At 33.7% G+C, this 60,803-nt stretch overlaps 4 protein-coding genes across 5 annotated transcripts; 2 read left to right on the top strand and 2 right to left on the bottom strand.

Annotated features, from left to right (window-relative positions):
• Positions 1-12,596: 12,596 nt before the first annotated feature.
• Positions 12,597-13,917, top strand: LOC145626768 (F-box protein At5g07610-like). The gene has a single exon (XM_081679246.1). The coding sequence runs from the start codon at positions 12,649-12,651 to the stop codon at positions 13,837-13,839; it is 1,191 nt and encodes a 396-aa protein (XP_081535372.1). The 5' UTR covers positions 12,597-12,648; the 3' UTR covers positions 13,840-13,917.
• Positions 13,918-17,349: 3,432 nt separating this feature from the next.
• On the top strand, positions 17,350-19,537 carry LOC145627727 (putative clathrin assembly protein At1g03050). The gene is made up of 3 exons (XM_081680080.1): positions 17,350-17,592; positions 17,886-18,318; positions 18,429-19,537. Exons 1-3 carry the CDS (start codon positions 17,350-17,352, stop codon positions 19,535-19,537), a joined length of 1,785 nt encoding a protein of 594 aa, XP_081536206.1.
• A 605-nt stretch (positions 19,538-20,142) lies between these two features.
• LOC145628977 (phosphatidylserine decarboxylase proenzyme 2-like) lies at positions 20,143-45,773 on the bottom strand. 2 transcript variants are annotated; one of them, XR_014111526.1, is made up of 22 exons: positions 45,341-45,773; positions 41,425-41,504; positions 40,281-40,305; positions 35,056-35,115; positions 34,807-34,875; positions 32,685-32,774; positions 32,557-32,607; positions 31,350-31,433; positions 31,152-31,243; positions 29,436-29,591; positions 28,236-28,320; positions 27,410-27,521; positions 26,431-26,531; positions 25,047-25,094; positions 23,713-23,859; positions 22,905-23,000; positions 22,734-22,808; positions 22,521-22,610; positions 21,855-21,941; positions 21,705-21,755; positions 20,418-20,606; positions 20,143-20,283 (listed from the first exon to the last, which is right to left on the bottom strand). XR_014111526.1 is itself a non-coding variant. In XM_081681432.1 (21 exons), the coding sequence occupies exons 1-21, from the start codon at positions 45,518-45,520 to the stop codon at positions 20,496-20,498; spliced, it is 1,890 nt and encodes a 629-aa protein (XP_081537558.1). In that variant the 5' UTR covers positions 45,521-45,772; the 3' UTR covers positions 20,143-20,495. The 2 variants fall into 2 exon arrangements, 1 of the variants encoding a protein (XP_081537558.1); XM_081681432.1 differs by having other exon boundaries at positions 20,143-20,606; positions 45,341-45,772.
• A 503-nt stretch (positions 45,774-46,276) lies between these two features.
• On the bottom strand, positions 46,277-54,114 carry LOC145626767 (putative magnesium transporter NIPA6). The gene is made up of 9 exons (XM_081679245.1): positions 53,565-54,114; positions 53,394-53,450; positions 52,686-52,776; positions 52,425-52,585; positions 52,217-52,344; positions 51,977-52,114; positions 50,749-50,841; positions 50,290-50,407; positions 46,277-46,872 (listed from the first exon to the last, which is right to left on the bottom strand). Exons 1-9 carry the CDS (start codon positions 53,683-53,685, stop codon positions 46,742-46,744), a joined length of 1,038 nt encoding a protein of 345 aa, XP_081535371.1. The 5' UTR covers positions 53,686-54,114; the 3' UTR covers positions 46,277-46,741.
• Positions 54,115-60,803: the final 6,689 nt, after the last annotated feature.

The following is a 60,803-nucleotide window of genomic DNA, read 5'->3' as shown; positions in this document are numbered from 1 at the left end:
TTTCATTCCTAATTCAATTAGCATTGATAAATTGACTTTTGTTGACTTTTCAGAGTTTTAATTAAAATCAAAGAACTTTTTTTGAGGAAAGATACGATTTTATCCTCCTGTACGGCAATTTCTATCTGATTTTAAGAAAACGCGTGAATTTCTGAATCAGCGCCAAACGCCAGCTGTAGCACCTGGCGCTACGCTTGGCGCCTGGCGCTAGCATTGGCGCCTGGCGCTAATGTTGGCGTCTGGCGCCAATAGCCAGCGTTGGCGCTAATTAATTTTCATCTGCGCCAGAACTCTGTTTTGATATTTTATCTTTTGGCTGATTTTCTCTATAAATAACGTCGTAAAAACTCCGTTTTCATTCACCAATTCTCATCAACATTCATCCACCATCACCTACAATCATCGATTCTCTCTATTTTCACCAACTCTCATTAAGATTCACTTGATTACTCTTTCTCTCTATCTTTTCTAAACTAGTTTCTCTCAAATACAAAATTCCGCATTCATTAGATCTAGATACACCTAGCCATATTTGAAGTTGCCTTCGCCCTAGACGTGAAAGGTTTAATTTCTGAGGGTTTGGTCCCAAATCTCTCTTTCAATTATTTAATTTAATTGTTTTTTTATTATTTTCCTTGAAGTTACTAATGCGTGTATTTTGTTATTAGAAAGAGGTACGAGGCATCAAAGTAAGTGCTTTAATGGTTTTTATTGATATTGTGATGCTATTATGATGTTCCTAGTATCATGTCTAGGGTAACTTTAATACTAAATATGATTGTTATGATGTCTTCTATGTTCTTCCTAATATTTATGATTGTTAGTATCATGTTAGGGTTAAAGCTTTGATTTTTATTGTTTAGTGACATGTTAGGGTTTTGTTATTAATCTTGTTAGTATCATGCCTAGGATCTTGCTATTATTATTTTTATTATGCTTTAACATGATTATTATTATGATGATGATTTTATTATTGTTATAATTATTGTTATGATTATTATTATGTTGCTTGATATTTATTTTTATTGCTTGATCACACCTTTTATGCATGTTTAAAGGGAATTTGTACTTGTAATCACGCTTAATAAGATAATTAATAATCTTGTTAGGGTTAATTTGATTATAATTTAAGTGATCGCCAATAATAGATTTATTTGTGCATTAATATTCAACCAACATAGATTAAACAGGTTTAGGGTTAATCCTATTGATTGTATGTTAGTCAGAAAGCGCACATGAATACGATTAGAATAAAGTAGAGGCCTATTATTAGGGCAGGTTCGATCTCTTTTAGGTTGGATTTGTACCTTCATCCCCGAACCCTATTTGGTTCAAAACCTTATGGATTTGACGATCTCTTGGATCGTGAAGGGGTGTAACATTCACCCTGTGAACGGTTTACAAGTTCCTAAAAAACTTATTGGCGACTCTTTTTCTCTATCTTCTTTCCCTTTGGACGCCACCGTACTTTAGTGTATGATCACAGTGGGGTTCAAGCTAGGGGATTAACGCTTAAAATATTCCTACAATAGGAAGCGAAATTCAACAACAAAATTGCAAATGCGGCATCGTAAAATTGTAAATTCCCTAATATAACAACTGGAATCACAAATACTCAAACAAATGATTCGAAAAACCCTAATTTCGCAATCAAAATCGCAAAAATTGGATTCAAAAATCGAAATAAAATATAAAACACAAGAAATTTACCTCAATGAATAACAAAATCAAAGAATATGTAGTACTAGAAGATCAAAATCGAAGAGTTTGAAAAATAAATGAGCGCAAGCAAAGAATCAAAATTGCGAAATATCACCTTTGAGAGAATTCGAAGGTAGAGAGAGAAAATGTGGAAGAAGAGAGAGAAAGTAAATGAAGGGCGCATGAATTAGAAGGGGGGTCATTCAACTTCTGAAATTACAAAAATACCCTTAATGAGGCGGGTTAAACATGAGCTGTCTGATTTAAAGCGATTAACGGTCACGATTAGTTCCTATTGTACACCTTGGTTCTCACATGATCCTATATATATATATATATATATATATATATATATATATATATATATATATATATATATATATATATATATATATATATATATATATATATATATATATATATATATATATATATATAATATGAATTTGTTTGTACGATTTTTCAATCATTATAATAGTTTATATAAATGTTTTCATTAATAATTTAGGATAATAAATACATTTACTTGTGGTTAAAAATTAGTTAAATTTTAGGAAATTTTGCGAATAACTACCATTTAAATGACCACTTTTGATAACAACTACCATTTAAAATTTTCTTTTGAAAAAACTACCACAAAAACACAAAAAGTTTGAGTAGCACTACCACATTTATTGTTTCCGCCAAGAATCTCCGTTTTTGGGGCATATTTTATAAAATTTCCCTCAAAAAACCCAAATTAAATGATAATATTGCACTACATTAACCCTTAATTGGATTATACACTTCAATTGCCCCAAATCCCCTAATTTCATAAAGCCCTTAATTCAATTTTTTGACCATAAACCCTAAATTTAAGATTTAGTTGAGAAATTAAATAAATTATAATGCAAAATTAAAGATAATTGACCTATAATTGTGTTTTTACTATCGAAATCTCTTGTTTTCTATACCACAATTGATTGAAATCTTATAAACTAGGCTTTCTAAACTGGAAATTCTTCCCGGAAAATAAAAGTCGTAGTGCTACTCAAAGTTTTTGTGACTTTGTGGTAGTTTTTTAAAAGAAAATTTTAAATGCTAGTTGTTCTCAAAAGTGGTCATTTAAAAGGTAGTTGTTGACAAAATTTCCTAAATTTTATTTGAAGCTAGTGAACTTATTTTATTAGTTAAATTTTATTTGAACCTAGTGGACTTAGTTAAACCTAGTGGAATTATTACAACAATAAGTGTCGGATTCAGCTTTTTCTATGCAGTTATTCGTTGCCCATCCAAGATTGGATATTATTTCAGCTCACCATTACTTATAATGCAACCATTTTGTCCGGTAAGATTTTAGGTCAAAAATAATTTTTTCTTTTTGTTCAATATTTGAACATGTGATGGGGAACAAAATACGAATCCTTCTTGTATCTGTATTTACCCCAATCAGTCTGGCTGATGTGGATGTCGTTACTTTCTTCATTCGCTCGAATTAACAGTCTTTACTTGGGATGAAGGTATATAAATGTCAATGGCGAATTTAGCATTTTTTTATAAATAATATTCATAAATTAACAAATTACGTGAAACTATATATATATATACAGGGACAAACACTTTTTCGAAAACCCTAATCCATTCAATATGGATGAATTCCGACAATCTAAAACCCTTTTTTGTGAATGACGAAGGCCATGTAATCGAATTACTCGGGAGTGTGTTTACTAAAAATTTCGGCGAATTCAAGTTGTTATTCTCATATGGAATTCCATCAGAGGAGAAAACTCAGCTACTTGAAGTAGCCCGGGGTTGTATTCATTGGGGGAGTGTGGAGGACTTGAACAACTCTGCAAAGTTCGGCATCGTTCGCATTTTTATTTGGTTCGTCAGATGTTCCACCTTCACTTCCGGTTGTTCCTCCTCTTTCGGTTGTTCCTCCTTTTCCTGCCCTTCCTCCTCTTCCAGCCATCTCATCCCCTTCTCATTCTCCGTTACAACTAGGTAAGCTAATCTAAATTGAAGTGTTTTTTGCCGCAGGATATTTCCTCGGATCTGCCAACAAAGTTCAATTTCGACCTCAGTTTCAACCTCACCTTAAATTTGTGGTTGTTGAGGTATTCAAACAGACAGGGGAGAGCAAGATAGTAGTAGCAGTGGTTGTTGAGATATTTAAACAGAAACTAATAATTAAATTACAAAAAATCTTTATACCCTATATCAATAAATGAAAAAATATTAAAATTAAAAAAGTGCATGACAAGGGCACAGAAACATGAACAAAGTCATTCTTATAAGCTATTAACCAATTAAAAAAAAATTCACATTTTATTTTGGAATTAAAAAATCAATTGCCACATAACAAAAATTAACAAATAAGATTTGAGATGATTTTATTTTAGTTATATGTGCTACATAAGTTAACAAGTAATTCATGAATAGTAAAAAAACCCATGATTAGCAATTTAGGATTTAGATTATTTTTAAAAAATAACCTTAAAAAAATATCCAAATATCTGACGAATGCAATAATATACATAATGAAAAAAAATTTATATTTTATTTTAGAATAAAAAAGTATATATGATTTAGCATTTAATTTTTTTTTTAAATAAAAAATTATCTTTTCATATGAAAAATTTTATCTATCACAGTTGGCGAACAATAATAAATTGTGACATTTTTATAAAAACTAAAAATTATCACATTTGGAATTACATAAAAAAATATCACATTTGGAATTACATATAAATTATCAAATTTTAAATTACATAAAAATAATAATTATTCTTTTCTAAACTGTAATAGCAAGTTAATCAAATATTATAAGATATAATTAAGAAAAAAATTCTTTTAAACTGTAAGAAAAAAATTTAAGATAAAAAAAAAGGGATTTTTTTTTAACAAACAAAAATAGTGATTTAGGAATAATATTATTTACTTATTAATTATAAATTATCATTTTATGAAATTTATTCAAGAAAAAATCGTGCATCGCACGGGCTTTTATCTAGTATATACAAATAAAATAAATATTTTATGGGAGCATTCGACGCGCCAAATAAGAAAAGGTATTATTTTGACAAATGAAATATTAATTTAATAATTTATTTTAGAATTTAAAAATCCACTTGCCACCTAAACAAAAGTAACGAATAAGATTTAAGAATTTTTCCACTAAGGTAAAAATAATGAATAGTGAACAATTAAAATTTAAATTATTTAAAAAACTAATAATTATTTTTTTTACATTATGGATGCAAATCTTTGATCGCAAATATATTTAATCTTTCCCAAGCAAATATTATAAAAATAAGATATTAATAATGCACTCATCGAAACGAATAAAACTAAATCTCTTATGACTATGTTTTTCCTTATATATAAAGAGAAATTTAGAAGAATCCCCCTAATTTTTTTAATAATAAAAAATTAAATTGTCACCTAAGCAAAATTAATGAATAAGGTTTGAGATTTTAAATTCAAGTGCCACATAAAAAAAATAAACCTACAAAGATAACTTTAATGTTAAAATTAAAAAAAAAAGTTATCTTATAATATAAATTTATTTTATCAAAATATCTAATTAATGATCTTCATATACTAAATCTTAAATTATTAAAAAGATTTATCAAAACCGTGCATCGCACGGGCTTATATCTAGTTATTATATAGTAAAAGCGAATGAAAAAATAACACGTGTCATTTTTTAGTTATAAAATTTCCTCCTAAAATTTTCATTTTGATTTTGCCAAACTAACTTTGGAATTATTTAGTTTACTATACTATTTTCATTCGTACTTTATCATTATATTCAATTTATATATTATATTAAATCTTCTATATCTTTTAGCGATTGTTATATTCTACCGGGTGTAGCGTACACTCATCTAACTCAATGTTAGTTTTTACTCTTTTTTTTATGATCAAATGAATAATAATTATCAAAATGAGAACAAAATACTTATGGGTGTTCCACAAACAATCGCAGCAATGACAATCTATAAGTATTGAAGATGTTCATCCCGTGATAATGACATTATCACAGTCTCAATTGCACCAAATCCCGTATGAATCAAAATAATTTCATATTTAAATAAGACAACAATTTTCAAACAAAAAAAAATCAATTGTACTACATACTACAACCTCAAACACCCACCAATCATTTCCTTTACCTAATGGTTCGTCTAAGTTTACCCACCAATCATTTCCTTTACCTAATGATTCGTCTAAGTTTGAAATTGTTGGAAGAAAAGTAGTTATCATGGTAGAAAATGTAGAATACCTGATAATGGTTTTGATTTAACCCATTTGAAATGTCGAACAAAATGTGCAAATACTAACACAATAACATAACTATAGTTGTAAGTATTGAAATTGAAAAACAAAAGTAAATTTCTCCAAAATTTATGACTAAAAAGGAAAAGATATTAAATGTAAAGAATAAAAAGGAACACTTTAAATGAAAACGTAAAAAATATATGGAAATGGAGGGAGTAATAAATTTTTGGAAATCTCAAGATTTCTATATTTTTCAAATTAGACAAACATATCAATTATCTTTCAACGTCAAAACTAAGTTTAAAGTAACAGATTAAATTAACCCCACTTGTTATTTTTTTTTTTTAAAAAAAAATGTATATAATAAGATAATATATACATATACATTCATGTAATTTGTTAATTTATAAATAATTTTAATGGAATTTGTTTTTTCAAAGAATATTAATATAATTTGTTAATTTGTAAGTAATTTGTAAAATATAATAACTTTTACAGTGAGCTTGTAAATCCTTATTTGATGTAAATATACTATACATACAAATCTAACATGTTAATTTCTTTGAGATTTTCAAATTCTTTCTTAGTGAGTTTGTGAATATTTATTTGTTCGATATTAGAATCAAATCTCAATTATCAAGTATTTCTAAGATGTGGGACACTATAGCATTATTTTAGGCATTTTAATAATGATTTTGTTGAAATTTGCCTTTAGATGTGGGACACTGTAGGTATTTGGAGTTGTAGTGGGTAGTATTTAAGATTTTTTATTTTATTTTTTATTTTTATTTAGAATTGATAGCTTTGTTTAAATATGAAGTTATCTTAGTACATACCGGTTTTGGAGCAATTGGAACTGTGATAATGATTTTATCACGGGATAATCAACTACAATATTTATGGATTGCTATTACTGCTCTTATTTGTGGAGTTTTCTTAGTTTTTTTTTTATTAGTGGATAACTGATAGGAAGATTGATAATGAAGATGATAATGAAGAAATTGGTGATGGATGGTTCAAAAAATTACTACAAAATAAGGCTGTTGGAGGATTTTTATATATCATTTTATTAGTAGTTATAGTTCAAATTATTAGATTTACTTATAAAAATTAATTGTAGTTGAATTATTATCATTTAAAAATGTGGTTAGTAGGATTTTATTAGTTGTTGTAAAACCACATTTATATGATGTAATTTTTAATTATTAAGTATTAATGAAGATTTTTTCTTTGAATTATCCGTATTTTCTATTATGTTTTTTCTTTTAATTTATTATTATTAATGAAGATCTACGACCTTCTTATGTAATTCAAACTTCTTATAAATTGTAGTTTCCTCAATGTCAACAAAAAAACCCAAAAATAAAATTAAAGCAATTTTGTGGGAATTTGATAAGAATCATAAATTATAAGTTACCATGAGAACTTAAATCCCATTACAACCAAACAAGGCCAAACCGCCTTAATATACAAGAACTTAGAATAAGACCCTATTCTCTTCACCTTGATTTTGCTGAACTGAAATTATTTTTACTGAACTGAAATTATTTTTGCTGAACTAAAATTATTTTTACAGAACTTAAATTAATTTTACTGAATTAAAATTAATTTTGCTGTACTGAAATTATTTTTACTGATTTTCTATTACTGAACTTAAATTAATTTTACTGAATTGAATTTAATTTTTTTGAACTGAAATTATTGTGCTGAATTGAAATTAATTTTGCTGAACTTAGAATAAGGCCCTGTTCTCTTTACCTTATTTTTATTGAACTGAACTTATTTTTACTGAAATGAAATTATTTTTATTGAACTGAAATTAATTTTACTGAACTAAACTTATTTTTACGGAACTGAAATTATTTTAACTTAATATTATTTTTTTAATGTGAAGAGAATAGGGCTTAATAGATGATGATATCATTGTGAGTTAAGTGTCAAATATATAAAGACGGATAATGTATATTAATTGTCCAAAATCCTTAGTCACTCAAAAATCATTGTAATTAGAGTGTACCCGTGCAAAATGCACGGGATATATAAGAAAAAATAAATTTAAAATGTGGAAAGTTGATTTTGATGTTGTAATTTAGACTTGAGCTGTAATGGTCGGTGTTGGACTGGTCGGTTCTGTTGAACCCTAATTAGCTTTGTTGTGCTGAGTATTAATAATAATCGTATTAATAATGTGTTGATACCTGTTGTGCTATGCTTAATATGTTATTCTATGCTTTGCTTAGAAGCTCAAAAAACAGGGTCTTACTCTTTTATGTCGGTGGCCACACAATGCTATTATGAGGTTTACTTTTTCAAATTCCTTAATTGTCCAAAATCCTTAGTCACTCAAAAATCATTGTAACTAGAGTGTACCCGTGCAAAATGCACGGGATATATAAGAAAAAATAAATTTAAAATGGGGAAAGTTGATTTTGATGTTGTATTTAGACTTGAGCTGTAATGGTCGGTTTTGGACTGGTCGGTTCTGTAGAACCCTAATTAGCTCTGTTGTGCTGAGTATTAATAATAATCGTATTAATAATGTGCTGACACCTGTTGTGCTATGCTAAAATAATATGTTATTCTATGCTTTGCTTAGAAGCTCCAAAAATAGGGTCTTACTCATTTATGTCGGTGGCCACGCAATGCTATTATGGGGTTTACTTTTTCAAAGTTATAGAGGTTACCTGTTCAGTGTTATAGGTGTTACTCGTGTTACTCAGTTAGTGTCATATGGGTTAGTGTCTTGCTCTAGGAGTTACATACTTTGTTCTGTTGCAAGTAGTTATTCGGTGAGGCCAGTTGCACAAAAACGTGTTGTACGTTTTTTTTTTTTGTTTTTGATGATTAAAGAAGTGGAAAATGTTTGGAGGGTAGTCCCTAAAAAATTACATATAATTGAAGGGTTGGGGATTTAGAGTACTATAGTGAAATGTTGAATAAAGGAACTGTATACTTGTGCTAATGCATGACATATATTATACTATATACCAAAAAAGTACTCGTAAAACAAAGTGCAATATTAGTATGTAGCGTTAAAAAAAAGTGAAATGTTGTTGGGGTTTTGAGTGATATAGTGAATTGTTGATAAAGGAACCGTATACTCGTGCTAATGCATGTCACATGTTATACTATGTACCAAAAAAAAAAAAAAACACACACAAACACACATAAATAAAGTGAAATGTTAGTAGTAACATAGTTCCATAAAAAAAAAAAAAAAAAAAAAAAAAAAAAAAAAAAAAAAAGAAATAGTCGTGAATGGGTAGTTATTATTTATTTTTTTTAAAAAAAAAAGAAAAAAAAAAACAACTTAAATGCATGAAAGTAGAGCATTGGGGTTTTGGAGGGCTCTCGTTAAAACGATTCTACAATTATATTATAGACTAGTTTTGTGCCCGTGCGATGCCCGGGTTGTTTATTTATTAAAGATAAAAAATTTTAATCTATATGTCAAATTTTAAAATATACCATTGGATAAAAAATTAGTTTATTGATGTGCTTTTGTGACGATTTGCTATTTAGTAGGCACCTGTAATGATTAATACTAATATTGGTGGAAATGTTCGATTTAATACATTAAAAAAATAAACAATAAATAAATTAAATAAGATAAATGTTCAAAACCCGTTGGGTTGACCCGAACCCTAAACTTTGGGCAAGGTTGAACATTTCTTGACTCGTAACATAAAGTGACTCAATCCGAGATGATTCATGACTCAACCTTAATTGACATGTCTATGTAGTAATATAATTCTATTAGTTGTGAAGTATATTATTTTAACCGATTAGTATATATTATAAATAGATGTTTAACACTTTAAACTAATTCCTTCGCTCTAAAAAAAAATTATGACATAAAAAATTAAATTTATATGATAATTTTTAAGAATTATAATCTAATAATTTTTTTTGAATAAAATTATAATTCAATTAAATATTGGTCTTTTATCGAAAATAAAATTATAAACTTAGGGCTTGTTTGGCATTGTTTTTTGTTTTCAGTTTTCAGTTTTTTTGAAAACAAAAAACCAAAAACAGTAAACAAGAAAAAGGTGTTTTCACTTTTCTGTTGTCAGTTTTCAAAATTAGCATGATTTTAATAAATTTGACTAATTTTGGATTCATTATATTACATATATTATACACTTTTAAAATACAAAAAACCAAAAAACTGAAAACCACAACAATGCCAAACGAACCCTTAAATTTTATCCTAATTTTTTTTTTATCTTATGAAGTCTATTTGAATCGCTCCAAAGTGGCGTGACACTTGGCGAAAAGTTAGAACGCCAAGTGTCGCAACGTCGTGACCTGTCTAAAAGTTTAGCTTTATATATTAGTTATATGATTTACAAAGCAAAAATCCCCAAAAATGATATTTTGGTACAAAATTTAAGCACCATTTGAAGAAGCAAGAACAATAGTTGTTATAATACATGTTGTGAAGTGACATGTCATGTTTATAGTGACATGTGACATATATTGCTGACATGTCGAACTTAAAAAAAGTGACACGTGGAACATATTCTGTTTTAGAAACGCTTTTTAATATATAAGCATAGATATAGATTACGGAGTATAAAAGTAGACATTGAATTAATCCGTAGATATTCACAATTTTTCATATGTGACTAGCCATACCGTATAACCGGAGTTACTTATTCTGAAGGAGCGTTGCCCAGTTAATATGCGATATTAATAATGAGCGTTAATATAGTGGCAAAAACGCAATAAAAGAGCTTCGCTGTATTATTTTAATATTTTATTGAATTGGTGGTGTGTTAGCACTTAACTCTGACGTTAGTCAATGGTTAACTTTATTTTTGGACCCCGTTTTGATTTTCATTTTGCCATCTTCATCATTTGCCAAAAACCGTTATTTCTCTTCAGTTGTAGTTCTTCAATCTCTAGCAAAGTCGAGGGAGTGGGTGAGACGAAATTCAAATATTGATGTTGATTTTACGCTTCCTGCTACTGCTTCCCATTGATTACAATTACTAGCAACAAAAATTAGTTGATACAAGCAACAAAACTTAGCTGAATCCAATCACTACCAGCTCCTTATTTCTGTATTCTAATCCACTTGCACAAACATCATAGACTAACTGGTATATATACAACTTCAATGTATTACTACTTCACTGTATGACTAGTGTAAATCTAGGGTTTCCGCAATTTAAACTCATATATCCCGTTCAAAAAAAAAAAAATAAAAAAAAAATTAAACTCATATATCATAATAAACCAATTCCCCCAAACAAAGCACAAATATTGTTGAAAATTAGCATTTATAACACATAATTTGATGATTCTAACCTCATAATCCGATGATTCTAATCTCATAACAGTAGTGCTGGGAGCTTGACTTCAACCCGTAACCTTCAATTGAACCAATCTTCACCCCGTGAAAGAACTTCAATTCACCACCGCAATCGAACACCGCACATGAAATCGACAGGACCCAATTTTGAATTCGAATTCAAACTCCAGAAGGAACAAATTTGGGAAGGAACTAATTTGGGAAATCGCAAACAATTTCGGAGATTTTGCCAAAACAGGAATTCGCAGACATAACGGACACGTCATATTCAAGAGAAGACAGACGTTATGTCTGGAATTAACGTGTATATTTTACATGCCAACTGTACCCTTACTATTGTTCTTAGGCCCAACATTATTGATAACAATTGTGTCCTGAAGGAAACTTCAGAAACAAAAAACTCAAATCTGACAGGGTCAAGTTTTCGGTTCTCAAGCCGAAAGCGATATGATTCCTATTTGCATCTCACTCCAACAATGTATGGAGTATTTCCAAAGGGAGAACAGTACAATACTATTGTTCTTTCCAAAAGAATTTCATTACCATCCGAGTAGCCAATCCTTCGAGAAAGATGGATAGTGGTGAAACTCAAGAAGGTTCTACACCAATGGAGCTTAGTCACCCCCCTGTGGAAGGGCATGATAGGTGTGAAATGACTCCAATTCTGATACAAGTAGATCCAGCCATAGGTATGGCAAGTCAAGATTCATCATGTGAGGCTACGTCGACACTCCTACCACTTCTGTCAGTTTCTCCCCCTTTGCAAGCTTCCGTTCACCCAACAACGTCCTCCTCTGAAAATTTGTTGGGTTTTGTCTTGTCTCCCCGTCCCAGGTTTAGAAGGAAATACGCCACTCTGCAAAGTAGGTCTCTCGTGCTTTTTACTAACTCTTTGTTTTGCAGGTTAAGCGGCTCTAAGAGAATAGCTTCTGGTCCCATCGGGTATACTTGGTTTCCCAATCATAAGAAGTTGTATGGTCCGACCCCCAATGTTTTATCCTGTAATCTTGCTTTCTGTACTTAGTTTAGGTTGTAATCTTGCTTTTCATTTATAGTACTCTTTGTCAAAAAAAAAAAAAAAAAAAAAAAAAAAAAAAAAAAAAAAAAACCCTTACTGAAACACTGGAAATGACCCTTGTAATCCCATATTAACGCAGCTCGTTAATATCACATATTAACAAGTATTTTCTCATTCTGAAGTTACTCAAAAAAACGCGCTAATCGACTAAGTAACCCGGCGCAAAAAAAGAACCGAATATGATTTGCTTTCATTTTGTCTAAAAGCGACCATATCTTTCCTAGTTTCATTTCTTCAACATTCAATCCATCAAGTAATAAACCCACAAAACTCACCCGTCACCACCATGTCAACATCTCAAACACCGTCACCGTCGCCGGAGATAGTCGCCGGAAACGACGACCTTCTCACCGAAATCCTCTCACACGTCCCCGTTAAACCCCTTCTCCGATTCAAATCCGTCAACAAACAATGGAACTCCGTCATTTCCCACCACCGTTTCTCTCTCCTCCATTGTTACCGCCATCTTTACCCACCTTCTTCCGCCCTCTTCGTCCTCCACCATTCCCAAATCCTCTCTCCTTCTTACGACTTCATCTCCTTCACTTCTCAACAACAATGTCGTCCACCCTTTTTCTCTCTCCTTAACTCTCCCCCTTTTCATATTCTTCAGTCTTGTAATGGTCTCTTCCTTTGTTCTTCTGGGGTTCTCATTTCTGTTTGTAATCCGACTTCGAATCAGAAAGTTTGCATTGATTTGCCTGTTGCTGGAATTGATGAGGGTGATTGTGATTCTTCGTTTTTGGGGTTTAATTTAGGGTTTGATCCTGCTAGGTCTCCGCATTATCAAGTTGTTAGTGTTTCGGGGTCGAAAATTGAGGAGAATTCGTATTCAATTGATGTTTATTCTTCTGGAAATCGAAAATGGAGGAGGGGTGTTGTTGATCCCTTTAAGGGTCCATTTGATGTTGAGTTTGATCATGGGGTTTATTGGGAAGGTAGGGTTTACTGGCTTAGTCATACTGAAACTACGATATGTTTCGATTTCGATACCGAATGTGTGGAGTCATTGGCATTGCCAAAGGCTATTGAAGGTGCTTACATTGAGAGGTTTAGGTACTTTGGTGAATCTTGTGGGCATCTACATTTGATTGAGATTCGAACGAATTGCGTGAGTGAATTCAATGTCTTGGAGTTGGATAGGAAGAGTAAGGCTGAATGGTTTGTCAAGTACAGGGTTAATCTTGATGTTTTAGGACGTGGGTTTGAGGCCGAGCTGTTTCAGGATCATAGTGATAGGTTTGGGCGTGGATTGCGGTTTTATGCATTCTCAATTCTTGCTGTTGTTCGTGATAATGTCGGAGATGGTGATGATGATTCGGCATTGGTGATATCTATCCCTGGTAAAGTTATTACTTACAATTTTAGAACTAAGGTTTCGAAATTGTTGTGCAATGTAGTAGATGAAAGTGATAAATTGTTCCCTTTTAGAGGGTATAATGCTTTTCAATTCATTGAAAGTATTATCTGTGTTTGAGAATATGCATACAATGAACAATGTTGTTGTTTTTCGAGATGATAATGTAATTTTAGTGTATACAAACTCAGTTTACAATCTTAGACATTGATAGGTAGCTGTTGTATGTAAATTGGATCTTCAAATTTCTTACTTATGAATTATTGGAGCAATTTGATGATATTTTGTTGGATACATGTATTTGTCATGTGTTGGTCAGATATTCGGAGTAAATGCCTTACGCAAATCGGATTGGTGTTTAAGTTGAAGATTAGGGAGTATGCACTCGGTTAGAGCGAATTAACATTGTCCCGGCTCAATTTTGGCTCAATTTGAATAGATGTTTCTCATGAACTCAGAATTGGCAAAAAATAATCTAATAACAGTGTATAAAATTCATTTTACAATTTTTGACTAGATGGATAACTATTATACTTGTATAGTTGTATGTGTATTGGATCTTTGAAGTTTTTTTTTTTTTTTTTTTTTTGACATTGATCTTTGAAGTTCTTAGGCATGAATTATTGGAGCAGTTGAAGTTTATTTTCTTGGATACATGGATTTTTCATGTCATGGCCAGATAAGAAGCAGAGTATAAGCCTTTGGCAACTTGGATGGGTGTTTAAGTGGAAGAATAGGAAGTATATGCTAGAGATGAACAACAGTGTCTCAGCCCAATTTTGGCTAAGTTTGGATAGATGTTTTCTGACCCAAAGTGTCATCCTGTCCATGATTAGCTATAAATTAAGCTTTTTTGAAGGAAAATTATGTCTTTTCTATTATGTCTTTCTTCTGGGTAATTAGCAACAGCAAGATGCTGGTGGTGTCGATAGAATTCATGATAATCGGAAGAAATCATATTTGATGGCACTATTAATTCTTAGCTGGATTTACTAGCTGGCTTTTGATAGTACCTAAGCACATTAATCTGCTTAAAGATTCCCATCGAAGAAAGTAGGTGATACTTTTACAATAAGGATAGGAGATGTATATTTAGAATGATTTCTATTTCTACCCTTAAGAAATCCCTACTTTCACAGAAAGTTTGGTGTTTTATGCTAATACCCCGTTCTTGCTCTTTATGTCACGAGCGATACATTCCAGAGGGATAAGCTTATCAATTAGGAAGCATATTGGTTCACTGTGGTTGTCCAAAGGTATTTGTATTACTGAACACCTACTGCTCTAAGCCACTAGCAATGTTGTTGGAGTTGTGAAATGATTCTAGCTTCAGGAGAATCTGGGAAAAATGTACTCGTATACCATTTTTCAGAGCTGTGTTGCCACTTGCCCACGTGTATGTTGCTCTGCTACTCCTTCAATTTAACAGATTTACTCAACCAGGACCCAGCAAGATGGAACACTAGGCTTAACATATCTCAGTATGCTGATCTTATTTTTGAAAGCAAGATGGAATCCGGGTGCACAATGATGCTCCTGATAGACTACACTACTAATTGCGAAAATTAATCCCACAGTCTAGAGGATTTTTTGTATAGGAATTTCGATGAACTAGAAAGCAAACGGTTGAGTGAATGCATGACTGCTTCTAGCCTTCTAGGCCTGATTCTGAGCGCTTTAGGGGTCTGAACACCATGCCGAAATCAAAAGTTTTGTGTTTTGTATGGAGAATCTGGAAGCATGGTTGGTAAACTGTTCTGTAACAGAGTTGTCATTTGAACTTGCAATGTCATTGTTATAGGACGTTAATTTTTCTTTTGAGCCATTGTATTTCTTTGTATAATTCATTAGGAAAAATTGATTCTAATATTCCCAACTTTAGTCGATTCGCTGTTAATAATTCCACTGTTAGATTATTATCTAATAATCCCATTTTTATAGGGCATTCTCTACTATTGGTCCCTAATCTATTGGCAACTGGTTTTAATATGTGTGCTACGTGCCACTTTGTGGTTGGTTGAAAAAAAAATCCGAGAATGAGGGGTTTAAAGAGAGGACAGACGTAGAAGAGTTTATATGAGTGAACACCAAATGGGTTTACTTTCGAGAACGAGGGGTTACCAGTCTTACCACTAGTGTTGTTCATCAGTCCAAGACTGGAATGGACCAAAGACTAGAATAACAATAATAAAATTCAAAAACTGAAGACTAGACTGGTTTGCCCAGATCGGACCAGACCAAAGATCGAAATTTTAAATTTAAGAACCTAGATCGGACCTGTTTGGACTAATTTTCGGTTATTTTTTGAATTATGACAAATAAGAAAAAATAAATATACGGAAAATGATTATTACTCTCTCCGTTTTTAAATAATTGCTCCATTTTTTTCTGCCTGTTTTTAAATACTTGTTCCATTTATTTCTCACACTTGGTGGACTCAACATAATACTCTCTCTTCTCTTATTCTTCCACTACTTTTGCTTTTTACAATTTTTTATTTTCTCAACTACCCCATTACCTCCATATTTTATTACTTTCTCCAATTACTCCTAAAACTCAACGCATAGAGAAATAGAGCAAGTAATTAAAAATGGAGGTAAGAGAGTATTATGTTGGGTCCACCAAGTATGAGAAATAAATTAAATATTATAAAAGCTTTCTAAAAAAGGAAATGAAACAAGTATTTGAAAACAACCGGAAAAGGAAAGTGGAGCAAGTATTTTGAAAACAACCGGAAAAGGAAAGTGAAGCAAATATTTAAAAACGGAGGGAGTATTAGGCTTAGTTGGTTAGTTACTTGTTCTGTATATTTGGAAGGTCAACGGTTTTTTTTTTTTTTTTTTATTTTTTTTTTTTTAAGTGTGGGCTTCTTAAATTCATATTCCATTATGGCTTATTATTTGAAATGCTTTATAACTTCGGCCCGGGCTATAACAAATTTCTGGATCCGCCCTTGCTTATACATCTGTTTTAAATAACTACGAAATATAATGTAAGATGTTAATTCCAAAAAAAAAAAAAAAAAAAAAAAAAAAAAAAAAAAAAAAAAAAAAAAAAAGAGGTAGATTACACATTCATAATAGAATCTTATACATTTGTTTTAAAGAGAACAATTACGCATTTGAATTAAGGATGCTCATAAATGTAACTATTACAAAATTTGTGAGATTGTTTATTCTGGTTTCATAAAAGAGTTATTACATTCACAGTATATAGAATAATCACAGTAATGCATGTGAGGTTTGTGAATTATAAATTCCTGGGGTACTTATTTCACCATAATATCAATCTCCTTATTTTACTTAATAATTATTACTTTAATATGTCTAATTTTGTTTTTCCTTTCATAATTTTCGGCATGATCGAGATAAGTACTTGGCAAAAACTTGTATACAAGTAGGTGTATTGTATACATTGTTCTAGTCATCTCAATTCACGTAAAAGTGAACAATGTGGTAACATTTTATACTATACACCCGTTGCATATAAGAATATGGTCTGCTATACATTGCATGCATGCGTTAAATTGCGTTTTGATATGGATTCTTTGGTAGTGCAGAGACAACACCAAAGAAAGAAATAAGGAAAAGTTGAATAGCCACAAAAAGCCTCAGAAACTGAATAGAATTGATGGCATTTAGAAGAGCCATAGGGGCAGTGAAGGATCAAACTACCATTGGGCTAGCAAAGGTAGGAAGCAGCGCCTCGTTATCGGACTTAGATATAGCCATTGTTAAGGCAACCAGCCATGACGAGTATCCAGCTGAAGAGAAATACTATGATGAGATCTATAGCTTGACTTGCTACTCTCGAGCCTTCATTGGATCTTGTGTTAGTACGATTTCTAGGCGCCTTAGCAAGACCAAAAATTGGGTAATCTGACTTTATATACTTATGATTTACTACAATGCTCAATCTTTTGTTTGATTTGTTATTCACCAAGTTAGTAGGCAGTGACTAATATGCAGACATTAGCTTCCTTCGCCTTTTATAATCATATATAGCGAGGTGCATCATATAACCAATTGACATATATAGGTGTAGTTCACTTGGGTTTAAATACGAAGATACTCATAACATATTCACACTTGTACCTAATGTAACCAAATAAAAATAATGCTCGATCACATATATATGGCATTTGTTTCTTACTCTTAAACATACAGGTAGTAGCCTTGAAGACACTGATGCTAATCCAAAAGCTGTTATCAGAAGGAGACCCTGCCTTTGAACAAGAGATATTCTACTCGACAAGGTGTGGGACTCGCATGCTCAACATGTCAGATTTCCGAGACTCACGGTCTAATTGTTGGGACTACTCCGCATTTGTAAGGATGTTCGCCTTGTACTTGGACGAAAGACTTGAATTCAAGGTACAGGGGAAGAGGAAAAATCATCACCATAGAACACGCTCCTATTCATCATCCTACGAAATGCAGCAGCCGGAAGAGCAATACCGTGACTCAAGTAATAATGTTTCGGTTTCAGGTTCTTCTCCATGGACAGTAGCAACTACTGACCTTTCCACTGAACAAGTATTGTCAAAGATTCATCATTTGCAACAACTTCTTGAAAGATTTCTATCAACCAAGCCATCAGGTTCTTCACCTCCCTGCCCTTCTTACTATTTCAAGTATATACAAAACATTGGTACCCTTAGCTATTTTCATGCTGGTTAATGAATCATCTTTTCTTGGTTGAAATTATAGGTTCTGCAAAGCACAATCGTATCGTAATAGTAGCTCTGTATTCGATTGTGAGAGACAGCTTCCAAATATATTATGACATTACAGACATACTAGCTATTCTGATCGATCAGTTTATGGAGTTGGATATCCCTGAATGTATCAAAGTACATGAAATTCTTTGTCGTATTTCAAATCAATTCGACGAGCTCGATTCATACTATGCCTGGTGTAAAGACATAGGAGTGGTACGGTCCTCCGAATACCCTGAAGTTGAGAAAATCACCCCAAAGAAGCTTGATCTTATGGACGAATTCATAAGAGAAAAAGCAGCTAGTATCGTAAACAAATTGGCTAACATGGACAGAAACAAAGAGGAGAAAGAATCTGCCTCACTAGAGGAGAAAGAAGATGAAATCGTCGAGGATATGAATACAATAAAGGCACTTCCTCCAGTAGAAGGTTTCCCAAAAGAGGAAGAGAAGGAACATGAGCCAAAGAAGAAAGATGAACCTGAATCCAAAGAGGCTGATCTAATAAACTTAGGAGATGATACTCCTACAAATGAAGAGCACGAGGATAACGTTGCCTTAGCATTATTTGATGGAGCAACAGGCAACAGCCTAACCCGACCTCCATTGTGGGAAGCCTTCAATGACACATCAAATTGGGAGACGACATTAGTCCAATCAGCTAGCCATTTGCCCCATCAAAAGGCTTCCCTTGGGGGTGGCTTTGACACAATGCTATTAAATGGCATGTATACACAAGGGGCAAATAATGCAGCTTTAGCTGCTAATCGCATGGGAGGAACAGGGAGTGCTAGCAGTGTGGCTCCAGGATCCCTTGGAAACCCCCAGATGCTAGCATTACCGGCTCCATCATCATCTTCAGGCTTCTATTCCCCTGTCGTAGACCCATTTGCAGCATCATTGGCAGTCGCCCCACCACCTTATGTGCAAATCTCAGAGTTAGAGAAGAAACAAAGACGGTTGATTGAGGAACAACTGATGTGGCAACAATATCACAGGGATGGTATGCAAGGCCATGCTGCACTGTCAAACATACAACAAATGCCAACCAACATGGGAGGTTTTGGCCATGGATATAATGCCTATCACTACCGATATTGATGCTGAACTGTATACTAATACAATAGAACATTCACAGTAGGATTTGGTATTTGTTGTAAGAATGTAAACCTCTGTAATTTAAAATTTGTAGTGAAGTTTAATATAAATACCAAGGTTTGTGAGTAGTCAATCTCAAACATTAATGGTAAGCAGTCTAATGATAATAAGCAGTACCTGACAACATATTTAGACTATTGACATACTAACCAATTTGAGGCCAGAAAAAGTGCCACTTTCAGTACTCTACTGGGGATCAAAGAGAGACTAGGTAACTGAGAATTACTTGAACTCCTTTCTATACACTTACAGAGAGATCACGTTGTAATTGCGAACGATGTGATGAAAAGCTGGTGATGAAGGGCAATATCAAAGAGGGAAAATCTTACATTTCAGAACACTCAACAGTCAGCATGGACAAAAATAATAATCTACTGAGTTATTCTATATTTCAGACACGAAGAAAAGGCCAAACCTAATTTGCAGTCTAGTTCATATCAAGATCTTCAATTAAACCATTTAACATGAAAGATTCTTCCATAGACCATTCTTCTATTACTGGTACACTACAACTACAAAGACTAAATGTCTCTATAATATCTAGAAACTGATCAATAGAAACATCAGACTTTGATCACACTTCATCATGCACTAAACTAAGTGGCATCATTGTTATCTATACAATAAGACAAGTTATGCATCTACCAAAGAAGTTTGTTCATCACTGTCTCGTCATTTTCATCAACTACCTGGATGTTGGCAAGCATTACAAAACTCAAATCCCTATTTTACGCAGACAAAAAAAGTTGAAACTTATGTTGACAAAAGTAGGAAACTGAAAAAGGAAAAAGAAAAGAAAAATGGCAAGAGAGAGATGCAACACACGGGCTCATCATTCGGTGTGCAATGAACTATTGCGCTGCACCAAATTGTAGCAGGAAATGACTTGGTAGCCATAGCATTATCGCATATTTGTTTTGGTAGATACACCCAGTTGCATTCCTACACGAACCAAAGTCTCAAGTGATCGGGCACTATTATCTAGGAGGTCCTCGTCCAGTTTTATTGCGCCCTGCAAAGAAAATAAAATCAATAGAGAGCATGTCATCTATCTCCAAGAATCAATTTGTTCTAGTAAAATTTAGATTGGCACTGATAGAATGCAAATTACGGAGCTGTTTAATGTTTAAGGCCTTCTAGTCCTCCTAATTAATTGGCATGCATTTCTAACAATCTATCTTTGACAAAAGTAGTAGCATGAATAACAGCATTACGCCAGGAAAATTTACAGAATTTATTGTTAGACACGAGGTCACACGACTGGTATCAAAGAGAGTGATCTGATAATAGAGATTGCAAAGAAAGCAGAATCGGGGAACAGTTATGTGCGGAGAACAAGTAAAAAGCAGAGAGAAAATGATAAAGACTTTCTGCAGATAATAGTTTTAAAACAATTGTTACTAAAGACTTGTTAACAATTTCAGCTTGAACCTTAATGTTGTGGACCATCATATTGCTAACTAGAAATATGCATTTAATCTAAGAGTTGGAAAAGAAAATTCTAGAATAAAACTTAGATTGCTGTTAAGTACTTCCTCCATTTTTTATTAGTTGACACCTTTCTATTATTACGCTTACCAACACATGTTTTTAACAATAAATATCTCTAATTATAACCATTGTAAAATTGTAAAAAGTGGATATTAATAAAATATATATCGAGACAATTTAAAAAAGATCCCACATGACTATATTTTTTATCGTATCTATAAATCATAAAAGCAAGTCTAAGTGTAATATGTGAATAGTGTAAAAATCAAACGGTTTCAATTAATAAAAAAACGGAGGAAGTATAATGGTTGGTTATGAAAGGAATTTACGGAATTTGAGAGTATAAATTCTCTTTATCAAGATAAAAGTTCTATTACATAAAGCTTTTGTATCTAGAGTTAAAGATAAAGTTCTGAATGATACTTGGCGTTTTTAGTTATGTAAATAAAATGCATCATGAGAGCTCAAGAGCATGAGTATTTTTGTCCCTTTTTTAAAGGGTCAAATATCCTAGGTGCTTTCTTATACATCAATTTATTTTTTGCTACGTATATTCAGAATAATATATATATAATTATAATAAAATATAAATTTGAACGTAATTTTACAAGTGAAATACCTTCTCAAACACACAAATTACAGTGCTTCCACCAAATGAGAAGTACCCAAACTGCAACATCAGTAAACAACAATTGTCATGGAGATTGTAAAAGGAGAAAATAGGCACAAGTGCACAGCATTCAGTAAGTAAAATTCAGGAAGTCCCAACCTCCTCGCCCTTCTGAACATAGTCACCTTTTTCCCTAGTAAATGTAATGCTGCCAACCATTGTTGCACCAATCGCAACAAAAGCTACCTGCAACCAGATTGATGATAGCTTAATGAAAAAAGAACAGCTTCTCTTCCTTGGGAAGTGGGAACACTAAGATGACTGGTCTAAGCAATACAGCAGCAGTCATTCAGAAGCAATTGTGGCAATACTTAATTATGACTCTCAGCAGTTTGTTTAGTTTAAGGTTTCCAAGGAATGAGATGCAGGAGCATCAAGGTGGAATTGAAGAGTTCTATTACCTATATTACCTTACCCTTTCAATCCATTCTGTTTCTTACGGAGTTAACTAACACTTACTTAACAATTGATAAATCTGAATGGTTTTATACTTAAATTGCAGTTTGTTTATAAATATTCACAAACAAGTAATATAAGAATTTTTAATTTTTACATCACACAAAGGGAAAAATGAAGTAAAATCAATCCCATTGATAAATTTAAATGAAACGGAATATACTGTGAACACAAAAGACAAGTTAAGGTGTGACAAAAGAAGCTACTCATTAACAACAAAGTCCAGCATCAACTTTGATACTAGTTGTGAAATAAAGAGCTCAGAAACTTTATTCTCAAAATATGGAAGAAGCTAATAACAACACTAACCTTTCCAAAACATGAAGTTGATATTATAGACACAGCTCTCTTATTCTCTGTGAAGACATCACAAAGGCTGTTTACAGCAATAGGATTAACCTGCCTCAACCGGAAAAAGGGAAATTGAAAATGAGAAACAAAAAATATATGGGTCAAAAAAGAGAAATAATATCTGATTCTATAATCACTTAAAAAAAAAAAACAATTTTCGATAATTCATACAGTGTATAAGCACCCAGGTATATGAACAAATCTCTCAATGGTCCCCGAAACTGGTAAGTGAAAACGATGATAATCCTGCAATAATAGTTTGATTATAATTATGTCCAAATGGTGGAAAAGGATGCTGGCTAGTTCAAAAAATCTTCTTCAGAAGTTAACTTTACTAATTACCTGAGGAGCTAACCGAAATATCACCAATGCTCCACCAATGAAATGACTGGCAGAAACATCATTTCCCAATAGGCCTTGAATAGAGAATTTCCGACCCTACATAATCATATTATATCAGCTAGGAGGCAAAACTCTAGATTTAATCAAACAACTAGCATACCACTGACCATTGTTCTTTTATATTTTATATGCTCTAAATTTTCACAAATTATAGTAAAGGCCAATTTTTCTGTAGCAGAGCCAAAGCTTGTCCGGTGAGAATCCACCGAATATTAAGTATTCTCAAGAAGTCCCCCTATAAAATAAAATACTACAGAGGTCTAGATAAATTATAGGGGCAAGGTCTGAAGAGACCTAACTATATCTATAATTTATTCCTTTGTTGCTTAACAATATACAAGATACTTCTTCAATAAAATTATGATCAATTCATATAGATTCAAGGTAATACGATATATTCAACAGTTTGCAGCACCCATCCAGAAGCAAATATGACACAGCAGTAATCCTACGAAAATGACAATCCCTACCATAAGTACACAGTTATTAATTAAAATGTGTGGCAAGTAGAAGCTCTCACGTGTAATAAATCAATAAAAACATGGTGGCGATATTGTATCAAAGGTCAATGAAATAAACAAGTAAGATAACTTTGCTGTCAATCTGCCATGTTTTGTAGAGATAAAAAAGTAGGAGGATGAAAGTTTCCTTGAACATTTTATTGTACAAATGCAAAGATCAACTTGTATTGAGACTAGTTCTACAAAACACTGTTTTCTCCTTTAAATATACAAATGGTATATAGTACCTTGATCCAGAATCTGGTGCTGTCTTCCACATTTTTAAAAGCCGTTAGACGAGAATCTGCACCACATACTGCAATATCATCACGATCCATGAAGGCAATGGGTCTTGCACCAGGTTTTAGTTCCCGAATGAAAAATTCATTAAAGGTCTGTACAATCAAAAGTGAGACGTTAATTGATAGTGAGAAAATGACATAAAAAATGAACAATGGAGATATAAAAAAAGTCTTCATCAAATCATGAATAAACAAAATGGACTATACAAAGATGCTGCTGCCTGATCCAAACTTCAAAATGAATCAAGTAAACGAAGAGATAGGGTGATTTTCCCACATAGATCACACTCTCTGATAACTTCTGTCTTTAACAAACAGGGAGAACACATAAAAATGAAGGCACAAACATCATGAAAATGACCACAAGTCCAGTGGTGTCACTGTCTGTCATCCCTAAATCAAATGCATAAAGATATCCCTTAAAAATCAGTATTAAAAAGATTAACAGCAAAAGTAATGGAGTAAAAAACAACTCAGTTAACTCACAACTAGCACAATCAAGTTAAAAATGCTAGTAAAATCCTTCAACTAATTATTTCTCCTTTGTCCACTTTTGTAGGACCATTACCACTCTTCAATCAAGCCTCAAAATGTTGAATCACAGAAGGATTCACAAATGAAAGAAGATAACAACAAATATCTTGCATATGCAGGATTTAAGCTTTTTAGATAACAAATAAAGGTCCCCAATCAGATAGCCTACCAATATCGGCTAAAAAGGCCATCCTTGGTTGCAATGAGGCTTCCCATGGAGCTGAATAACTTTACACTAGAAGTTGATTTATTAAACTTCATGCAGGCCTAAAATCATCCTTATTTTCCCAGAAAATCCCTATTACAAGTAGTGAGCAAAGTGTAATCTAAATCATTATTTTTCATACTTAAATTTGCAATCTAATCCACAAACTCTTAAATCTTCACTTATGCTATAATCACAGATAATTTAACCTGCAATTCCCTTTAACAAAGGACTACACTAAAAACATCCACTATCTCACACCGTTGTATCTAAATTCTATTTCTCCTACCTAGATTCTCGTGGAGAAAAATGTGGGTTACTTAAGTTCTAGAAACTTTATGAACCCTTTTGATGCCATTTTGTCATGATAATCAAATTACGTTCGCTGCCCTGGTGCCTGGAGTCCCAAAGTACTTCATGATAAAGAGCTTTGCATCAGCGTTAGTACTAATGGACATCCCACATTATGCTTAGAAAAAAATTTACAATGGGTGCGACAAGTAAAGATGGAATCAAACCATATGAGTTCAACTATTCAAACCTTGAAGTGATCCAGAGGGTATTTTGTTTCAGATAAGTTCAGCTGATCCTGCAAAATATAAAGTTTATATAAACAATTTACTATTCAGCATATTATATTAAGAGCATATGAGGTATGATTGACATACAAAAAAAAGAGTATTTGTTACTAATGAGCAAAAGATCACTTTTCTTTGCACATCAGAAAATTAAAAGTGAACTAAAAATAAAAGAATAGTAGAGATAGGTAGTCATATTCTATGTTATAATCAGTAATTTGAATTGTTTTTAAATGGCATAACATAGTATTTGAATAACCTTTAATTAATCTGGTAGTTTACTTGGAACCAAGTAATGAATTTGAGCTCTCTAATGTACTCCTTTTTGTTGTTTGATATAGATGTCTAGTAAAGGTTATCTACTTAGCTCTACCTCAGGTAAATAATATATTGGATGTATGAATCCATACGGCAGCTAAGATATTATGTATACACAGTCTTAGCTCATCCCATCCAATATAAATCCCAACACACCATATCAACAATCTACTGTTTAACTGATCAAGGAGAACCCAAAATAAATAAAATTGATTATCAATGTTTTACTTGCATCGTTGCATGGTGCATGTTAATCAATTCTTTATTGGGCCATAAGAAAATTGATAATCATTTCACAATCTACCAGCTAAAATGGTAGTGTTATAATTTTATATTCAATTAGTTTTTAAACAACAGAAAAAAGGAAATAGCGGGAATAATTAGAAAAAGCCATAAATGCAAATATTGGACCATAAGAAAGAAACACTCCCCCCCCCCCCCCCCCATCCCCACCTTCCCAATAACAACAATAACAAATCCTTAGTTCCAAAATGATTTGCGGTCAGCTAACATGAATCGTCATAAGGGACCGTCCGAAAGAGAAAAAGTTCCTAGCAAGATAGCGGATTAAATAATATATGGCCCCTCTAAAAAAAACAGCTAAAAGAATTTGACTGTATAAAGAAAGAGCACAATTGTCATCATTACTAAAGATGGCACTGGCAGGCCGGCCCGAAGCCTGGCACGACAGGGGCACAGAAAAACACGGCACGGCACGAAATTGTGCATGTGGTCCGCCTTATTTGTGAAAAGAACGATAAGGCTCGACACGACTAGGCCCGACACGACAAATCATGCTAAAATCAATGCAATTTTTCTTAGGCACGCAAGGTCGGCACGTGGGCTGGGGCCGTGCACTGGCCAACCTTTTGAAAACTTTGGCCCGACACGTCACGACACGAAACTCGTGGGCCAAGCGTAACTAACCTTAAAGCACGTGGGCCTGGCACGAGGCATGACCCGACACGGCCCAGAGCCATCTGTAATCATTACCAAACCACCAATAAAGGGAGAACATTAGTACCATACCTTGAAAAGTTCAATAAATTTTGGTATCTCTTTTGTAGATTCAGCCGAGTTCATTTTTTCTCCTTGCTTTTCAGAGAGTTTTTGCATAATTTCTTTGCCTCCTGCACCACAATCATGAGTAAAATACAGTTTAATATAAAAATAAAGGCAATTGCAATATAATCTACTAATTTCTAACAAAATGGGGGGGGGGGGGGGAGATGAAGAAGAAAAAGAAGAAGAAGACGATGTCATTGAAATTTTAGCCATAAATGTTATACAATTGGAAAAAGGCAGCACAATGCAAGCTTATAATACATATAACTATTCAAGGTGTAAAGGAGCACTGTTGATACAGTCTTGAAATTGACAAGTACTATAATTCATGAGATTAACTATCTAAAAGCCAAAACAATCTATGACAGAATACTAGAAAAGTACTCTCACGTTTCTTTGTGCTACCCAATTACTGTGGATGCAAAGATCAAGTAGAAGAGAGGGGAGGAAAGACATCCATGTATTTCTACTGTTTAGAGGACAGGGAGAGAACAAGGTATGAATAATGGGTTTAAATGGGTCCTATGTAGTAACAAGGGAAGGCAAAAGGTAGAAATATATTTAGCTATATGATTTAAGTGATAGTAGGTATACACAATGGATGAGAACAGATAAGGACTTGAACCCAAAAAAAAAAAGAAAAATATACAAATGGAGGGAGTACAATGATCTCGCCATTAAGCATATTTTTTTGTTAAAAAAAGGTTTCTATGAAATACATGTTCTCTGTAAAGCTTGTTAGTAAGAGCAACATATTAAGATAGGTGTAGAGCTGTTGAAAGTTCCAAAACAGCAGGACAACATAGCAAATAAAAAACAGACCAAACATAAGGACATCTGACTCTATAACTTATAAAGTATCTGACAAGTTGGCAAAGCTGAATATTAAGATCAGATACAAGCGAAGCCTCTTATTAAATTTATTACACTTAATTGATTGTACCTTTTCTGAGAAAGTAAAGCCCCGGTTTATTTTGATACAAGGATCTCATAGCCAAAATAATCTTTCCATCAATCAGTTCTTCCACCAGCCTCTTAGTTGTACGATCAAAAACCTAGAGCATCAACATTACAGTTTATCAACAGAACCGATAATAAGTGTATAATTTGAGGTGCCAATTTATCAGAAAACACGATGTGTACTGCAGAAACTTATAGTAATTAAGGCTAATATAATATAATAATGATGCTAGCATAACTAACATTTCCTGCATACCCAGGATACAGCCCACATAGTGTACTTCAGATATTAATGAAAGGCAGACATGGGGGATGTGAATTGGGAACCCAAAATAGATGGAGGGAGTATATGTATTAAAATAATTCAGACATATCATGATCATATTAATCCCTATTTTACTTGTTATGTGATTGAATTATAATGGAAGTTAAATACATTAGAATCTCAAATATATTCATTTCTTAATGAGATGTGTAAGGTTATAATATACGAAGTAAGATATTTGAATTGATGGATTTGGTTCCAAAGATAATGGCTTTATATTTGTATGAGGGAAGCTAATGGTTCACATTTAGTTACTGCCAGAAGAACTACTCTAATCTCCGGGTTGAAGGATCCAACATTAAACTCCCATCCTTCCTGGCCAATGATGAAACTCAAAAGAATCCACTAGCAAACTATCCTTCTCAGAAGTATAGAATTGCAAAGCGACAGTTCCGGGAGGTAAAAAAGAACCAGCTATCTCAGCATAGGATGGAGAGTGGTAATTAGTGAAATAAAGCTCAAAAAGACCATCCTCTTTCCATACCAGAATATGTCCTGCCTTTGAGCCTGAGTGCAAGCCAATGCCATAAGAAGAGTACTGTGCCCACTCACTCAGTTTGAGTAGCCATCTAAATACAGCAAAACAGAAATGAAAAATGAATGTTATTAAATCTAATAAAGACTTAAAGAAAAAACAGCAAAAGCTAAGTTACAAAGCCATACTAAAAATATGAGGGGTAACAAAAAGCCTATTGGGCAGTTCACCGGTTCAAGACCGGAGCATATTGGACCGAAGACCAGCAAGACCCATAGATCAGAACAATAATGCTAAGACCAGACAAGAACAGACTACACAAGACTGTTACAACCAGTCTAAAACCTAGACCAGATCATTTCAGGCCAGTTTTTAAACATTTTGTATGTTTTTATACTTTGTATTATTTTATTACATTATAGAATAGAAGAGGAAAATAAATACACCCTCCATTATATTTTTATTGCAAACCTTCCTATAAACAACCCTTTTTTTTATTGCAACACTTCCTTAAATGGAAATACTATTAACTATTTTGTAATATCTCTCTTCACATGGTCCCCACTCATACCCCACCCACACTCTTTTTTGATAATTCCCTTCCCTCAACTCCCTTACTCTTACATAAACTGTTCACCCACTATCACTTTTACTTCATTTTTTTTTTTTTTTAACTTAACAAAGCCCACTTACATTATATTTTTACAAATTCAAATCAAGTGCATAAAACTCCTTTCAGGTCAAAGTGTTGCAATTAACACAACAACAACAACAACAACCAAAAAAAAAAGAAAGAGAGAGAGAAAATTGATAGTTCAATGAATTTTTTGAAAGTATAATATTGAATAGCTCATAATATACATTATAAAATCCTCCCCACATATTTAAGGAGAAAATCAATCAATTTCAAGGCTTATATGTATATTTTGTAACAAAAAATTGGTCTAGTCCAAGACTGATATTTAAAGGATTTTGGACCGGACCAAACCAAACCAAAGACCGTATATTAAATTTTTCAACTTGGAGATCGGACCATTTCTTTTCTTTTGGATCAATCTCGTCCAGTATATTTTTATATACGGACTAATTTTGCACACCCCTAACTGACCTAGGGGCTAAGAGCCTAGGAGTGTAGGCTGTGAGATTCAGCATTTAATTAATTTATTAATAACCAGAGTACTAAAACTTGCTTCAGTGAAATATTCTTACCCATATGAAGCCTGCTTATCAGTTAAAAATCCCCCACTCATGGCATTGTTTCCTGTCCCTTCATTAAAACACAAGGTCATATGAACCATGCTACCAACCTGATTGGAAGCGTCAAGGAGCTCACCACAAACTGGACAAGAGTTAATGAGGGGTTCCCTGTAAAACAACCAGTTAATAATAAATCAGATGCTCAAAATATAAGAAACTCACAAATCATAGATGACCAAAGAACACAATTCCACACTAATGCTTACAAAAGCACACAAATAATAAGGGTGATTTGCACGGGGTAAATGAAATGGAATTAAGAAAGGGTAAGAGAGAATTGAAAGAAAAACCCTTTGAAAATTGTTGTTTGGTAATATTTGGTCGTTCAAAACTCTCTTCTCTCACCATTGCACCACTACCACCTTATCCCTTGTTTATATGTCGCTACCACTCTTCCTCGCCACCTCCCCACCACTGTCGTCCCCCCCTTCACCTATCCGCCGCCTCCCCACCATTCCAACCCCTTCGCCTTACCAACACTGTAGCCCTTTCTCTCCTCTTTTTGTTTCATCACAGCCATTGAAGCTCAAATTTCAGGTTCTAATGGTCAAACTTGAATAAGAAAACTCTGCATTTACAGTTTTCATGGTCAAATTTGACCTTTCAAAGCCACAATTTAATATAAGAAAAGGTAATTCCTCATTTTTAATCTTTTTTTTTTTTTTTTTTTTTTCCCCAAATTTTAGGGTTGTGGGTTGTTGGTAGTTTTTTTCTGGAAGGGGGTGGCTTTTCAAGAGGGTAAGATCTAAGGGTGATTGGAGGTGGTATTGAGGTGAGTGGGGCGTGGTTTCGGGGAAGGTAAGGCCAGTTTTGGATGGTGGGGTGGTTACAAGGTGGTTTTAGGTGGTTAGGGTGTGGTTTGATTTGTTGTGGTGGTATTGCTTATGGTGGTGGTAATGATGATGAATGTGGCAGTGGTTGGACGGTTGTGGTTGCAATAAAGAGAATGGAAGTACCATGGGGGGATGGAGAGTCATGGTATAGGGAATTAGCACGTGGGTAATTCAATTTTCAAATCCTCCATCACAACAAATTGCGATTGCTCATTGACCAAGTATTTCTCTCAACTTTTGCTTTTGAATATGCGGCAGCAAATTTGTCTTACAACAACCAACAGTGACATTCACTAGTTGACTATAGTGGACATTGGATTTAGGAATCACCAGCATGTTTTAAAAGAAAACAACCTGATCATTCTGTTGGCACTTAATGGCAGAATTCCTACTAATTCCTAACTATATTAGAGAAGCTTACAAGTTAAAAAAAAAAAAAAAAAAAAAAACAATCATCTTAGGTTGAACTAAGCCCCTAACCAAGAGACCTTGGTGGTGACTTTATAGATAATATTGATATAATCCAAACTCTGTTAAAGCCTTCCATAGCTCACTTTCTACTAATACTTAAATTATTTGCATCAATAATCTCTTCTCCAACAAATATCATAACTTTTTTTTTTTTTTTAATTATTATTATTATTATTATTTTTTTTTTCACAAACTAAGTACCGGGCAACTAAGCTGATAGCAATCTAAACCCACATTATATTGAAATTCATGTATATAAAGTTAATATCATAATTTAAAATTTTTAAAAATCTAACCATGAACAGATAATGAGATCCCAATTATATTTCTTAGGCTAATTTAATCATGCTCTTACACAACATACTTTTCTTGATGATAGGAAAGTAGGGAAGCCAATTCGTCGATGCTAACAACTCCATCCCCGTTTTTATCTGCATCCCTGAAAAGCTCGTCTTTCTACAAAGAACAGAACAAAAATACAGTTCCTCAGAAACATAATAAAGATACAAACCAAACTTTCTAGCACTATACATATTCATTCTGAAAAGTAAGATATACAGACTTTGTCAGCTGCAGCTTGGTTGCCAAATGCATCAATCAACTGAGAGAATTCAGAGAAAGAAAGACAGCCATCTTCATTATAATCCTACAAAGAGATAAAAATTTCAGACTTTGGATACATTTATAATGTTAATTTAAAGTAAAGGAAAAGGAAAAGGAAAAGGTAAAACTATAATAAAAGAGCAACAACAATTAATAAGCTTAGCACAAAAAGAAGTATCACTCCTTTCTTTGTAACACCTCTCGTAATTCCAGCTTATGGTGGTAGTAAACTAATAATATGACAACAGAAATACAATATGCAACTTCCAAAGCATGGAAGCCATTGTTAAAATTGCTCAAAATCTTACAAGTAGGGATAACAATCCAATCTTATATTTTAGTAACTTGTTTCAGTATGTATGTTAAAGTGTTAGTGATGAAGATTCTGATGACATCGGAAATGGAAAATGAGCTAGTAAATACCAAACTTTATATTGAAAATTCAAAGCACAAGATCATGTTGACAGGAGCAGAGCATTGAAGTACACCATAGAATTCATGGCAAAGATCCAAACAACACCCAATTCTGCTTCGAAATACAAAATAAAGAAAATCTGGGTTGCTGAAGTGATCTAGAAAATCATATCAAAGCTGGATGAATCATGTGTTGACATTGAGAAGGATCAAAAAATGTTGGGACGCTTGGAAAAAGGTCAAAGCTAACAATGGACTTCTATACTTCATACATCAAAGTATCAAACACTACAACCAAATGTAAAGCTCTTCCAAATGAATAAAATCGTGCAAAGATTCTCATGATCCTTGTACCACAACACTCCTATATAAGTAAGTCTCTTAGTCACTTGAAAGACTCCTGTAGAGTTCAGGTGCAATAACGGCCTCCCCCTCTTTATTCCAAGATAGTAAGGAGAGTTGACAAATTATATATATGATTTCTGGATAGGTTAGTGATTCTAGTATAGAGTATTAACTATTAACTAAACCAATTGATATACTAGATTTGCTGATCCGTTTGTTAACTTTCTAGAGTTTCTACACGTGATCCAAAAGATGCCCTCAATTATTTATGTCATGAAAACTCATCAAATATATCATTGAACAGGACTAAAAAGAGGTGACTTAACTCTTAACTATGAGGATATTCAATTGAACAAATACCTTGCAAATAATTACTTGTCAAACAAACACAGTATTAAACGCCATACCACAATAGACAATATGCGGCGTGCAAAATCCTTCTCTGTTTCTTCTGGATCCTACAAGAGACAGCAACTGACCAATAGTCCAAATAAGATTGAAAATTCAATCAAACACTTACATATATAATACATACCTCAACATAACACGAAAAAGATAGTTTGCCAACCACATCGGTCGAGGATGGATCCAAGAGATCAACTTCGGCTATATCAGACTCCAAATCCTGTAAAATGATACTAGTTTACATGCATGAATAATCTCAGACACAATATTATTATTTTACTTCTGTCATGATATTTACAAGTCTGAGAGGATATAAACTCTATATACCAGACAGCTAAAATCAAAAAGGATAACAATTGACAGTATTAGTCTCAACTATGGACATGCTTCTTTAAATGTTCGCAACTTCGAATTAGCCAAGACAATCCGAACTATTGGGTGTTTCTTCTATTATTAGATTATGAGACTTTTAACCAGACAAATAAGTCAATTACAATCTTTCTAAAGTTAATTTCAATTGTAGTTTCCAAGTTTGCCTCCCCTCCCTCACTCCATCATCAAGCTCTGCCCCTCTACCCCAATAGCACTCCCCTTGTTCCTCCGTTATCCATATTCAGCATCTATGAGAGCGATGAAGAGCATGATGTTAGTAATCTAGAGGCCATATCCATGTGTAAGGCATCAACGATTCAACACAACAAATCAATACAATAAGATACCTTAATAACCTATATACCCTAAATTACTAAACATGTACCATCGCTTTTTCACATTATATTAACTATTTAATCGTTAATATCTAAAATTCTGTATAATCTAATATTAAAAAATTTACTTTTTGAAAAGTACATATCAAGAAGATTTTAACAAAACCCCACATGACTAAATTTTCCTTACATGTTGGTGATTATACATAATCAAACTTTGATCTCTTTAACCGAGACTACAGGGAATGGGTGCATCTTTTGGAGACAGAAGGAGTATTAATTATTTTTTTCCGTAGGTAGTTAGGTGTGTTAATATCAAATCAACTAAATCACATGGATCTACCATAACCTGAATATATGAAGGGCAAAAGAGTATTGTTTCGGAAGGTAAAAGGAAGAAATTGAGTTGAATGTAGATTTTACATGTGGTGGACTGTGGAAGAGGAAAAAGTATGGACCTAGCGGAATCAAGGTGACTAGTTGCTCCACAAGAGTTTACCCAGGAGGTCATGGCGTGGCGGTTGAGAAGGGTGTAGTAAGGTGTCCAATGAAGGGTGACTTGGGTAATTGGGTTGGGTGGGTCTAAAACAGAAGGTGGGGAGCAAATCCCAGAATTTCCCTTTTAGGGCTGTTAAAATTTTAAAGTTAAATGGAGTATGAGTGTCAAAAACGCTCTATAATTAAACAAAGTGTTTTATCATTACAATGAGAATAAGTTAAAAAGAAAATTCCTTGAAGGAAGAGAAAAAAAAAACAATTTGAATACTAGATCTAAATATTGGAACATACTAAATAACCTGTTAAAAAACAGAGCTAAAACAAAGAAACCTAATCTAAAACAAAATGCTTAGAGCTTGTTTGGCATTGTTTTTTTTTTTTTTTTTTTTTTGAAAACAAAAAACCAAAAACAAGAAAAAGGTTTTTTCACACCTAAGATTCATTACATGACAAATATCATATGATTTTGAAAACCAAAAAACTGAAACCACAACAATACCAAACGAACCCTTATTGTTAAATATTGATCTCACAACTTCGGCATAACCAGCTTAACCTATTGCTTCAATATTTAAAGCCCACTAAACCAGAGAGATTTATATGTATAGCTACTTTAAGGTTTATAATAGCTTTGTTGAGGGGGAAGCCTCCCCTGGCAGGGAGAGGACATGGTAGTTTCTACCAAGGGATGGTGCAGTTGAGTGGATGAGAAAGGTGAGGATGCATGGTGGTTCTAGAAAGGGAAGGTTTAATTGAGTGGATGGGTAAAGTGAGGATGGGGCTCTAGTGGCTTGGCAGATGCAGCTGAGGATGAATGTTGGCATGTCGCACTTCTCTACTGAACTAATTAGTTTAGGTTGAGGACTTATTAGAGAAGAAACCCTAAAACTGGGGCATTACTTAGTTAATCAAAAGTTTGGACCTTTTACAGGAAGATTATTCATAGTTAAAACTGGTACAGTCAGTTATTCCTAATAAAATTGACCAAATTCAATAATTGATATTATCTAAGGCTTTGTTAGTAGAGAAATTAATTAGATAATGCACCTGAGTTAGAAAAACAAACAGGTTAATGTCACAATAACCTATGAGATTGTTCTTCTTCAATAAGTTGGTCTGCAATATACAAAGAAAAAATTATGTCAGAATATATACATATTTTTAAAAGCTACCAAGTAGTCTTCTCTTAGACTAGAAATATCAACATTATCTATATTTATCACTGTAAGAGTCGACTAAATTCTCTAGAATGACAGCATAATACATATACAGGGCTGAAGCAGAAGATGTCCACACCTCATAGACAGTTACTCTTGCAATATGAGGCCCATTGCTTTCTAGAAGAAGTTTCTTTTCCTGCAAGAAGAAACAGATTGACATTTGTTCAGGAGAGGAGTACAGCAACGGATCATAATTAGAGAATAAATAAATGAAAGAATTTCCATGAAGGAGAAAAGGGGAAGAAAACATAAAAGTCAATAAAAGGGGAGAGTGGGGGCACGCTGATGCGCCGTTGAACAAAAGCACCATAACAATGATAGTGAAAAGTCAAATTCATTTCTTTCCGTTTCAATTACTAAACAAATTTAGCAGTAAGGTCACCAAAAAAGACTACATTCATATAAAACATCCACATTAAAGCAGCCATCATCTCAGGAATTCCACGTTCACATCAATCTTAACTTTGTAAGAAAACAAGACAACATGATTACATATATTTACGCTGCAGTGATATTTGTCTAAATCAGTTTCCTACCTGAACAAATCTTAGGACGTTCATGAAACATGGGGAATTGAAAGTAAAAGTATAGTGCTATAAAGTTTTCTAACTTAGCACTAGATAAAACTTTATAGATAGTCTGATAGTAATAATGAAATTAATGATGCTGATGGCCATCATAGCAGATGCTGCCACGCTGACATGGTATTAAAAGATATAAATGAATAACATTAACATAAAATAAATTGCATGATAAAATTGTAAGTGGCCACAATATTTTTTTTTTTTTATTTTTTTTTTTAAAAAAAAGGAAAGAAAACAAGTTCGCTAAAATGAAGATTGAGCTTTACATTATAAGAGGGTCGGGGTAAATTAGATTGTCATAACGAAAATTGCAAAGAGGATCAGGGGCAAGTAAGTCTAAACAAAATCATAAAAGTAATAGCACAGTTCTACTCAACAAGAAGGCTTGTGAGAGTAACTACAACAAGACAGAGTTAAAACTATTTCCCAAGATAAAATCCCTCGATGCCAATGCTTCAGGATGCCCTGCACCTTATGTCCAAAAGGACTTTTTGTCATAAACTACCTTTTAAAAGCAATGTTTTGTGGGAAACTACCTAATAAAAAAATGTTGCAAGAAACTACCTATTAAAATAAAAATGTTGCAAAACTACCTATTAAAATAAAAATGTTGCAAGAAACTACCTATTAAAACAAATAATGTTGTAAAAAACTATTTATTCATCGGATTTTCGTCTTTGACTAATTTCTCCGGCGTTGACCACCCTCGGCCAGTCACATGATTTAAACTAACCAAATTCACACCTTTTTACCTCCCCAATTCAGCGTACAGCTTCCCCTTTTCATCCTTATATTAGGTCACATGAAGGCTTGTGTTGGTTTTAAGGATGCGTGAGGGTGGTTTTAGAGGTGTTTTGAGGCGTGTTCGGGTGATGTGGTGGTGGGTAAAAATCATACGGTGATGGAGCGGTGACAAGGAAGGTGGCATTACTGGTGGGGCATGGAAAAAAAAGGTTTTAAAAGGTCACGTGAGGCAAGTAGGTGGTCAATGCCGGAAATATTAGTCAACGGTAAGGCAAATGTAGGAGTGATGAAACCTTTGCAGCGTATAAGGAGGCTAAGAGTAAGGCAAAGGCAGCTGTTCGCCAAGCAAAAGAAAAGGCATATCAGGAGGTTTATGAAAAGCTTGATTCCAAGGAGGGAGAAAGGATCATTTATAAGATGGCAAAGAGAAGACAAGAGGCAAGGAAGGATATTGGCATGGTGAAGTGTGTCAAAGATAAGAACCAAATGGTCCTAGTGCAAGAGGAGGGCATCAAGGACAGGTGGAAGGGGTACTTCGATGAATTATTTAATGGAAGTAATGGAGTTGTGATAGGAGATACCTCTATGAGTGATGAAGAAATCAACATGGAGTATGTGCGAAGGATTAGGAGAGTAGAGGTGGAGATTGCACTGAGGAAGATGAAACCTAAGAAGGCGGTTGGCCCTGATGGGGTACCGATAGAGGTGTGGAGGTGTTTGGGTAAGATTGGTATTGATTGGTTAACAAACTTTTTCAACAAGATATGGACGGCTACAAGGATCCCACAAGATTGGAGGAAGAGCACCTTGGTCCCGGTTTATAAAAACAAAGGAGACGCTCAAGATTGTTCTAACTATCGAGGAATTAAGCTTATGAGCCATACTATGAAGTTGTGGGAAAGGGTGATTGAACAAAGGTTGAGGGCATGCACAAGCATTTCAGATAACCAATTTGGTTTTATGCCTGGGAGATCTACTATGGAGGCAATCCATTTGATAAGACAAATGATGGAGTTTTATAGGGTAAAGAAGAAAGATCTTCATATGGTCTTTATTGATTTAGAGAAGGCATATGACAAGGTGCCAAGAGAGATACTTTGGTGGGCAATGTTGAAGAAAGGTATCCCACGAAGGTATGTAGACCTAGTTAAGGATATGTATCGGGATGTGTCAACAAATGTGAGGACATGCGGAGGGTTGACAAAAGATTTCCCTATTACAATCGGATTGCATCAAGGGTCTGCATTAAGCCCTTTTCTTTTTGCAACGGTTCTAGATGAAGTAACTAGACCAATTCAAGATGAGGTTCCATGGTGTATGTTGTTCGCAGATGATATCGTTTTGGTGGATGAGACTAAGGATGGGGTTAATGTCAAGTTGGAGCAATGGAGGCAAAGGTTGGAATCTAGAGGGTTTAAGCTAAGTCGGAGTAAGACTGAATATTTGGTATGTCGTTTTGGCACTCAGAGGGGTACAAGCAATGAAGTGGTGAGTTTGGATGGAAAGGATTTGACCATGAGTGAATGTTTTAAGTACCTAGGGTCGATCATCCAGAAGAATGGTGACATTGATCAAGACGTGACCCACAGGATTAAGTCAGGGTGGCTTAAATGGAGAGCGGCCACGGGAGTGTTATGCGACCGCAGCATTCCCTTAAAGTTGAAGGGAAAATTCTACAGGACTGCCATAAGACCAGTGTTGCTCTATGGTACAGAATGTTGGGCTTCTAAGAAAGAGCATATTAAAAAGATGGAGGTTACGGAAATGCGCATGTTAAGGTGGATGTGTGGAAACACTTTAAGAGATAGAATCAGAAATGAGGTTATTCGCAAGAAAGTAGGTGTGGCGGGCATTGTAGATAAATTAAGGGAAAATCGTCTGCGTTGGTTTGGACATGTAAGACGGAGACCCGAGGGTGCACCGGTGCGAAGAGTGGAAGAGTGGGACCATGGAGGGATTAAACGAGGAAGAGGGAGACCAAAGATGACTTGGTTGGAAGGAGTGAGGAAGGATATGAAGTGCATGGATTTACGTGAGGATGAAGTTTTGGATCGTAAGGGATGGAGGAGAAAGATTTATGTTGATGACTACACGGAATAATCAAATTTGGTTCATGTTAGCCGACCCCACTTTTGGGATTAAGGCTTTGATTGATTGATTGATTGATTGATTGGTGAAAGTCCGGTGAAGGGTTGTCTTTTATAACATTTTCATTTAATAGGTAGTTTCTTACAACACTTTTTTATTAGGTAATTTCTTACAAAATATAGCTTTTAATAGGTATTTTCTGACAAAAAGCCCTTTTCAAAACCATGTATGGAAAGTAGGAAACTAGCAAGCTACAAGTGGATTACATATAAACTGGACAAATTTATCGCTATTACCTAAGAAAAGCTAATGCCATACAAAGTAGTAAATTCTCAATGCGGCAATAGAATGGCTTCAAGTTAAACTACTGCTCATAGGCATACTGCATATATTCAATCACAAAAATTGACAAGTCAAATGATAATTTAAATCTTGTTGTAACTACTTTAACTCAACAGCAATTACACTCCCTCAGTTCACCACTGCTCTGATATTGGACACCTTGCCTACAGTTAGTATTTCACTAAACCATGGCAAAAGCTATGTAATTGTGACATCTTATGATTTTCATTTTACAATTCGACATTTACTTTTAAAGATAGACATCTTAAGCCAAATCATTTCATGGAAAGAGTGCAACACATAAGCATCAGACCATTCTCCATCTAAATTACCATGATACTGCAGCTCAAGAGAATAATACAACTGAAGCACAAGAAATTATAGCTAATGCCTAACAGCTTACTGCTTCACAATGTGTATCTAGAGAAAATCTCATTAGGGATAAATAGAGCCTGCTTAAACGCTTTCATTTGGAAAACTGCAATGGATGCAAAACTCCAATATAGAAGGCTTCATCAATAATAGATAATCTCTGTTTCAAAAAATAATAATAGATAATCTCAAGATCTTTACATTATTTATGACTAGTAATTGTGTAATAAGCTTCTTCTATTTCCAATAACAACATTTGAATATCCCTCCAGACAATATAGGGTTAGGCTTTGCAACTTAATTTCATATTTCATGTAAAGTACATGATTTCCACTGCTACAGTTCATTGCTAAGTTGGCGACTTGAGTCCCATATTGGTCACATGAGGCCTTATGTAGGGTTTATATAGGTGAATGGGCTCTCCTTCCCTTAAGCAAGCTTTAGAGAATGGCTATTCTGTCATCTAGTATCAATGATATCTACCACTCCTTTGATCCTCCGGTTAGCAATCTTCTCTCTTCTACCTAAAGGGGTGGTATGTTATGGTCCATTGCAAGGAATGAGACTTAAGTACAGGGGATTATGTAGGATTTAGAAAGGATGATGGGCTCTCCAGTCTCTGTCCCTTCAGTTAGCTTTTGGAGATGGGAACCTATTATCATATATTGCCTGCATAACCTTTTTGTACTTGCAGCAAAATGCCAGTGAACAAATCTAACAAAAATCTGCTTCTCAATGGCCCCCTATAGAATCATAATACCCTTTGTACATACATTCCTTCAGTTGACCAAAAGAAGGAACTCACTGTAATGAAACAAAATTTATTCAAAGACAAGCTACATTATTACAGCATAGTTAGTTACAGAAAATCACCAAAAGAACCAAAGAGAGCAGCTTGAAACCAAAAGGCAACACATCCCAGTCTCTTGCATTAAGAAAAGAAAACATGTAAAATCCATAATCTACAATCTTACACTATCAAACATGAACAGATTTTAGTCCCAGATGATAAGTGAAACAAGCAGAACACAAATATTCCAATCAAATAAACGGATAAATTGGTTCTACCATGCCTAACATCCAATTTAATATTTTCCAAGAAACAGAACATTAAGGCACCATAATAAAATACAGCAAAAAAGCCAAAAAGATATAAATTGAAGTTGCTTACAGAGTTCCAAACAGGCTCTTCTGTTCTGCACAAATATATATAACACAGGTTAATTTAAAAAGGCAAGAACATCTTGAAAGATTAGAGATAACAGTAGAGAAAATTTTGTAACTAAATATATAAGGGCAATTCCCGCGCATATTGTAGTAGTCACCATCAACTCTTAAACAATAAAGAGAACTAATTATGAAGAAGTAGAAGCAATTGGGAAGATTCATGCATAAACTATAAGCATAAAGGTGACCGTTAATGGTAGGATAACGGCAAGGACCCTATTGATACATAATAGTAGTTGAAGGTTATGATGTGTAACTTTCAAAAGCAGGGGGCACAGCTTGGAAAAGTCAATACTACAGAATTATAGTGTAGAATTTCCCAATTAATTTTATTATTGACAAATGACAACATAAGTGTTCACTAGTAAAATCCATTTTATTCATTTCAATCATCTAACTTCCATTCAACCGTTTTTTCCAAGACCTTGTTTTGCTACCTTTTCCTCAACCTGGCAAACCATCTCTAAAAGTCTTAAACCATCCCCATCCTCACCCCATACTAAACAATTTTTAAAAAAAAAAAAAAAATTGATTGTAAATGCAATAATAATGAATATAAAAAAATTGGGACAAAATATAGATGAGCACTTCAGTCTTACTAGTTAAAAATGTTGTGTACAAAAGAGTTCCCACGAAACTTTCTTGTGAAACTAGCCAATAGGCTAAGCTATGGGGTGTCAAGACATATACATGGCCAAAACTAAAAAAAAATACAAAATTTATCACTGAAAAATCTCTAGCAATTATATGTACTACCTCCATTCCTTAGTACGTTCCATTAGAATGTTGTGTCCAAACACAAAGGGCTTTCTGACATTACATAGTCATATCTTGAAACTTATAACAGTATTCTAAAATGACAAATGATAGTACATTATATGTAAAAGATGGTTTACAGAGTAACCTAATTCCCAATCTAACAGTATTTTCAAGATACACTCCTTTAAATTTCATACACAAAACAGAACATGATTGTCATTATATTTAGTATAGCACATAAAGAGACTGGCTTACAAAAAATAAAACATAAAAAAAAAGAGAAACTAATTAGATACAACAAAGTCAAGTGTTAAACAAAGAATACTAACTGATCGGTGATGTCTGTGCGGAATGTCTGTTCTCCAAGCGTAACACAGGCCAACCATTTGTCTTTAAAAGTCATCTTTGCCTATATTATATATAAAATTCATAAAACTTTGTTACTTTGAATTACATGCTTATCATGTTACAAAATAAACTTCTCGACAAAAGAAATTTCAGCTTTTAAACTTACAAGCCAATCCCCCCCCCCCTTTCTTGAGTTATCCTAGGTTTATTTTGCCCAAATAGAGCTTAAAAATGAGGGTAACAATAAACCTATACGGTATATAGTAGCGCTTTCCCTCTTCATCAAACAATCAAATGCAAATCTTATTAGAGGAAATGTTGCATAAAGGCAAGAGGATACCAAGTTCTTAAACAAGTATTCATTCTATTTTCTATTGGTTGTCCCATTTTCTTTTGCCATAACTGGCAATTTAGCTATGATGGGGATGAGTATGGATCAATGTATAAAAAGGCTCAAGGCGCACAACAGCGCGCCTCAATGCACCTCATTGAAGTGAGGCGCATATAATAAACAATATAAAAAAATCTGATAAAAATCTTTGTGCGCTTCAGATTCCTTCAGCTTATTAACGCACCTTAGCCACGCCTCATTGAAATCACCTTGCCTAGATCACAAAAAGCGCATGACCCTTAACGCCTCAGCGCCTAGGTGTGCTTTTTCAAACACTGGATTGGATATTGCATCAGAGATGATGAAATAAAAAGGTGATTCATACTAGAGATGTGATTTTCAATGAAATAGTCATGTAAGGATCAGTGCTTGAAAAAGTTTGCCTAGGCGCTAAGGCACAAGATGACATGAGGTAAGTGCTTAACTTGGTTTAGTGAGACGTTTTTGGTTAGGCATTGGTTAGACACACGGGGGCGCACATGAGACGCTCCTCTGCCAATTTTTTTTGACTGTTTATATAGTGCGCTTCACTTCAAAGAGACCTGAGGTGCACCTAGGCGCTGCATAACCCTTCTTGCTTCAGCGTGCCTAGAGCTTTTTTATACATTGTCAAGGATAGACATAAAACTCACAAACAGAGTGGGCTAACATTTGTAGATGAAGATTATGTCCCACACAATATGATGAAAGAGTCGATTGTAAAGATAAACTCAACAAGAACACGTTAGACAAAGCAATACAACACATTACATTATACCACAATCTCCTAGTCGTGAGAAGAACTTCTCGGCCTCATGATCCTAACATAAAATACATGAATTATCTATATTTATTGGTTAAGGACACCCTGAATGGCAAGTGGGACCTTGCAATAAAAGATGAGATTAAATCTTTTATTTCAAGCCATACATGGAAAGTAGCCGAGTTACCTATGGGTAAAAAAAGGCACTTCACAACAAATGGGTATATCAACTTATCAAGTGAAAAAAGAGCATGATGGTTCTAAGAGATAAAAAGCTCGATTAGTAGTCAAAGGATTCCGACAAAAAGGAGTTGACTACAATGAATTTCGAACCTGTTGTGAAACTCAATACCAATAAAACAGTGTTGACTGTTGAGTACTGATATTGCCTGGGCGGATCCAGAAAAAATGTTTAACGGGGTCAAAATACATTTGATAAATTTTAATGAGGTCATTTGATCAAAATACAAATAATTTTTATAGGAAAAAAATTTAATTTATAGGAATTTTTTTTTTCTCATGTTCAAGTGGGGTAAAGGGACCCCACTCAAACATACATGCATCCGTCACTGATTGTTGCCAATGCAAATCTACATCATGGGCAATCAGGCATGAAAACTACATTTCTTCACAATGATTTGGATGAAGAAATATATACGCATTCACCAGAAGGTTTCTTAGGAAGTGGGAAGGAAAATATGGTGTGCTAACTTAAAAAAAAAATGTTTGAATGGCCTAAGAGAAGTGCAAGTGTGCAACGCTAACCACTATTGCTACATTAAGAGATATCGATCAAGTTATATCATCTTACTGCTCTATGTCGATGATATGTTAGTATTGTACATGGATGATAAAAGAAGGTTGAAACAACAATTTTCAAAGGAGTTTGACATGAAGGACTTAGGTCAAAAAAGAAGATTTTCAAAATGCAAATTACAAGAGGTAAGCAAAAAGGAATTTTGCAGTTACCTCAAGTACATTAAACGTGTTCACAAAGATTTAATATGAGTAATGTTAAGCCAACACGCAACTACGCAAGTCACTTTTGATTATCCAAGGATTAGTATCGTCATGCACAAGAAGAAGATAAAGAATATATGGCTAAGGTTCCTAATGCTTGGCCATTGAGAGTTTGATGTACGCAAGTATGCAAAGGTTTGTATAAAACCAGATATTAAACATGTTGTAGGAATCATTTACTACTTCATATGTCAAATCATGGAAAAGTTCATTAGGAAGCAGTGGAATTGATATAAAGTATTTACAAGGTACCATAGATAAGTGTTTGTACTTTAATAAAGGTGAATTAAAAATACAATTGTAGAGGAACCATAGGTTATACATTTAAAGTTGGAAATACAATGATAAGTAGATGATACGGCTTCAAGGTAGGATTCCAGTAAGAAAATAATGTACTTTTACGGTTAGAGTCAAAGTGCAATACACTTGGCAATAAATTTAGCATCATATTATAGAACTAAGCATATCAGACTTCGATATCATTAAGATCTCTATGCAAAGATGAAGTACTAACATTAGAGAAAATTCAAGGAACTAAGAATCTAGCGGAGATATCTTAACAAAGAAAAAACTAATTTGCAATCGTACTTTGATTTTTTGCAATTGAACTAAGAGATATCTTAAGAATCTGGGCAGAGATATCCTCACATTCCCACTTCTATTTTTTAATTTTCTTGTACTTTTTCTATCTGCAACTAAATAACAGAAAACTAATTTGCAATTGTACTTTTATTTGAATTTAATTTTTCATTGAAAACATTTTACATCAAACCAAATGGGGCCTTAAAGTTGATTAACTTTATTGCTCTTACTAACATTGTTGAAACTATTAATAAATGGAATAAATAATACATATATCTTTAATAGTTATTTTACACAATAAAGTAGCTTTAGTTACTATTCACAAACATTTCATACAAATGCTAATACAATCAACTAATCAAACTAACTAACTCTTAGAGTGATTTCCATCAATATTGTTAGAAAAGTTATAAATTCCAAGATTATGTTAGTTTTTGTAAATATTTCCTACATACCGTCCATGTAACCATAAAAATTGATTTATATTTTTAAAAAAAAGTAAAACTGCTAATTGAATTAGCGGTTTAATTACTTGAAATTCATGTACACGAAACAAAATAAATGAAACCGCTAATTCAATTAGCCAGCATTGTTGCAAAATAGTAAAAAATAAAAAATAAATAAAAATAGTTGATGATGCCGACAGTATGTAGGGAATATTAGCAAGAAGTGACGTATTCTTGGAATTTATAACTTTTCCAACCATTTCTATGGAAATCACTCTAACTCTTACAATCAACTATTCAAACCAGCTCTCTAACAAATAACAACTGACCCCTCGTTCGGCTCGTTGCAAAGTGTTGTATAAATCACATTAGTCATTGTGGGTCAACATGAACTCGTAAAGTATGAGAATAGTATAAAAAGTCTAACCAAGCCACTTATATTTTTCTAATACTCATTTTAAGATACAATAAGGCAATAATACAACCTTTGCTTTTTTTTTTTAATAGCTCAAACTCAAATGATAGATTAAGAAGTTTAAAAAAAACAAATAAACATAAAAGGACCTAAACGCAAATCTAGTAAAACAAAAACATAAATACTCCGTAATATACTCACAATGACAGGTAGGTACGAGTACGTGAATAGTATAAAAGTACAAATTACGTAAAGCAATAATAATAAAATAATAAAAAGTCAAAAGAAATTAAAAACATACAGAGATGAGAGTGAGAAGAGCAATTCCGGCGAAATCATCTGCTGAAACCAACTTAAATCCATTCCCAGATTGCTTCGATCGACTATCACGCCGCACAACACGCCGCAGTTTTTGCCGCAACTTTGCTCTGCGACTTTGAGATGATGATGGTGATGAATCTTTCGAACTTCCATGCCCCATTCTTCTATATCAACAATTTACACTAAAATGGCGAAGATCAACCAGAATTTCCAATTTTGAAGTGCTTTTTTAAGGAATAACAAACAGTCGAATTAATGAAAATTAATTTGGAATAAGAATAAGAATTTAAATGGTCGGTTACATTTAAGAATTGAAAAGGCAAATGTACTGAACAGTTGAAGAATTTGTCCAAGCTTTTTTTTGGTGGGTGGATGTTAGGGTGGAAGTGGCCAAGTGGGGTGTATTACTTATGGGGTTGACTGTTGATTTGTTTTCTCTTTATACTTATCAAGGTTCAACATGGAAATTGGTATGAGTATAATTTTATTGACCGAATTCTCGTAACACGATAAGAGATAATTTAGTGGTTAGGATGAGATACTCACCCCGTCATGATTTAGTTGTAACACAAAAATTTGCATGATTATAAAGAGATTAAGACCTTAACTTTGGTGTGTCAAAAAAAAAAAAGACCTTAACTTTGGTGGTGTAAAGTGATGCTCAATGAAATATTTGTGGGTCGATGTTTTAAAAACAAGTGTGATTATTTAATTGAAATGAGTCATTATAAACTTGTTTTTTGTTTGAGTGTTTAGAGAGCCATAAGTATAAGTGATAAGAATGGATCTCAAAATCTCTTATAGTAGAAAAGAGGACTCTTACCATTTGAGTTATCCCTCACTCTCAAATAAATAATTATAAAGTTGAAGTAAGGATATCATGGAAAGTTGTCCAAAATTCATCTATTGAAGTTCCTCACATCAAATTAATTATTTACTATGCCAATAAATTTGGTTGTGTTACTTAAAGTACAATATGCACCAAAAACGGTTTGTAGAAAGAATAAAGGGGTAAACTTTTGCTTCTACCCCAAAATATAGCACAGTAAAATTTTACAAGGACATACCACCATGGACTAACGCTAAATTGGTGGACAAGCCATAATTAAACAGTATAAATAATTAGTTAGTGAGCTATTTGCACAAGAGAGAATACATTGACCCGCCGAGAGGTGCAGCTTGTGAAAAAATTTGAGCTCAAACCAATATGCATAGCTCTGCATCTTATACAACTGGCACAAGCATGTATATCATCAAACTGCATTACATGCCTCGTCGGAGGTTCTCCAAAATCACGCGTTAGGCTTCCTGTAAAGAGAAGCTGCATCTCTGAGGGGTGGGACAACCCGTAAATGCAAAACGTTTTTCAGCAACATTCAACCTAATTGAAGTAATCTTGGCGGATGATTGAGATACGGTTAGAAGGTGGATCATCTTCATCCCTTTGCTTCCAGAGCTCTCCATTACTTTGCAGATGCCATGATACTTTTGGAGAGAGTGGCGTATATAAATCTGAGACAGTAAAAAACAAGGTGTTAAGTAATGACAATAAGGAAGTGAAGGGAAGATTATTCCAAGCATTACTAGAATATCAAGAAACATTAAACAAATAACTTATAAAGGGACCAAATCTACCGAGTCAAATTGTGTCAACGAATTTCATCAGTCACTAGATCCAGTTTTGTAAAAGGCCTATATTGTGTTTAACATTACTGTTGTACAGAAAGAATATATTCTTCAAGTTCATCGATTCTTGGGATAACAAAAGCCTTATTGTTTTCATAAAAGAGCTATCTTGATGCACAAGAGAAATCACAGGGGTAGGGAAAAACAAATCCAAAAGGTATATGCAATTATAATTAATTCTTTAGAGTAGGAAACTAACAACTAATTACATCAACATATGCATTTGAGTTTTCAGTTTTCTATTCAGTTTTGGGTAAGAGGAAAATAACGTGACTACATCATCTCAGTTATAAGCCGAGGCCATGGGCAGATTGAGCATCAAAAGGAAAAGAGAGAAACTAACAAGTTAGACAAAAGGCAGATAAGAAAATAGACTACCCAAGTCAAACTCAAATAGAATCCCCTGTTTTTATCTTACGAAAGATGGATACCCATATATAACTGTATTCATAATTTCAGTGTAGTCCCTCTCTTTCATTCATGGATACCCCATGTATCACTTTAACACGGTATTACAGCGCCTCAAACATTAAAGAAGGGAAGAAAAATTACAATTAACTATTCAGCTCATACTGTAATAGTCAAAACTGGACTTTGAAAGTATACATGTTCACAAAATTTGGTATCACTCAACTAAAGCAACTGGCTAGAGTGTAGTAGCCAGATTTTGAGCATATTATTCCAAGAAAAAATACACCCATTCCCAACACTATTGAACATATATGGATCACACGACTCACTAAGGCTCTGTTTGGTTTGACGAAAAACATTTTGAATGAAAAATGACTTCATGGAATACATTTTTTCAAGGAACATTAGCAAATTAGTTTTCCTTTAGTTTATTTCCTTACAAGAAAAGTTATACACGAATATAAATGGGAGTGGAAAGGTGAGAATGGATAAGAGGAAAGGAAAAAAAAAAACGAGGGAAGAAAGGTGGTTTCCCTTCTCTTGTAAAGGAAAATGTTTTCCACCATTTGGAAATTTGTTTTCCACCCCTTCCCAAATCAAACAAAGGAAAATGAGCGCAAATGGGAAAATCATTTTTCATGATAACATTTTACATCAAACCAAACACTCCTTTACGTACACTAAAATGAAGTAATAACTTAAATCAAACTATAGTTAAAATCAAACCACCTTGAGATACCAGGATCAATGTCCAGAAGAATTATTTAATTTAACTTTTTTTCTTTCACTCACTTAGTGTACCTTTATCATTCAGGCTACACTCAACCAATACCATGCCATCACTACTGGCTACAGCTTACAAGCCGCTACTCACCCATTCCAGATTAGTACACTTTCCTTCTTCATTTGTCTCAAACTAGTGTTCTTTCTTCTAGTTTAGGAAATAACTCTTTTTCTTTTTTTTTAATGGAGTGACATTTCTCTCTTTCCACTACTAAACAGCTAGGGTTTCACACTTTCTTAAATTCACTATAAGAACAACCCACTTATCCTTTATCAAATCTATTTTTTTGATAAAATAATGCTCCATTGTCTCCTTTCACATCAACTTCTCCAAAAATTATCACCTAAACTATGTGCATTGATACGTGTCAAAACTAATGTGGGATGAAGTGAGTATTCCACACACAATGCCCGCTTAGGATCTTATGCAACTTCTTTTCAGGTATAAAAACTATATATTAAAATAAAAAAATAAAAATAAAAAATAAAAAAAAGGGTCAAAAAAAGATGGGCAGGTGGTTCACTATTGCAAATTGAATTTCAGCAACAAAACCACCTTGCTGCCAGAGGAGCATCTACTGAGACCGCACTTTTTTCCCTCCTTTTCCCTGATTCCCTCCCCTTACTTAATTAATCCCCTTCCTATGCTCATTTTGCAACCCTTTCTTCCTCTATCAATCATTTGATTGCACCAGTTCTATAGGACACCACAATCCTCCAACATTCAACAAGTAGGATAAGGCTTCTATAGGCCCATCAATAATTAGTTCACCCCAAATAATTAGTTAGAATTGTAAATTAAGGGTTTTTTTTTAACCTTTTTTATTTATATCTTATTTCTTGATAAAACTGATTTCAACTTTAAAACATTTTTTCTGACCTAACTCCAGCTAATCCTTTCAAATTTTTATAATTGAACAAGTAGGGGCAGCTATCATATGCAGCCTAATAGGTCCCTATGAAGTTTGCATTGCTCACTCTTCTATGAACCGAGATACCCTGAGGCCTGAGACAATAGTACAGCACTACAGCTTACATGAAATTGCATATATACTATCATGAAACCTCGACACTATGCTCATGTATTATTATGGTACTAATTGTTTGACACATTGCTTTTAGGGACAATGCAAATGTTACATTAGTGTCAACTAGCCCTGGTCCATTGTAAAACTCATTTTACTTTCATATAAGTTTAATGATAGAGAATTAGAGATGAAGGATAAGTGACTCATTCAATGGCCATGGAAGAACACTTGAAATCTTACTAAATGTTCTGTTCCAAGGCAAAGATACACTGAAGAATCATTTAAACGAAAAATTCTGGAATAAATAACTTATGTTTCATTAACAAGGAACCCTTAACTTCACAATTTAACCAAGAACAGGTCAGCAATTGAATATTCTGGTGTAACCAACAAACTATGTTTGGCAGAACTATAAACTTAACCAATAATTAATTAATGTTATTTAATAACTTGCCCATTATCTCGAAACAAATTACCCTTTACACTTAAAGTAAAGTGGGCACCCAAAACTGAGAGCACATAGACATTAAGTTCATAACTAAGCCACCACCAATATGGAGAAAATTACAAAGTTTCTCTCATGAATAATAATGATCTACCTGCACAGGAAATAGCTATAAAGTAGTTTTTAATAACACTTTCAGTAGATTTGATACACTTTTGAAATATGTACTGTTAGCACTACTGTTTCTGTACCACTTTTCATATGACACTGTCCTCAGGACTCAGGTGCACAGAAGTCTTCCGAGTTTATAAATATCGGCTGTCAATGGTTTTATAGTTACATAATTTCTCAAAAAATATTATAAGGATCAAGTTCCAAGACAAAATGCCTTATTATAAACTTTCATGTACTCTACAGACTACAGCTGAAATACCGTGATTCCTCCTATATTGATAAGTAGCAATGAAATAAATTATAAACATTTTGTTTCTTACACTTCAATTGGTTATCATAAAATTTTCAGCACTCATACAACAGAATTAAACACCAACATCAAATAAAACAGAAAAACCATACCTGTAATGAACGGCTGATCAGGCTCTCTTGTACTATGTAAGATTGCAGTTCCTGATAGCACAGTGATAAATCCACAAAGCTCGGATGCAATGCTGCTTATACTTTGACCATAATAATCCTATAGATCGGAGCCAAATTAAGAATGACATGATATAATCGATGCATCTTTGAACAAGCAAGTCTGCATGTACTTCCTCTGTTTTTTTATACTTGCAACACAACTTTTATCACGCTTATCAATGAGGTGATTAAACTAGGTAAACAAATGAATTAAACTATGAAATTTAAACTGTAGTAACTTATCCCTTTCTTCTTATAGGTGTTAAAATTTTGTAAATTAATTTATCCGTTTGTCTAGTCTAATATCTTCCTTAACATGCGTGTCAAAGGGGTGTGTTGCAACTAAATAAAAACGGAGGAAGTATTAAATATAGGCTAATGAAAGTACAAAGGACATACCTGGAACATAATTGCACTAGCAAGAATCGTAAATGATGTGAACAGTGCATAATAGATAGGAGAGACCAATGCCGTATTGAATGTATCAAGTGCCTGTAATTATTTCCAGTGGAAATCAGATTAACAATGAATAGGTATTGGCTGTCTGAAGTGAGCCAGGTTCTAAAATGAATTAGTGACATTTGAATGAAATAACAATCATAGTATACGACTGTTCTACATCTGTTACTGTAGTAATCATGGAATTTCAAGATAGTAGTGGATCTGCAGAGCACAAAAATGTTTGATACTTCGATGTTTTTAGAAATCTACACTAGCAGGATTTCAGTACGGAAAAATACAACTGAACTCATCAAAAATATTTACAAAATCAAGCTAGTACTTTCATTTCCCCATTATTTAAACAAAATAAAAAAGCATCCTTTTGCAGCTACTCACAACTCAGCATCAATATCAACAGGTTCAACACTGCGACTCCATGTAAATATGGGATAGATGGATTTTTTAAGTACATGGTCATGGATAAATACAGCATGAGAGAGAGATGTGGCCAGGAAAATTTTTGCATGGAAAAACTTGGTGGTGGGCAAATTTTTGCTTGAACACATAGATTTATCCATGACCACATATCTCTCTCATGCCTATTTTTGCTTGAAAAAACTCGGTGGTGGGTAAATTTTTGCTTGAACACATAGATTACCTATAGGGGAGTCCTTGGGTCCACATAGCATTCTACATTTCTAAGCAAGACGTACATCTTCACTTTCTGAATAATCATTTTGGGAAGGGGGTTTCTAGCACAAAGCCACAAAGTATCAGTTATCTTTCGATTTCACCCAAAGGTCGAGGGGAAGGGAGGATACAGAGAATCCAATAAGATGCAATCAACTTGGGTTAACTTAAGGGATGACTAAAATGCCAATTTCAAAGAAAGAAGGTATGAAAAGAAGGGAAGATATTCAGATTCCTTTGCCCAGAAGGCATACGGCTGCAGTGTTAGGCACTCCCCCATCCCCATTTTTCCTTTAAACGATGTATCAAGTTCAGGGTGAGGGATAGAGCTTTTTTGTAACAATGTAGGGGGATTTTAGTAACATTCAAATTGTGTCTAACATCACATAAATGCGAACAATGGCTCTCCTTGAGGAGGCCAGGTGCTCACAGAAACTAAATAACTAAATAGGAAGATGCTTCATAAAATTTCTACTGATTTTGAAGGAATGCCTACCATGTTGAGATAATTTAACTGTATAATGATACATGTAACTGAAACCATCGCAAAAATCCATGCATGTAAGTATTTGAATTGATTAGCTCCATCCAAAGTAAGTTTGATTGCAATACCAATGGCCTTCACACTCATTACCTGCAAAGTACACGACATAATATGAACTGAAGAGCTTAGATATAGTAAAATAGATGTAGCGTACAAACACCAAAGTTACACACTACAAAGCAATATACTTACTGTCAGAGATCCAATAATCGAACATATGCCTATATAAATCAATATATTGGTTTGACCATATCGAGGAGCACAATACATGATCAGTACCAATGCCACGGCTACAATTGATGCCGTATATAACAAAAATGCTGTGTGGACAATCATAAGCAAAAATTAATCATGACGCTCTAAAGATCATAAATGTGGATGTTTGAATATATGAACAGACCTGGCTGAATAGCTAATGCCCATATCTCATCAACAGAATCCATTGAACGTTCCCCTGGTGCATGAAGCACAATGACAACAGAGCCTACTATGCAGAGAAGACACCCAAGCATCCCCATCTTCTGCAGTTTTTCGTCTAATATACAATGGGCCAGCACCGCACTGAACCAATTCCCAAAATCAGTTGCAATAGTTCAAACACAATTGTATTGCAATGGATAGAAAAACAGATGAATTACCAGCACATTCAGCTTAAACTTACCTAACAATTATACTCAATGCACCAAGTGGTGTCACCAGCACAGCGGGTGCATAAATGTAAGCAACAAAATTAGCAATTTCTCCAACAATCACTGCCCAAATATAAACCCCAAAATGCAGAAATGAGTACATTGAAACTTGGGAAACAAAACAAAAAGCCATCTGCAGATTGGTTATTTCTCCAACAATCACCAATTTTCCCCAAAGAACACTTCTAAACACAAAATTAATTGAATTTGGTTTGTGGAAACAGACACAACAATAACTACAGCATTATAATTAAATTACAACAAATTGAACAGCATAACCAAATGGTTTTTTTTTTAAGTTTATAATATAGGAACTATAAGTGATTACTTGCAATTCGAAGTTGCAAAAAACTCTAGGAACTTAAACTTAACGCCAACAAAATTATTAAATGCACATAATCGAACAACATAACAATCAATTCCATTCCATAATCAATGTGACATGAATCGCATGATAACATTGTACTATCTATGCCTACAAATGAAAACGCACTCGAAACAATCCAATCCTTAGTTCCATACAATAAAGAACACAAATTGGTAGCTTGTGTTCAACAATGCCATCATCATACCACCTTTAGAATGTCCTTTTTCACAAATTCAACAGCACAAAACCAAATTCGACAAATTAACAACATTGAACAATAATAAATTAATAATATAAAGGAAGAGTGGCTTACTAGTGCCCATTCCCACCCACCAAAGGGGCTCCATCAAGTAGCCATACCCACCATTTCCTAAAATTAATCAAACAAAACACAATTAACACACATTTTAGGCATAATTAGGTAAAATGCTGAAAAGGGTATTTATCAAATTGACCAATATAATCACATAGTAGAGAAAATCACCAGCCCGAGGGCCCGCGACACCGGCCCGCTTAAGACCCTTCTTCTTGATGATGAAACTAGACCCAATGAAGGCACTTGACACACATGCCAATATCACCCCCTTCAAATTACTGCTATACATTGCTTCCCAAAACAACAACAACCACAATAATAATCAAAACAACAACGATTTTGATTGACCATGTATCATGATCCTCTAAAATACACAAACCCCAGATTAAATTTCAGCTTCTTCTCTAATAATTCAATCCCACACCCTAAGCAACCCAAATTTCCAAAAAAACCAAATCAATTTGTTGGGATTATGATCGAAATCTTACAAACCCAGCTCAAAATTTTTGAGAAAATCTAAATAATGAACTTCGTTACAAGAAAAAAAAAATGGAAAATAGTTGACCAGAAGTTACAGAAGCTAATTTTTCTTTGAATTTTTATAATTGGGTTGTTCTTCCTCTTATTTTATTTCTGCAAAGTTTGCGATCTCCTTTTACTTTTCTTTGATCAATCACATAAAAATGAGAGGCAGAAAAAGAAATTAAATTAAATCAAACAAAAACGACGTATTTTCGTAAAAAAATAAATAAATAAAAATTCTAATCCCACCTGCCCGTCTATTTGCCATTTGAGCCATCAAGGCATCAATACGTTCAAATTCTGACATGGGGCCCATCATTTGGAGAATGCTAGTATTGCAATTTGCAAGTACTTGTTAAACTAAGAAAAGTGTCAATTTTTTATGCGGAGAAATTAAGTGAATTACTATGTAAGATCCCGTGATATGCACGTATAATCCTTCCGTCATCCTCTCTTCGTACCTTTTTGATAGTCCTTTATGTACAAATTGTAATCTCAAAATACTCACCCTATTTGTTTTTTTCAACAACAATTAATATCAAATTTTTACAAAAATTCCCTTCAATTTGCAATAATATTTGTGCAAATTTAACTTTTATATGTAAATTTTGGAGAAAACTTAATTCACCCACTAGGTAGTCTACCCATGTGAGTTGGCAAACAATGTGGCATTGCTTGTAATATGTGGCATGTACATGTACATGTCATTGAAAGGAATTAAAACACAATTAATGCTTTGTTGGAGGAAAGAGGAGAATATTTTGGTATTTGTGGCTTTTGTTGTTCCTTCTCTTCCAATGACTGATATAACTCATCAAGCTACTAAACTAATGATTCAACAGATTGCATGGTGAATAACTGAGAATCCCTTGGCACCATTAATTTTCATTCATAATTTTTTTTTTTTTTTTTTTTTTGAGAAAGATTAATTGGTAGACTTGGCCTACCCCTTTATCGTACTAGTGGAGACAACTCTATTTTATATGACCATGACTTAGAGAGGTATTTCTTATACAATCAACTTTGTTTCTTATGACAATATTAATTTCTATTATCAGTTGATACATAATTGAAGTATATTCAAGAATGAAGTTGTATCAGTTGTTCTTTGGGTGCTTTTGGGAGGAACATTTGTTATATTAATTCTTATCAAGATACATTTGTTAATATTAATTCTTATGAAGATACATTTGTTAAGGAACGGTGCTTCGGGGTCTTCACATCTTCAAAAGATTTGAATAGAGAGTATCTCCGGAGTTTTTAAAATAGAGGATACGAGTACAACGTATAATATATTCTTAAAATTATATCTTATGAAATTTTCAATAAAATTTGTTATGAAATGTAATAGTAAAAAAATGTTAAAAATTTACTAAGTACTTGATACTCATAAAAGTATGATTGTACGAATGCATATTACGCGAAATAACCAAGCATTATAAATAAGGTATAACATCCAATAACGTACGATTATAAAAAACGGTGTATACTAGTATGCTACTACTCCGTACCTTATTTAAGGAAAAAAGGGTGAACCTTCATAGCAAAGAAAACTTTATTTATGTCATGATTGCTTATGTTATCAATATGAAAAATTGTTTATATTTCATCATACGTAAAGTTCTTTCATGCATAATTATCAAAACATAGGGCATGTTCACATTAACTGAACTGAACAGATTGGAGTTGAACTTGAACTGATTGGAGCTGAACTGCTGAACTGAACTGAGCTAAAATAAAAAATTTTTGAGAGAAGGAAATTAGGAGCTGAACTGGACTGAACTGATTGATTGGAGCTGAACTAAACTGAATTGATTGGAGCTGAACTTAGCTGAACTGAACTGAAATTAAGTAACTGTGAACAGACCCATAATTTCGTTAGATACATTAAATATACCAACATTTAGGTTTAACAGAGGGAGTACAATATAACAAAATTGAATTAGAAGGGGACGTGATGATGAAGTTTAACAGAGGGAATACGACAATATAACAAGCAATTAACTTAACCAAGATTTAGGGTGTGTTCTTTAATTTCACTTATTTGGATTTATCTGAACTTAACTTAACTGAATTGATTTCATCCGAACTTTTTTGAACTTAGGGCATGTTCACTTCAGCTTAATTTCAGTTCAACTCCAATCAGTTCAGTATAGTTCAATTTAACTTATAATTTAATTTCCTTTTCTCATAAACTATTCATTTCAGCTATATTCAGTTTAGTTCATCTCCAAACAGTTCAGTTCAGCTGCATATGATCCAAATTTATCATGTTTGTTAGAATTTGAATTTGAATATTGTTACAATCGAATGTTTCTATCGAAGGTTCTTATGAATCCATGACACCTATATATGATCTGACTTTCAATAGCATCAAAATTATAGATCATGCAAAACTCGAATTGCCAAATTGAAGCTTCAGTTCAGTTTGACTTGAGCTTGAATAATTTAATCCTAATCAAACCTAGGTCAAAGAACTTAACATGTGCCTGGTTAGATGTCAATCTAAATTATGTCATGGGATGCAATTATATGATTGACTTGGTAATTAAAGACCGAAATCCAAAAGTATGATACAAATCTAAACCAAATACAGATCCAATTAGTAATATTGATGAGCAGATCCAAATCGGATTATAATTCGAAGTAAGTCAGATGAATTGTTTTCAAAATTAAGATCCGATTAGACTCGACTTTTCCAAATCCAATTATTATTCAGGTAAGATTGGAATTGGTCTAAATTAAAACCGAACAATTTCAAACCTAAACGCATAATATATCTCGTGTTGTTATTTAGATTATATATTCTAATGTTACATTTTACTTTTTTTTTTTTTTTTTTTTTTTGACAAAATTTTTTTGTATTTTAAACTAACCTTTCAATCAATCAATCAATCAATCAATCAAAGCCTTAATCCCAAAAGTGGGGTCGGCTAACATGAACCAAATTTGATTATTCCGTGTAGTCATCAACATAAATCTTTCTCCTCCATCCCTTACGATCCAAAACTTCATCCTCACGTAAATCCATGCACTTCATATCCTTCCTCACTCCTTCCAACCAAGTCATCTTTGGTCTCCCTCTTCCTCGTTTAATCCCTCCATGGTCCCACTCTTCCACTCTTCGCACCGGTGCACCCTCGGGTCTCCGTCTTACATGTCCAAACCAACGCAGACGATTTTCCCTTAATTTATCTACAATGCCCGCCACACCTACTTTCTTGCGAATAACCTCATTTCTGATTCTATCTCTTAAAGTGTTTCCACACATCCACCTTAACATGCGCATTTCCGTAACCTCCATCTTTTTAATATGCTCTTTCTTAGAAGCCCAACATTCTGTACCATAGAGCAACACTGGTCTTATGGCAGTCCTGTAGAATTTTCCCTTCAACTTTAAGGGAATGCTGCGGTCGCATAGCACTCCCGTGGCCGCTCTCCATTTAAGCCACCCTGACTTAATCCTGTGGGTCACGTCTTGATCAATGTCACCATTCTTCTGGATGATCGACCCTAGGTACTTAAAACATTCACTCATGGTCAAATCCTTTCCATCCAAACTCACCACTTCATTGCTTGTCCCCCTCTGAGTGCCAAAACGACATACCAAATATTCAGTCTTACTCCGACTTAGCTTAAACCCTCTAGATTCCAACCTTTGCCTCCATTGCTCCAACTTGACATTAACCCCATCCTTAGTCTCATCCACCAAAACGATATCATCTGCGAACAGCATACACCATGGAACCTCATCTTGAATTGGTCTAGTTAATTCGTCTAGAACCGTTGCAAAAAGAAAAGGGCTTAATGCAGACCCTTGATGCAATCCGATTGTAATAGGGAAATCTTTTGTCAACCCTCCGCATGTCCTCACATTTGTTGACACATCCCGATACATATCCTTAACTAGGTCTACATACCTTCGTGGGATACCTTTCTTCAACATTGCCCACCAAAGTATCTCTCTTGGCACCTTGTCATATGCCTTCTCTAAATCAATAAAGACCATATGAAGATCTTTCTTCTTTACCCTATAAAACTCCATCATTTGTCTTATCAAATGGATTGCCTCCATAGTAGATCTCCCAGGCATAAAACCAAATTGGTTATCTGAAATGCTTGTGCATGCCCTCAACCTTTGTTCAATCACCCTTTCCCACAACTTCATAGTATGGCTCATAAGCTTAATTCCTCGATAGTTAGAACAATCTTGAGCGTCTCCTTTGTTTTTATAAACCGGGACCAAGGTGCTCTTCCTCCAATCTTGTGGGATCCTTGTAGCCGTCCATATCTTGTTGAAAAGGTTTGTTAACCAATCAATACCAATCTTACCCAAACACCTCCACACCTCTATCGGTACCCCATCAGGGCCAACCGCCTTCTTAGGTTTCATCTTCCTCAGTGCAATCTCCACCTCTACTCTCCTAATCCTTCGCACATACTCCATGTTGATTTCTTCATCACTCATAGAGGTATCTCCTATCACAACTCCATTACTTCCATTAAATAATTCATCGAAGTACCCCTTCCACCTGTCCTTGATGCCCTCCTCTTGCACTAGGACCATTTGGTTCTTATCTTTGACACACTTCACCATGCCAATATCCTTCCTTGCCTCTTGTCTTCTCTTTGCCATCTTATAAATGATCCTTTCTCCCTCCTTGGAATCAAGCTTTTCATAAACCTCCTGATATGCCTTTTCTTTTGCTTGGCGAACAGCTGCCTTTGCCTTACTCTTAGCCTCCTTATACGCTGCAAAGGTTTCATCACTCCTACATTTTCCTAAGGCTTGATAGCATTCCCTTTTTTGCTTAATTACTGCTTTCACCTCTTCATTCCACCACGAAGTATCTCTCTGTACCGAAGTTCTTCCCCTTACTTCCCCTAAGACCTCTTTGGCCACTCTTAGGAAACAGTTCTTCATTCGTAACCAGGTCATGTCCGGATCCACCTCTCCATCCCAATCCGCTTCTTCAATTACCTTTTCTGTAAAAACCTTAGCTTTTGCATCCCTTAGGGTCCACCATCTTATCCTTGGTTCTTCTTTATGTATTAAAATATATTTTTTAAACTAACCTTTATGTATTAAAATATATTTTTTTGTATTTTAAACTAACCTTTATGTATTTTCCAGCTTTATATACATGAATTTTATCGGTATACTACTAATTTCATCTTTTGGTTTGAACAAATTTAAACGCAGTTTGTTTCATTTTTTATGTTATAATCACTTTAACTTAACATGTATTGATAAACTATTTAAAAAAATCACTTTTTTTTTTTTTGAAAGCAATTAAAAAATAATCACTTTACCTTTATATATAATGTGAATTTTTTTCCCATTTCATGCGCGTAATATTTTTTTCCCCCATTTTTATTGGTTTCATCTTCCATTTTGAACAAATTTAAACGCACTGATAAAATTTTTGTTTCCCATTTGATATGTTATTTTTTTTAACGACATGTACATGATATTATTTAGTATTTTGTTTAATTTTTTTTAAAGGGTGTATTTAGTTTAATTTCCTAAAAAGGAAAACCTTATATTTTAAACAAATCCTTTTTTTTAAAAAAAATAATAAAAAACAAAAAAATTCATTCGTTGAATTATGTCTAAACCGTATAGAAATGAAAACCAAAATTACACTACAGAATTTTTTTTTTAGAGTAAAACGGTTATATACCATTTATTCAAAATTTATCTCAAAAAAAAAATTATAAAAAAAAAAAACAAAACAAAACAAAACAAAAACAAAACAAACAGACGGTTGACCCCTTCCCAAAGTTTCTAAGCAATAATGGAGTTTTTTGGAACACATGAAAAAACTTTTTGGTATCCACCACTATACAATTCCCAGATGAAATCAAATATTGAAACAAGAGAAAACACTTCATATTCCACTCTTACTTTGAATCTAGTCTTTGATAATTTCCTATAAATTACACTACCTTCCAATAAGTTTCATACCCGTACAAACTTTACATACAAAATCAGTCTTTTACTCAAAAAGCTTTAGTGAGATATGGAGAATTCAAAATCTGTTTCACTTTCACCAATTGCTTTGAAGTCTTTGTACGATGGATCCACTGCTAGTCTTACCCAACAAACAAATGAGGTGAAAAATCTTTTCAAGCGCATCACAAAGGTCATGGGTTCTCAATTTGTAGAAGATATGTTATCCATGGAGGATGAACCACTAGGTATGCTACTTGAAATTTTTGTGGAAAAGGATTGTTTTACTCCTAAGTGTAGTGTCAAAAATGATTCTAAAACCCCTACCAAATTGAGAAAGAAGCTTTTTTCAAAGACCCCTCCCTCTGCCAAAAAAACTAAACAAATTGGAGAATTTGTTACTGGAGTGATAGTGTCGCCGGGAGGAAAGACTACAACGGCCACCGGGGAAGTTACAGAGCCCACCAAAATTCATGAGATTGTCTATCTAGACTGATTTGGTTTTTAGTTTGTTTAAGATGGCCATGGAGAATTATGTTCTTATTTAAGTTTTATTTCACTTATGTTTTTATTTCTATTTATGTTTTTATTTATATGTGTTATTTCAATGTCATGTCGTACTAAGTCTTGTACTATCTATGGTCATCTGTTTTGAGATTAATGGAGAATTATGTTTTTATTTAATTAACATGGTTTTTATTTCTATTTATGTTTTCATTCTTCTGTTGTTTTCTTTTCATTGTCATGAGGTAGGTCAAGAATGTTGTTGTCGTCAGTTTATTCCATGAAGTTGTATTAAAAAAAATTAATAGAAACAAGATAAAACAAAATACAAGGTATATGCAAATTAGTGAATTGCAATAGAATTGTAAAATGTGTTTTCTAAATAAGGTATTTTTTAAATCGTGAGTTGAATTTAAATTTCCATGTTG

The sequence above is a fragment of the Chenopodium album genome, chromosome 4 (assembly GCF_948465745.1).
Source record: "Chenopodium album chromosome 4, dcCheAlbu1.1, whole genome shotgun sequence".
Lineage (NCBI taxonomy): Eukaryota > Viridiplantae > Streptophyta > Magnoliopsida > Caryophyllales > Amaranthaceae > Chenopodium > Chenopodium album.
This window is presented reverse-complemented; position numbering and strand designations above follow the sequence as displayed.

Bases quoted from the DNA above. Each gene is read 5' to 3' on its own strand.
- LOC145626768 (XM_081679246.1), top strand. From the start codon at position 12,649: ATGTCAACATCTCAAACACCGTCACCGTCGCCGGAGATAGTCGCCGGA.
- LOC145628977 (XM_081681432.1), bottom strand. From the start codon at position 45,520: ATGGGGCATGGAAGTTCGAAAGATTCATCACCATCATCATCTCAAAGT. The intron at 22,809-22,904 runs GTAATTAGTAAA...CTATTATTGCAG, and splicing joins TATTTCGGTTAGCTCCTCAG to GATTATCATCGTTTTCACTT. The intron at 21,756-21,854 runs GTTGGGACTTCC...CTGATGTTGCAG, and splicing joins ATGTTCAGAAGGGCGAGGAG to TTTGGGTACTTCTCATTTGG.
- LOC145626767 (XM_081679245.1), bottom strand. From the start codon at position 53,685: ATGTATAGCAGTAATTTGAAGGGGGTGATATTGGCATGTGTGTCAAGT. The intron at 53,451-53,564 runs GTGATTTTCTCT...GATTAATTTTAG, and splicing joins TGTCGCGGGCCCTCGGGCTG to GAAATGGTGGGTATGGCTAC. The intron at 50,842-51,976 runs GTAGGCATTCCT...AAATAATTACAG, and splicing joins AGTTAAATTATCTCAACATG to GCACTTGATACATTCAATAC.
- LOC145627727 (XM_081680080.1), top strand. From the start codon at position 17,350: ATGGCATTTAGAAGAGCCATAGGGGCAGTGAAGGATCAAACTACCATT. The intron at 17,593-17,885 runs GTAATCTGACTT...TTAAACATACAG, and splicing joins TTAGCAAGACCAAAAATTGG to GTAGTAGCCTTGAAGACACT. The intron at 18,319-18,428 runs GTTCTTCACCTC...TTGAAATTATAG, and splicing joins TCTATCAACCAAGCCATCAG to GTTCTGCAAAGCACAATCGT.